Consider the following 72089-nt stretch of genomic DNA (forward strand, 5'->3'; position numbering starts at 1 on the left):
TTATTCATAAATGATCTAGAAGCTGGGGTAAGTAGTAAGATGGCCAAATTTGCAGATGACACCAAACTATTTAGGGTAGTGAGACACACTGCAAGGAGCTCCAAAAAGATCTCAGCTCCAAACTGGGGGAGTGGGCAACAAAATAGCAGATCAGGTTCAGTGTAAGCAAGTCTAAAGTTATGCATATTGGGGTAGAAAAAACCCCAACCTCATATATACACTGGTGGGGTCTCAGCTGTCAGTGACTGACCAGGAAAGAGTCCAACCCAATCTTGGGGTTGTGGTGGACAGCTCGTTGAAAGTGCCAACACAATGTGCAGCAGCCGTGAAAAAGGCCAATTCCATGCTTCGAATCATTAGGATTCGAAGCATTAGGAAGGGGATTGAAAACAAAACTGCTAATATCATAATGCCCTTATTCAAACCTATGGTGCAGCCACATTTGGAGTACTGTGTACAGTTCTGGTCACCATACCTCATAAAGTATATTATAGAACTGGAGAAGGTGCAGAAGAGGGCAACCAAGATGATCAGGTGCCTGGAGCACCTTCCTTACGAGGTAAGGCCACAAGGTAAGGCTTACTAGGTAAAGCTACACTTGAGGCTTTTTAGTTTAGAAGAAGACTGACTGAGGGGCGACATGATAGAGGACTATAAAATCATGCATGGTGTAGAGGGAATGGATAAAGAGAATTGTTTATCCCTCTCTCACAACATTAGAACCAGTGGTCATCCCATGAAACTGATTGCCAAGAAATTTAGGACTGACAAAAGGAAGTACTTTTTCACACAACACATAATTAACCTATGGAATTCTCTGCCACAAGATGTGGTGACAGCCAACAGCCTGGATGGATTTAAGAAGGGCTTATATACATTCAGAGAGGGCAAGTCTATTGATGGCTACTAGTCAGAGGGTTATAGGCACCTCCAGCCTCAGAGGCAAGATGCCTCTAAATAGCAGCTGCAGGAGAAGAACAGCAGGAGAGAGGGCATGCCTTCAGCTCTTGCCTGTGGGCTACCCAAATCCCACTGTGTGAAACAAGATACTGGACTAGATAGGCCTTGGGCCTGATCCATCAGGGCTGTTCTTAAATTTGTATGTAAATCCAGCTCTCCTCCTCTTTTATTACTATATGTGATACCAGTGATCTCATCTAGTTTGGCCCAAAGAACATCTGATGTTTTAGTGGGGATGGACATATGCTAGATTTTTGGCCATTGAAGCAAACAGGGTAACCTCTGCTCATGCTCAGATCCATATTATAGAATCACAGAATGTGAGAGCTGGGAAGGACCTTCGAGGTCTTCTCGACCAACCCCCTGCTCAGAACAGGAATCTAGTACAGCATCCTGGACAGACGCAGGGTTGCTACCTCAGCTCATGGTCCCCACCCCACCTAAATTCTCTGGGCGGTCCTGTCTAAGCTCTGCTTGACAACTTCCAGCGAAGGAGTGCCCAGCACTGCATGAGGCAGACTGTTCCACAGTTGAACTGCTCTTCCGATTAGGACATTGCTGCTAATATTTAGCCTAAGACTGCTTCCTTGCTATTTCAACCCTGCAGAGTTAGGATTGTAGCCATAATTTGAAATGAACTGATAAAAATTATGGGACTTGCCTTGTTTTTTAAATGTTTTAAACTGGATTTTGAACCTGGGGCCTTCTTCATACAAAGCATGTGGTTAACCACTGTATAAGCTAAAGACTGTTTCCTATCAAATTTTAAAGTCTGGTTTCTTTTCCACGGAAGTTCTTAGGTGGGGCAAATCAGTGCTCCATGTAGGGTGCCTGTGGGGCAAATCAGTACCCCATCCATTGTGCCTGTTTCTTGTCTAGATTAGATCAAGAAAAAAACCTTTGATGTCATCCAAGGATATCCACAGTGCATTGCACACATAGCATGGAGGCAACCCTCAGTACAGCAGTGGCAGCTCTCTTCTGACTGGCCTGTTTAGCCACAGCGCTCTATGGCAAAAATGGCCACTGGCTGCTGAGGAACAATTTTTAGCAGTGATCTCCACACATGAGTAGTGATCCAAGGTCCTCTTCTCTTTTCTACAACCTCAGTAAAGACCTGGGTAGAAAAATGAGGCTACCCAGATCTGGAGAAGCTGGGTCAGAGGCAGTCCCATGGATTCTCACACTCAGAAATAGCTGCATTTACTGCCTCTGACCTTCATTTTGCTGCTCATGTCGATGACTTCATCATGTTGTATGAGTGTACAGATGTCTGTACACTTGTGCATGCTTTGGTGTGAATGATTATACCTGCATTCATTTTAAAAGTGAACCTGGAAACAGGCCCCTCAAATTCGTGGTACATACAGGAAGTGCTGTGCTGTACCGTATTCAACATAAAGGGTGAACACTGTACATTTATTCTGTGGGTGTTGAAGATAACATGTGAATCAGGCTTGAGACTCTTACTTACTTCAGCTGTATCTTTCTGAATCTCCTTAAGTTATAGCTGGCACTCAAATCTTGCAACAAAAGGGTGTTGCAGTAACATCAATTAGCAACACAACCATTTTCTCCAACAAGCAAAGAAAGAGAAACTGAAGCCAGAGCAACAGGGCACTGAAGCAAATAAAATGTTGAATACCATTTAAAGATCTCTGATGTTTTTCGTGAAATACTTTGGTTCTCCAGATGACATTGTGATTGTTGTTTTTCTGAATATAAATATAATAGGCTAGCCAGAGAAATATTTTCTATGTTGTGGAATGTGCTAAGTGCTGAAGAAGAAGAAAAAAATACTGCAAGGGCATGAGAAGGATCCAGACTGGCACCATTCCAGCTCCCCATTTGTAACTTATTGCTGTAAAATTTCCATAGACTTCCCCCGAGTACAATGAAAAATTGTGTAAAGTGATACTTCTGGCTCTGAATGGACTGGAAACACAAGGGAATTCTTATAAGAAAATGGAAGTGTGTTGCCTTAGAAAGTTCAGCTACTTTTTTAGTTGGGGAAAAAAAGAGAGAGGCATTTATCAAATATTGGAAATGTTGCCTCCTTTTGGGGGGAAACAACATATTGAAGTGTTGCTTATTCCTGGATTCAGTTTCCCTAGAAACAGGCTTGCACCTACCACATCTATTATGGGATGGGCAACTGTCCTTTTAAATGTAGTTTGCTGAGGAGGTGCAGTAGGAGGTCTGTCACATCCTATGCCTGCAAAATCTCCCTTGGGGGAAAATCCACGTCGCAGGTAGGAGTGTGCACAAACCAAAAATCACAGTTCGGTTCAAATGCGGATTGAATTCGGAACAAACCACATGCTGCCAAACCGGTTCGGTCGAAATGACCAGCCGGTCTGGTACACTTGACCGAACCGCTTCAGCAGTACAAATGGCTAATACTTGTAAAGGGGAATCTGGTAAGGACCCCAATTTACAAGTAAAAGGGTGGGGGTGCTGGGAATGCACCCTCTAAAGGGTGGCTGGGTGGGGTGGGTGAGAGGAGTAGTAAGATTTTACCCGGCCAGCACTGCTACTGGAGCCACCCCTCACTCTCTCCTCGTGCAGCCCAAGCACACGCGACGCCTTGTTAGCAAGTCATGGTGCAGTGTGGTTCTGGCCTCTGCATTCACAGAGGCCATAACCTCACTGCTGCCATGCACATGGCTTGCTAACAAGGCATCGCATGCCTTAGGTTGCACGGGAGCAGGGAGTGGCAGTGCTCTTGCTTGCTTGCTTTCTCCTTTCCTTTCCTTTCCTTTCTTGTTACTGATCTTCACTTTTTTGGATCTTCAGCAGATTTTTTTAACATTTGGTTTGAAGCACCACTTTGCCAATATGGGAGAGGGGAACCTACTATTTTAAGGCGGGGTTCAGGAGATCGTTAGCTTCGGCCTTTCCGCATTACTGGTAATAATGTATTCTCGTTTTAATAATTCACGTCAATATTAAAGGGGCCAGAATGGTTTTTTAACGTTGCCAGTTGGAAGACATGTATTGACAACTTGCAAAATGCAGCATACATTCTCCATACAAATGTCAGTTGTGAACTCACACATTTGAAGACATGTTCGCTTTGAGTATTAATTTTCAGTTGTCACATATGATTTGAAAGGGAGCCACAAGCAAACTATTTTAAATGGTGAATGAAAAGCCTTTACCAACACACTATTTATTATAGCTTCTTTTCATAATCTCTTTTCTTTCGGTGCCTAGAAATGTTTCAGTTCTACCCACAATTCAAGATCCATGAACAATTCAAGTTAATTTCATTTTGGTGTCACATTTCTTGATATATTACTTTCAGGGTATATAATAGCAGAATGCAGTTTTTACACTTTCCCTTAACTATACAGGCACTACCATGCCTGTATCATTTTGGAAATTAACAGTGCTCAAAACAGAGCGCAAGTCATTGAGGGCTGGTGTGGCAGAGGAATTAGTGATCGTCACTATTTTGCTGTGAGCCTCACTATTTTTCAAGTGGGAAACATTTTGACAAAAAAAAGTGAGAGCCATTTTCCACTCTGCTGACCTCCACTGTGTGCTGTTTCAGTGCTGAGAGGGCCCTTTAAGAGAGACAGAGCCATCTCTGAAGAGCTCTAGGTGGAAAACACTGGAAGAGGCTACACTTTGTGCATGCCTTCCGAGATGGCGTAGGGGCTCAAGAGGGCTCTGTTTCTCTTAAAGGAACCCCCTTGGCACTGGGCAAAGTACAGTACTGCATGGTGGGATCTGTTGCCTCCACATGGTCTTGTGATAGCAAGGGTGAATTGTCCCCTTTGCTAAGCAGGGTCCACCCTGGTTGCATTTGAATGGGAGACTACATGTGTGAGTACTGTAAGAAATTCCTTTTAAGGGATGGAGTTGCTCTGGGAAGAGCATACAGAAGGTTCCAAGTTCCCTCCCTGGCATCTCCAAGATAGGGCTGAGAGAGACTCCTGACTGCAGCTCTGGAGAAGCTGCTGCCAGTCTGTGAAGAGGTATATTGTATACATCTGTGTACAGATGTAGATTGTATATACAGTATATACAGATTGTATACATCTGTATACAGAGCTAGATGGACCCATGGTCTGACTTTGTATAAGGCAGCTTCTTATCTTCCCATGTTGCCAGACTGACTGTGCAGAACATTTAGCTTTGACTGAAGTTTCATACAAGCCCAGTAAACAGTTAGTCAGAGAGTCGTGCTTATGGTTGATGGGAGCCATGACTGACTCCCAGGCCTTATTTGAAGAACCCTGGATTAGTATATCATACTAGAACTAAAGAAACTTCCATTCAAATCCTCGCTCAGCCATGAAGCTCATGAAAGTCCAGTTCAGACATTATACTGGACGAGCGTACATACGTCTGTGCACATGCACACATTTTTGTGTAAATGACTGTGCCTGTATTCATTTTAAGAGTAAACTTGGATACAGGCCCTTCAAATGCATGGCACGGATTGGAAGCGTACTTCTGTATCTGCATTCTCTGGCTGCCCGCCGCTTGAATGAATGGCACGGCACTTTTGCCCGGCCCCCGCTTTGTAAGCACAAGGCTTTCTTTCTGCCTTATTGGCTGGTGGTCCCAGCCAATGCGTCCTTCAGCCGTGCGTCCTGCTCTGGCCATGCGAGTGCTCAGTTCGCTCCGAGAAGGCACCCACCCTCCCTTCCCAAGGTACAGTCTGGGTTTCAGCTGGTCGCCTCTTGGGGCCGGGCAGGAATTTTTTGGGCATTCACCTGATTGGCCAGTGGTGCACGTCCTTTTTCGCCTGCTCCTGACTAGGGTTGTGCATTTTGTTTTGTTTCTGTTTTGTTTTTGGCCCGAATCGGAAACACCCGCATTTTGTTCTTTGCTCGAAATCAGGCAATCCGAAACACCCCAATTTTGTTCTTTGTTCGAAATTGCAAAATCCGAATCCGAAACGTTTTGGATTTTAAAAAATGGCCTCAGGGGAAAACTAGTGGGTGGGGGTGGGGGTGCCTGATGGGTGGAAACTACCACCCAAGTTTCAGAGGAATTGGGCAAAGGGCTGATTTTTGGTGAATTTTTGAAGTATAGGATTTTTCCCATAGGGAAGAATGTAGGTTTCAGCAAAAGTATAGCTTCATGCTGGTGGGAAAGGGGTGGCCCAGAGCAGAGTAGGGTGGGTGGTAGTGCCCAGTGGGGCCAAGGAAGCTACCAGAATTATTTCAAAGGAATTGGGCAGAGAGCTGATTTTTAAAGAAGTAATAGAGTTTGCATGTCTGTAAAGTTCTTCCCCATAGAGAATGATGGACCTCCATAATTCCTGCCCCATAACTGCACATGGGTGCCACCAGGGTGGCCCAGAGCGAGTGGTGACGACACATAGGGTGCCAACCACCCCCATGGGTTGCTAACCCATGGGGTACTGGGTTCTGTTGTTTCTGAGATGTTTTGAGTGTAGATTCAGATTCTCTGGTAGCATATGAGAGTGGATTCATGGTTTGTCATTGAAAATCTCATATGCTACCAGAGAATCCACACTCAGAACACTTCAGAAACAACAGAACCCAGCACCTCATGGGTTAACAACCCATGGGGGTGGTTGGCACCCTATGTGCACTACACCACTACTCACTCCTGGCCACCCCAGTGCCCCCCAGGTGGAGTTATGGGTCTGCTGAAACCTCCATTATTCCTTTGCCTTATTCCTTTGGAATCTGGGTTGTGGCAGGCACCTCTTGGGGCACTGCCACCCAACCCACTGTTTTGCCCCTCAGGTCCCCTTTCTGCCCTAAAGACATGTCAACTTCAATTCTTTAAAAATAAGCCCTTTCCCCAATTCCTTTGGAATCTGGGTGGCAGCAGGCACCCATTGGGGCACTACCACCTGAACCACTCTTCTGCCCCCAAAGCCCCCTTTCTGCCCCAAATCCACCCTAAATAACATCAACATCACACATCAACAACAGCAGAGCTTTGGAAGAAAATCAGGCAGATTTCCAAAGGTCGTGCACATCCACATCCACATCCCCCCTGCCCGAAATGCAATTGATCTACACACAATAATGTGAAACAACAACAATGAAATGCACACTGCTCCACTAGCCAATGAGGGCAAAATTTACCCTTAAATTTGCTTAAAAGGAATAAGGAGGCATGCTTTCGTTGGCCCATCTGCGGGCTGGAAGGGCTGGAAATTCAAACAGATGTCAAAACTCAAAATGGAGACTGAAGGAGAAAGACTTTCTGCGATTGCAAAATGGAGTTCCAAAACAGCCGAAACAACAAATACGTTTTGTATCCGAAACAAGGATGTTTTGTTTTGGCTACAAAATGTTCTGTTTTGAGCATTGGGTGTTTTGTTTTGGCTACAAAACAGCCGAAATGGCCTGTTTTGTACACAAAACATTTTGTATCCGAAATGAAATGCACATCCCTACTCCTGACTGTACCAACCCATAGTCAGGTAGTCAGGCATTTTCTTATTGGTCACAATATGGCAGGTACAGTGTGGTAGGGACGAACTTATCAGGCTGGTGAACACCTTCAGGTAAGCGTTTGTCTATAGGTCAGGAAGGGCAACTCCCTAGAGACTACACGACTCAGGGATATCTGCCCTTGGCTGACCTACTCTGTCAGGCTAAGCCCTACGGAATTGCTGAACTACCTGGGGGTGATGGGGGTGATGCTACCTGGGGGTGATGCTATGACAGAGGCCTGGAACTAGGCCGGCTAGGATAGGCAGCCCCGGCTTTAGAGCATTTGGGGTTGTCTGGAGCCAAGGTGTATCACCCTATGCCATAGGCTAGACATGCCCTGGTGGCGCATGCCTATAGTACCGCACTGCATGAGGAGGAGAGCCAATCCCTGCTCTTTAATTCTGTTGTTTGAAGTTTAAATAAATTGTGGCCCTAATTTATACCAATACCTTGTGTCTCGTGTCTTCTTGGGTGTCGGGCAAAGCATGTGAATGACTGTAGCTGTGTACAGATCTGTACCTGTGTACACTGTACACTTTTGTACGGGTATTGAACATAATGTGTGAATGGGCCTATAGTCTTAGTCTAATCTACCGCATGGGGTTGTTGTGAGGATAATATAGAGGAGAAAGAGAACTATCTACACCACATTGAACTCCTCGAAGGACAGTAGGATATAAAGGCAAATAAATATTTATGCAGTCATTTTGCTCTAAGATAGCCCTATAACCTCAAACCCTATAACCATGTTTTAGTAAAGCCCCTAAGTGGAACTGAGGCTAACTTTGTGTGCCTTTTCTAATGCATTGGTATCTTCCATCCCTACAGAACCATAAACTGCCTTTGAATCCTGAGGGAATTTAAAAATAGTTCAGTGGTTCAGGACAAAGAGCCCTGAAATGCTCAAGAATAGCTCCCTCATTTTACCTAAAATGGAATTCTGGGCTGCATTTGGGATCAGACCAGAGTTTTCATACATTTTAAATATAAACACTGTAAGCTACAAAATCTATGATGCAGTGCAACTATTGCTGGAGTGCTCAGGAATGAAAACATGAATAATCTCAGACATAGCAAATATGGCCATCCAAAAAAGACCATCTAGAATCTAATTCCAAATGGATTGTCTAGCAAAAGCTATTGTCCTGGACAAGGAGACGAAATTTCATAGCAGATTTCTGCATCAGGATTTCATACGTACCCATGCATGTGTGTTTGGTTCACTATTGACACACCTCAGTTCTCCATGCATATATTTGAGGAAATGCAGCTGTGCAGAGAAAAATCAGGGTTTGGACAACTTCACATTCGCTGTACCACATGCTCCAAGCTCATTTATTTTGCTCACATTTGACTATATACAAATGGACATGAGAATCAGTTGTTACTTTGAGTTTACACTGTATGCCAGAGACTTTGCTCTTTTTTGCATGAAAAGCGAGAATCAGTGTATGACCAAATAGTGAACTTCTCATAGTTCTCTTCATTAAAAAAAATTTTTTCTCAAAAAAATCAATATTGTTTTTGGCTTAACAACATTTAGGTTAGATTTCTCTCTCTCCAGAAAAATGTCTAGGTGCTATACACAGAGCCCTGAAAAATGGGGCTTCTCCATGGAAACTCTGACACAACTTTTTAATTATATTAATGAGTAATGAGGGATGTTCAAATTCAGTATTACAAGGCATCTGGTTTTTGCTTGAGTCAATTTTGGAGGACTTCGTAGACTATTACATAAAACTCCACAGTATGGAAGTCAGAAAGGTCTTTTGCCACACTGGGCTTAGAAAATTTTACAGTGTTATAATGAAAGGATAGCTGTGTAATATCTTGGAAAGCGTCCCACCTTGTTTTAAAACCATTATATTTTTTGGCACTACAGACATAGGGCCCCATAGAATCCACCTAAAGTTCTACTCATGGATCAGGACATGGACAAGTCTGTGAAAGTGTTAAAGAGTGTAATGTGATGTGATGCAGAGAGTGATAAAAACTGCATGTTGCACATTCACAGAATGGGAGAACTGAAAGGCTGGAATGCACCCAAAGGGAATCTAGACCTATCAGAAAAAAGAAGGGTTCACAGACAAAGCTTTTGCTTCGTGAAATGGGGCCATTCACACAACCTGCTGGTAGGGCAGGCAGGGGGAAGGCTGCCCAAACCTTGCCTTTCCCCCAGGTGATCCTTCATTGCTTGGTGGGAGCACAGTTGATCTTCTACAGTTGATCTTTCCTATCCCTGACACCTTCTGGCCATCTGTGAGAACCAGAACTTCGCAATCACTTCACTGGGGGTGTCACTGGCCGACATCCTGACTAACAGAATGGCTTAGGATGACTAAAGGGGCCTAGACAAACATATGGAGGACAGTTCTATCAGGCTGCTAGTCTGATGCCTATAGGCTAGCTCACGCCTCAGAGGCGAGATGCCTCTGAATACCAGTTGCAGGGGAGCAACAGCAGGAGAGAGGGTATGCTTTCACCTCTTGCCTTTGGGCTTCCCAGAAGTGTCTGGTGAGCCATTGTGGAAAACAGAATGCTGGACTAGATAGGCCTTGGCTGGGCTTGATCTAGCAGGGCTGTTCTTATGTTGTTGTGCTAGTACTAGTACACACTGAGATTATTCTCATGGGCACCCTACTCAGGCTAGGGAAGCCGAGCCTGGGTTAGGCTGCACATGAAAACTACCAGGATTGGACCCGATACCAGCGGTGCAGCATCACCTAGCCCCACTTTTAAACCTGGCTCTAAGCTGGGGTTAAGACGCTTGAGTGAATCCTTAACCTGGGCTCTGGGATTGTGTGTTTGGTGGGGCTGTGCTCAGCCCCAGCGGACACAGAGATGGGCACCTAGAGCACCTGTCTCCAGAGGGAATCCTCCAATGCATCGCACATGTTGCATGGTGCTTTGTGGGATCTCCGGAGGCTGGGATGCATTGTCCTGGTCTCTGGAGTTGCACGCTGTGGCACACAGCATGGATAATTTGGAAGCACAGTCTACGCTTCCAGAAACACACCATCACTCATCTGGGAGGGGAAAAGATGAGTTCAACCAGCCTTCACCCTCGCCCACCTGCCACCCACCCGGTCATGTGATCAACCTCACTGTGAACAACCTCGCTGACTACATGCACTAAGTTCTGGAGCTTGCATTCTAGACACTGGGGAAGGCATGCCAGTGATTGCACAACTTGTGGTATACCTTATATGTTTTAAACAGAACTTTAAGCACAATAGTGCAGTAGCACAATTTTAAAAATCACTGTGCCTTCATGTGCACAGTTGCCACTTTTGCCAATGCAGTGCTAGTCCGGATAGGTCTGAAGGCAATTGGTACATTGTCACCATTCTGCGTGTCTTAATAAGCTTGATTTCATTTTTTGTGATAGCTCAACCAGTGGTGTAGTGCTGCAGGGATGGGCAGGGACGCAGTCCTGGTACTCTTTCCCCTCCAGGGTCTGAGGAGGGATGCAAAGCCTTTGGCTTTCTACATGGAAATAATGTGCTGCTCTTGCTATTCCAACTGTTTATTACCATTCTTCCTGTCTTGGGAACTTAGGAAGCTGCCTTATACTGAGTCAGACCATTGGTTCATCGAGCTCAGTATTGTCTATACCAGGGATTCTCAAAGTTGGGTCTCCAGATGTTCTTGGACTTAAACTCCCATAATCCTCAACCAAAGGCCCTTGGGGCTGAGGATTATGGGAGTTGAAGTCCAATAACATCTGGGGACCAAACATTGAGAATCCCTGGTCTACATTGACTGGCAGCGGCTCTCTGTCATGATTTCAAGCAGGAATCTCTCCTACCTGGAGATTCTGCCCAGGACTGAATCTGGGACTGTTAGCATGCAAGTCGTAAAGTGGACTAGTGTCAAGACATTCTAAAACCAATGACAGGGAATGCCCACTGAAATGCATGGTTTCCTTCCAAATGGCCATGCAATGCACTGAATTTCTGAATGGCCAATGGCCATTTGGAAATTCCATGCATTCCTATGGCCATTTGGAAAGAACCTGTGCGTTTCAGTGGGCATTCCCTGTCATTCATTCTAGCCCATTCCCTAGATTCCACATGATCCTTGGTTTCTTGTAACAGAATCCTCTAAATTATTGCATCTATTTAAGTGAGGGATGTAGCTATTGGGATGGGTGTGGCTGTCAGGCTGGGTGTGGCTATGGGGCTGTCAGGGAAAGGGCCTGAATTTAGGACTACATCACTAGCCTCAACAAAAATCAAGCCAGCCTCTTCATGGAATATATACACCTCTGAGAGATGGCAGGCAGAAAGCAGATGTTTTCCCGAGAAACTGACTCCCATTTATTGAATGTATGAAAGAGCGATACGACTAAAGAAATTAAGTAGTTTCTTCCTAACTATAAAATGGAGCCTAGGAGCTCTTCATAAAATATGCTTTAATTAGTTTTTACTGTAATGTTTGAAAGTTGAATACTCACTGTTGTATATGGTCGACTATGATTCACTCTGATTTGAATATTTCTATGTGGTTTGTTTATGTGTTGTGTTGTCCTTATATTCCTATATTGTATTCTTGAATCTTTAATTCTTTTTAAAAAAATGATAAAAAGGAAAGACAACAAAAGAAAAGAAAACCAATCAAATCACCCTCTAATGGGTTTTTAAACTTCTTCGCAATCCTCAGGGCTTCCCAACTCCTTGCAGTCCATTTAATGGTTTTGGCAGCTCTGAACGTAATCAGTAAATAGGCAGCTCAAGAAAGTCCTCACTCCCAAACAGTCCTGAAGCCAAGCAAAATACTACAGGCTGTAAAAAGCCAAATCTAAACATAATTATATAGTTGGAGTTTGGGTTTGGAATGGAGTGCCTTGCCCAGTCCTATCAGGAGATCTCTATGGTTCCAAACCCACAGATGCCCTACCACTTACTATTTCTATTCTGTACCAGCCTACTATTTTCTGCTTGACTGCTGAAAAGAAGTTGCTATACAATTTATTTTTCAGTCTGTATTTATTGTCCTCCAATCACAGTCATTGTGCACTGGGTCCATCTGCCGTTCTACTGAATCATGCAGGCAGTGCTTGGGACCTGGTTATAGGCCCTGCCAAAGAAAGGAATACATTCTATCCATTTTGTTTATTTGGTATGACTATTTCTGTCTAGCCACCTAATGGCGCAGTGGAAAACGACTTGACTAGCAACCCAAAGGTTGCCGGTTCAAATCCCGCTGGTATGTTTCCCAGACTATGGGAAACTCCTATACTGGGCAGCAGCGATATAGGAAGGTACTGAAAGGCATCATCTCATACTGTGCAGGAGATGGCAATGGTAAACCCCTCCTGTATTCTACCAAAGACAACCACAGGGCTCTGTGGTCACCAGGAGACGAAACCGACTCCTGTGAACCAACGGCACACTTCACCTTAACCATTTCTGTCTATCTTAAGCCCCACCCTTGAACTCCCTTAGTTGTGTCTAGGCCTGTGAAAGCCACCAGGGGGGTTACAACCTTGTACCAATGCACTATGAATTTCAGAATATGTGAATGCTCTTTCAAGCAATCTTGGAAACATGGTTAGAGGGGGAAATTCCATGAATGTTCTGAAATGTTTTCCTACTAATTCAAAGTCAGTTTTGAAGGAAGTGGGGTCTTTCTTTCATTGCCAAGAGCACAGCTTTCTATGCACTGACAAGATCATATCGCGATGACTGGAGAGGCTGCAGGTATATGGAAGCAAAACTGATAGAATAGGATGGAGCCAGACAAGCAGTCAAGCCAACACCTCAGTTCATAGTGTTGAAGGTCACTGCATGGAAGGCCAAGGAACCAGGAAGTTGATATGGGAAGAAACAAGCAGGTTAAGAAAACATCCTGTAGATTTAAGAGGGAAAATCTAGGTGTGATAAATTGCTCAGATTGAATAAGTGCAGAAGACTTTAAAAACAACAACAACAGGGTATAGGCCACTCAAATTGCTCACCAGTCCAACTCTATGCAGTCAGGAATCCATGCTTACAACTCATGGTGCAGACATGCCCGTATCATGTTGAATGAGGCCAGTGGATGAAGTATCCCCCAAACTGACCCATAGATAGTGTACTAGTTTATGTGCATTAAAGATGTGTGCATACATTATAGACAGATTGTACTGTGTTTTCTTTCTTTATTTTTCTTTATTGTTAGATTTATGTACCACCTTTCATTAAAATAATCTCAAGGTGTTGAACGTAATGACCTGGTTCACACAATTGTCCAAATCTAGGTTTAATATAGGTTACTGACATTAGCATGTTTGTGTGAACCCATGCATAGGTGGTTTATGGCCTGAGATGAATCCGATATTACTGCCTTGGCATGGGTTCACACAATCACGCTAGTGTCAGTAACCCACATTAAACCTAGATTTGAATAATTGTATGAACCAAGTCAATGGACCGGGTCTCACAATTAGTGAGACCCGGTTTTTCTGAATGTGCGGGGAGAGCGGGCTAAGCTCGCTTTCCCCACACACAAGTGGGGAGGGAGCCCTGGGTGGCCAGATTGGCCGCCCACACAATTGCCATCTCCGTGACGGAGCCAGCGGGGACTGGCAAGCTCGGGGGCCACGTGGCCCCCGGAAGCTCCAATATGCCCTGTGCAAGCTTTTTGCCTCCCCTCCGGGGGTCTATTCACGAGTAGCCACGCCACGGAGCCGCATCGCGGCTACTCACGATCAGATAGCCTGGGTTTTCAGAGTGCTCGCTCCACAAACCCGGGCTAAGGGGAGGGGTACTTGCTTTGGTTACCCGCTCTAGAACTACCGGGCTTGCAGCCGATCCGGCGGTTCTCACGATCAGCAAAAATCGGGCTAGTAGAGACTAGCCCGATTTTTGCTGACCATGAGAATAGCCCCAATGTGTGATTAGAACTATAGTCTATTTATATTTTTAGAGTTAGAGGATTAGGGCCTGTTTATTTTCTATCTGGGCTGCAGTCCCAGTTCAAGTATCCTCATGACACTTAAATCATTTGAGCACTAGTTTAGCATTATTGTTGCCATGTTGACCAAAAAGAACCTCAAAGAAGAGGTACTTCCTGGTGGGTGGGTTTAGAGCAGGGCCAGAGGCCATTGTGGCTGGGAATGATGGGAGTTGTAGTACAACAACATATGGGGATCCAATATTCAGAACCCCTAGTTTAGAGCCCCAGAAGCAAGCATGACAGTAGCTGTGTTGAAGCAGGAAGCACAAGGAAGGCTTCAGAAAAGACTATGTCATATTGTAGTCTTTTGGAAGTACTATCTGACTTTGGGAGCAACTGTAGTTGTTCTGCCTGCTGATTATGCTAGAGACACAGCAGTTGAAATGGAGATTGGCACTCTGGATATATGAATTGTGGAGGAGCAATGACTTGAATTCAAAGGACCAATCACCCATACAAATAGTGTAGGGGGAATCATCCTCCACCATCTCAAATCTCCATTTTCTGGATTCTGCATGTGGGTGAAACTATTAGTATTTACAAATACAGTATTTATAAATAAAGTATTTATAACCAGACTGAAGGGGGCTGAATTTAAGGAGGGGACGCTGCTTTAAGAGCAAATTTATTGCCTGAAGCTTGTGGATTGCAAATGCAATTTTTTTCCTCAGCTACATCTACCGGGACCTGGATGACCTTATTACAGATTGTCATTCTGGTGATACAAGTTTGGCAGCTGGAGTTTCTCACTCAAATAAAAAGAAGTTGTTCAGGCGCAAACAGAGGCTTCCAGTTTGCACCCTGCCAAATTCCTCATCTCAGTGACAAGGAGTCACATCAGTTTGGGAAAAATGAGTCAGAGTCCATGAGACAAATTGCAAAAGGAAAAGAGTTGGTGAGCTAACAGCACTGCATGGATATTCTTCTACCGAATGAAGTTCTAGCTGGGGAAAGAACAGGACAACCATTTTAAAACTTACTTGTCTGGCCTGGCCTTCCAAGGTTTTTAAATTGTTTCAAAGTATTTTAATTGGTTTTTAAATGGTTTTGAATTGTTTTAAAATTGGTTTTATATTGTTTTCAGCCGTGTGTTTTAAATGGTGTTTGTTTTTATGTCTTTTTAAGCTTGTTGTGCACTGCCCAGAGCCTTTGGATGGGGCAGTCTATAAATGCAATCAATAAAATAAAATAAAATAAAATAAATTTAGCTCACTATTTTTCAAGTAGGGGTCCCTTGGGCAACAGACCTTCTGTACAAATGCCATTTCCCACTGTGCTGACCTCTGCACCGTACTGTGCTTTTCTCAATGCTGGGGAGGCCCTTTAAGAGAGAGACACAGCCCTCTCTTAGGAGCTGTATGGAGAAAGGTCTGGGAAGGGCTACACTTTCCAGCACTTTGTGTACACTTTCCAAGATACTGTAGGTGCTCAAGAGGTCTCTGTTTCCCTTAAAGCAGCTGCCCCCAGCGCTGAGCAGAGCACAGCACTGCATGGTGGGAATTGTCATCATGGTTTCACAGGCAGGGCCACCATTAGGCACATACTTGAGGTCCAAGGTCTGTGTGCCCACTCTCCTAGAGGGCCCATTGATTTTCTCCAAGGGAAAAGAGGGTCCCCTTATATTTCCAGAATGGATTGTCTTAGGGTCCTGAAATATGGCACTGATGTGGTGGGATCTGCCCACTGTCTTCATAAAAAAGGGCAAACATCACCCCTGTTTTCACCCCTTTAATATTTCTAGAATGGCTGGGCTTAGAGTTCTGAAATTGGGCTCAGATATAGGACAGGTTATCAGGACTCTGTATATTGATTTTGGTGGATTGCCCAATCTGATGATTTTAAATGATTTTTAGAATTTTTTTTTAAAAAAACTTTTAAAAAGTCAAAAGTCCTATAAGTGGGTTGTTGCATTGCAGAAAATTACAAATACTTCTGGAACTGAAGCCCACCCCCAGCTTGGACCATAATTCCATCCCCATGTAAAGGAATATGTCCTTTGCCTTCATAAAAAAAGTGCAACATGCTTCCCCACCTTTTGTCCAACCCTTTACATTTCCAGAATGTCTGGGCTCAGAGTTCTGAAACTGGGCACACATGTAGTCCAAGATGGCAGGACTCTGTATTTTTTTTTTATTTCAAGGAAATTGCTCAATCCTGTGATCTCTAATGAATTTTTTTCTATACTGAAGCTGCCAGAAAGAGTTATCTCTATCCATAGAGTACTTCACATCTAGTGAAAGTGGAACTGTTGCATCTGAACAAACAATTTTTTTGTGTTGACAAATGCACTATGCTCAAGTTCGTTTGTGATCTAAAGGGCCTGCATGAGAACTGTGAAGCAAGGGACATGTCTTGTGGTTTTAATCCCCCCCCCACTTATAAATGCACTATATAGGGGCATAGCTATAATTCAGCAGATGGGTTCATAGAACCCGGGCCTCAGCTCTACCCCTCCCTATTTTCTTCATTATCTCCCTCACTCTTAGGGGCCGCTGGAGAGAGGGGTGAATATGGGCCCCTTCTCCCCTAGCTATGCCCCTGGCACTATATGTCCAAGTTGGTTTTGTGTTGGAACTGTGGTGCAATGGACATGTGTTGTATCCCAGTTAGTTTGTGAATGGTCAAGAAGCTATGTGAATCCATTGGGGCTTGCCTCCCCACTTCCTCTTCTTTTTTTTGGCAAATGCACTCTGGCCCAGACCTGTGGGTTTGTGGTGTAATATGTATATTTGAGAGAAGATGTGTATATTCCAGTTGTGGGTGGGTGGGGAGAGATGCATATTTTGCAATGGGGGGCATAAGCTCATTAGGTCCAGAGAGTCCAAAATTACCTAGCTGCACTTCTGGCTATGGGGACTATGCAGAGTATTCAGATGAAGCTGAAGCTGAAGCTTCACATTGGCCCAATAAAAAATTAGTCAATTAGTTAGGTAATGGTGGGCCTTACAATGAAGAATATTGACTTCAACAATCAGTTAGATCAAGTATTATGCTACAGAAGCTAGAGAGAACAGCAGCCATTTTGGGACCTCCGATATGACCACATGATCCTTGGATATCTTAAATGAGGACACTCCAGTTTTGAATTTTCAAATTATGGAGGTGAAATTCTGTCTTAGCTGAGCCTCCCAAAAAGAGACAAATGCAGATATACAGGCAAAGAGGACAAGTGATAGGCCTTCTGCTCTTTAAAAGGCCTTTACTTCAGAATTTCTTAATGTATGTAGAGAGTTTTGCATTTGCCTTAAATATAATGAATAGCAACAGAGCCTTACTTTCTCCCTTGTATTTACTCGCTGCCCCCATTCCCGATCATCATGTGCAGTCTGATGTACATAAGAAGCCTCTAGCACAAAACGACTCTCTGTATTGTCTACAGGCCCTTTAAAATAAGGAGTTCTCAGCACATTCAAAGTGCTATTAGAATGCAGTAATCCAAAAACCTTTGGTTTAAGATGAGAGTTAAGATGCTTCATGTTTTCACACATATCCTAAAAAGAATGGGTATTGCAAGTTAAGGTGCTAATCTTCTGTGTCATATAAGCTATAAAGACTTTGTAAAGGTAGTTATGCTGCTGAGTCAGTGTCGACTCCTGTTGACTGTGGTTGTCTTTGGTAGAATACAGGAGGGGTTTACCATTGCCTCCTCCCACGCACTGTGAGATGATGCTTTTCAGCATCTTTCAATATCGCTCCAATAAAGGTATTTTCCATAGTCTGGGAAACATATCAGAAGGGATTCGAACTAGCAACCTCTTGCCCCCTAGAGAAGTTACTTCCCCGCTGCAGCCTTAGATGGCTTAAAGACTTTGTACAATCTAGAGAGGAGAGCTGGTCTTGTGGTAGCAAGCATGACTTGTCCCCATAGCTAAGCAGGGTCTGCCCTGGTTGCATATGAATGGGAGACTTGATGTGTGAGCACTGTAAGATATTACCCTCAGGGGATGAAGCCGCTCTGGGAAGAGCAGAAGGTTTCAAGTTCCCTCCCTGGCTTCTCCAAGATAGGGCTGAGAGAGATTCCTGCCTGCAAGCTAGGAGAAGCCGCTGCCAGTCTGCGAAGACAATACTGAGCTAGACAGACCAATGGTCTGACTCAGTATATGGCAGTTTCCTATGTTCCTATGTTGGTATATGATGATGGCTTTAGAAATGAGGCTCTGTGCACCCACACTTGCCTTTGTCTTTCAGTTGGACATTGGGCTGGGGAGGAATGTATCCAGGCAGACATTTAACAGGTGCAGTTCCCCTAATTAGTTCCTAGAGATGACCCTGATGAATTTCTGCCTGATGCATCTCTGATCAAGGCAAAGTATGGGTGCATGGAGCCTCATTTCTATCATCAAATAGCACTCTGTACAAAGTCTTCACAGCTTATATGGTGAGGAAGGTAAGATGGGCACCTTAACCTGCAATTTCCATTCTTTTTAGAGCATGAGTAAAAATGTTAGGGGAGTGGGGAATGTTCCGAGCTCAGAATGGAATGACACGGAAGGCAGAACTTCCCAACCCATTCTGAGTGCCAAAATGGCATTCACACAGGCACAGAGGCCCATTCGGAGCGCCATTTCAGAATCCAAAATGGCGCTCCTCCGGGCTCTGTGCATACATGGCAGCCATTAACATGGCCTGCACCACCATGCAGTGTCCGCCGTGCATGGGCAGAGGCCAGAAAAGCACCATTTTGGATTACAAAATGGCTCTTGGAACAGTTTGGGATGGTTGTGACGAAACAGAGTTGTTCTATTGGAATAACCAGCTCCCCCTTGCAAAAAAGCACCCCCATTCCTGAAACCCCAATTCTTTTAAGGGATGGAAACCTATAGGAGCAGCAGCTCTTCCCTCACCATTCCAGGACCTGTTCTCTGGCTACAGTAGAGCTCCAGGGAGCTGACAGGAGCTCTTCTAGCCTTGGCTCTTTTTCCTCTTTTATTTATTATTATTATTATTATTATTATTATTAATTTACATTTATATCCCGCTCTTCCTCCAAGGAGCCCAGAGTGGTGTACTAAGTTTCTCCTCACAATAACCCTGTGAAGTAGGTTAGGCTGAGACAGAAGTGACTGGCCCAGAGTCACCTAGCAGGTTTATTTTCTTTATTTACATTTATATCCCGCTCTTCCTCCAAGGAGCCCAGAGCGGTGTATTACATACTTAAGTTTCTCCTCACAACAACCCTGTGAAGTAGGTTAGGCTGAGACAGAAGTGACTGGCCCAGAGTCACCTAGCAGGTATCATGGCTGAATGGGGATTTGAACTCGGGTTTCCCCGGTCCTAGGCCAGCACCGTAACCACTACACCATGCTGACTTTGTTGTGAAAGTAGGATATTTAAAAAGCTGTACACAAGTGGTGTAGCCTCCGAGCACAGACAGAGTCGAGTTCTTCTCTTTAAGCCTCAGGTCTCAACTTAATGGTTAATGGCTGATGGGATAATGGCTTACTCAAAGTCATCCTGCATCCCAGCCATTGGGCAACAGAATTGCATCAAATTTGGAGAAGTGGTGTTTCTCTTCCCCTAATTGCTGTCTGCTCAGTTTCATGGGGGTTGGATGGATTCATTTGATTTTATAAGCAAAAGAATGGTCAGGGCTTATGATGGCAGAATGTTGAAAACCCACCTTAATTATACTGGCACGACTGTGCCACTATAATCACAGAGCTGGAAGGGTCCTTGGAGGTCTTCCACTCTAGCCCCCTATTTGGACAAGGAAATGTCTACAGCATTTCTGACAGATGGCCACTCAACCTCTGTCTGGAAACCTCTAATTAAGAAAGGCCTACCACTGTGCAAAGCAGACTATTCCATTAGGAAACAGATCTGTTCGTGATACAGCGAGGAAGCTGACTTCTGCTGATCCTTGGCCCATCTAACTTGGCTTTGTCAATACTGAATTTCGGCAGCTTTCCAGGGTTTCAGACCAGGATCTTTCTATTTGGGGATGCCAGAAACTGAAACTAGGACATTCTGAATGCAAAGCAGATGTTCTTCCACTGACCTACAGCCCCATCCCCTCAATGATGGTGGTGACTGTATCACTTCAGACTACAAGTAGGGAGCTGTGTGATAGAATCCTTGACTGGGGTTTTGGGAATCATCCATTAGGTGATCTAGAGTTTTAGAATTTTATGGAGATGGACAAACTCTCTTTTTCTTTTCACATCATTCATAATTTTGCAAACTTTATCATTTCCCCCTTTAGTCCACTGTTTTCTAAATGAAAACTCCGCAAATCTTTGGTCTTCCCTGGCACAGTAAAGGCATTCTGCTGACCTCTTGATCTGGATGGCACACTGGACAGGACGAGCACAGGGAAATGAATGATCTCTGCCAAAGCTGAAAATTAGAATCCATTTTGTAGAAAAAGAGTCTGACGCAATCTTCAGTGGAGAATACAGAGTTTTCACAGATCACAAATGAACAAATGTTATGTTACCATGTACCTGACCTCAGCCAAACAATTTGCATTGTGTGAGAACAATGAATGATTTGAAATGGTTCTCGTGAGATATTATAGTTCCATAACTGCATGCGGTGTATTTTGGAAAGAAAAGAACACATTACAATATTTAGGAATTTTTTATTTAAGTGGCCTCAATAATAATAATGATAATAAATCTCCTTTGAGAGTGATTTCCTGTATACGGCCCACTTCCATATCTACTAAAACATTTATGCTTGTCATCACCAACATCAACAATTGTGAAGTATAAAGCATCCACAACTCTATCCATATTATGTGTTGCACTTAAGGATGCTTGTTGAGGTAAGAACATAAGAACAGCCCTGCTGGATCGGGCCCAAGGCCTAGCTAGTCCAGCATCCTGTTTCACACAGTGGCCCACCAAGGGCAAAGCTGTTGCCATCTGACCCTGGGTGGCCCAGAGCTCAATGTGTCTTTATGTGCAGAAGATTCCCAACGATCCTGCCCATATGTACAGGTTACATAGGAAGCTGCTTTATCCTGAGTCAGACCAGTGGTCCATCTAACTCAGTTTTTGCTCTAATGACTGGGATTGGTTCTCCAGGGCAGGGGGCGGAGGGAGGCCAGCGGCGGCCCAGGTTCAGCCCACTGCCATGGCCCTAGGCCCGCCCCCTGCACCAGACATGTCTGATGTCAGATGCAGGGTGCAGGGAGAGCTGCTCCCGGCCACACTGTGAACATGGCACTGGCCAGATTTTGCTCGTAAACGGGGCCGTGCAGTCCTGTTTGCAAGCGAAATAATCCCCCTGCGTCTGATGTCAGATGCAGGGGTGTGGCTGGTCCGCGATGCGCGGCCCCTGAGGGGTGGCAGCCTGGGTTCTTTGAACCTGTTTGTACAGAGGTGGCTCCGCCCCTGCTTCAGGGTTTCAGACAGATATTTCCCAGCCCTACCTAGAGATGCCAGGGACTGAATGTGAGACCTTCTGTGTGCAAAACCACCACTGAGCTACAGCCCTTCCCCCAGTCCACCATTGTGGTTCATAACAATGGACATTTTTGTAGTTTAGAAAAACAGGTTCCTGACCCACTGAATGCTGAAGACTGGAGGCAGCACTGGCCTCAGTTCTAATAGAATGCATGCTTCTGACAATCGCTTCCACTCCTTGCCCATTTCCAACTACATTGAGTTCCCCAACTAGATTTGAGCCAGAAAAGAATTTGTTGGGGCTGAGCCATCTAAACACACCCACACACACCATATACATCTTTAACTTGAAATGGAAAATGGAAAAGGAAGGGAAACTGAGATTGGAAGTAATATTATTGAAAAGCACAGAGTATCTGCTGAAAACGGAAGCCTCATGCTGAATCCCCACCTCCCTCTCCATAATGTCTAATGTAACCTCACGTCCAGATGCCATTGCATTGTGTATTCCTCCACCAGCAGCAATCAGTAATATGGGCTGGGGAAATATAGAGCATGATGAATGACATCAAGACATGCTGTGCTAGATATTATGCAATGGGGAAAGGGAGCTGAACACGAGGCTACAGTTTTCAGCAGAAATCCTGTGCTCCTTGTAATGTTTTTTCTTTTCTTGTTTTGGCCCTTAGTTTCTCCTTAGGCAGGTGGGAGCTGCCTCTATAAGTTTTGCTTCACCCTAGACCAGGCCTGCTCAACTTATGCCCCCCCCAGCTGGTTTTGGACTACAACTCCCATAATCCCCAGCCACAGTGCCTAATAGCCAGGGATTATGGGAGTTGTAGGCCAACATCTGCAAGAGGGCCAAAGTTGAGCAGCCCTGCCCTAGACTGTGCAATAGGTTGAGCCTTTGAAAGCAACCAGAGAACAGAGATCTTTTGTGTGCTGTTTAAAGGCAAGGAGAGAGGCACAAAACTGAAGTATTAGATCAAGAATTCCACACAAAAGGGTTTTCCACAATAATTGCCATTAGTATTATTTAGGGTCTTAAATGCCACCACTGGTAACTAGTATTCTCTGTAACAGGGATTCCCAGATGCTGTTGACTACAGCTCCCATAATCCCCAAAGACCATTGCAGCTGGGGATGCTGGGAGTTGTAGTCAACAACAATTGGGAATCCCTGTTACAGGAACACTGCTCATAACTCAAGTTCAATTTTTGGCTCTATAATAAGCTATTGAGGAATGTGCATATTGAGATGCCAAGCTTCACACAGCATAAAACCTCTGAGACACTCCTGTGATTAACCAGGAGCAATTGAATACTTTACGCCAGGTGAACCCCTGCCTTACACAAATTCTCTGACGAATGCAGGGCAACTGTCAATCAACACATTGATTGACACATTGATTGACATTCAATCAACACACGTTCGAACTTTGTCCTCGATCTTACATCAGAGTCCTTCGTGTCCCTGAGAGGATGAAGTGCAATAACTCCCAGCTTATCTTCTAACCCAAATCAAGACAGACAGAATGAGAACTATGAACAGCTGTTTCACAAAACAGAACATCATGGCAAGAGGCGGCCCTTATGTCATAGGCAGGTCTATGCGGGGGAAATGTTTAGGCTTTGGGCATCCAACACACTTAAATGAAAATAAATCCCACTGGCAGGACTGACATCTAAAATGAAAAAGATCAGCGTGGACTGGTTCAGAGGATACATCTCCGCTGGTCTACCTACTGCACAATTAGGGATGTGCATAAGTTTGTCCTGAACCTGTTTCCCCTCCTAGTATGCACTCTAATGTAGTATGCACACTTCTTCTAATCATGTTTTGTTGGGGGAGTGGGGGAGTCATCCAAACTGCCTTCTCATGCATGAGCTAAATACTACATTAATGTAGTACAGGGGCAGCTCGATGACCCCACCATGGAGTTAAGAGAAGCGGGGAAATGCACTGGAAGGAAGAATGGGAAATACTAGTCTGTACCAGCCCAGTGCCAATGAATGAATCCATGGGAACATGGAAGCATAGAACAGTCTCTTGACCAGCTCATGAGTGAGTTATGGTCCCTTGAGCTACTTTACACTGAACTGGTTCCCCTTGGGCCCTCCAGATGTTGTTGGTCTACAACTCCCAGTATCCCCCACCACAGTGGCTGAAGGAGATTATGGAAGTTGTAGTCGTAGATGGGAGTTCAATCAGTCCATCTTCATTACAGTCACAGTCCAGCAGAAAGGACACTTTAATACCTAAGCAGCAGTAGGATTTTAAATTCTACTGTCATAAGATGTTTTAAAACATAGATAGGAGTTGATGATGGTGGTGGGATTGTAGTCCAACAGCCCGTTTCAGGGTACAATTCAAGGTGCTAGTTATTTCCTTTAAAGCCCCCAAATGCTTGAGCCTTGGGTACCTTAGGAACTGCCTGCCCCAAGCTGAATCTACCCACCTGTCTAGTTCGGCTGGGTGGGCTCTGCACCGCATGCCGACACCTGCAGTTGGAGTCCCGTTTGTCGAGAACATGGGAGAGGCAACCACGCGATCTCCTTTGAGACCTAAATGGCTCCCTCTCTCCCAGCTTTAGTAGGAAAGTGAAGACTGCCCTTTTTATCCAGACTTTTGGCCAAAGAGCTGTCCTTTGTTCTTTTAAAGCTTTCAGCTATGTTTTTATTGAATTGTTTTTATCTTGTTGTTAACCTCCCTGGGGTCTTAGGATGAAGGGCAGTATATAAATATTAAAAAATAAATAAATCTGGGGACCCAAGGCTGGAAACTCTTGATTTAGCACAACAGCCACCCTGACTATTAGCAACTTTTCAGGGTCTCATTAAGACCGGCCCTAAAAGTCTTTTCAACTGCAGAGACGGAATCTGAGATTATCATCATACTAGCCATGTGAACTTGGTTGCCGCTTCCCCCTACATTGAGACAATGACTAGTTATCTTCCTTTCTCTGTAAACACACCACCATTACTGAAAGCTTTTTGGACTCCTTCCACGTCTGCTGTACAATGAGGATTGTCCTTGGCTAGCAAAATGCCACTGGGTTGCTGCATCAGCTATTCATAAGGTAGCCTTATCTACTGAGCATACATCTTCTAAAAAAAATGCTTGCAATTTTTACCCTGCAGCAACACTTTCTTGGAAAAAGTTTTTAAGTTAAAAGAAGTTAAAACAAATGAGTGAATGAATAAATCGTTAAATAAAATGCAGGCATTGTTCTTTCCCCTATACATTGCCTTGAGCTGTAGGATTTGGGGCTAGAAAAATACACAATAAATAATTAAAATAGAAAGATATCTAGTTCTCAGATTTTCCACCTGTGTGCAATATGGTGACCTGGAATAACATTGAGCAAAAATCTATAGTTTTCTCCTCCTTCTTCCTCCCCTTCCTCTGTTATTTCCCATGTGTCAAGTTTTAGATTGTAAGCTGCTCAGGGCAAGGACTGATAGTTTTGGACATAGCATGCAGATGGATGATGTATATATCATAGACGTCAAAAGACATAGACAAGGTATTTATGGCAGAATATAATTCTATTTATATGTAGGGTTACTGTTTGGTGTTGACTTAAAAAACAACAACAACACACTCTCTTGGGAATAGGCCATAAAAAGCAAATTGATCCTGAAAATTAAAAACAAAAACCCAGCCAGGCCAGTCAACCACCAGCCAGGTGGCAATTTTACTCACAGCAATGAAGAAAAATGGTCCTATGGTGTCTTAATGGACTGTCTCAAAGTATTTACAGCAAAACATTTTCTGAACTGGCTGCTTTTGATTTTCACCAATGCTCTTCACATTGGGGAACGTTCAAAAAAATCTTTCCCCCTTCTTCTCGTCTGTTTCCAGACCTCACACAGAGTGATTACATGAACGAGACATATGCATCAATCGTCTTTACCACAGCCATCCAAGTGGAAGGGGTATGCTTCTCCACTCCCAGAAGCGCAGGCTCCAGCACACAGCCCTACACATTAAAAAAAAGAAAAGAAAAGAAAAAAACCCTCCTAATTTATTGTTATTGATGGCTCTGGACGCTGTTGAGCTGCTGCCGAAAAGTTGAGCACAGATTTTTCAATTTTCAGGACACAGCTGGTGGGCTGTTATTTTTGGTTTGGAGTGTAACTCCAGATTGGTTTGTCTATGGTTGAGGCCTCACAGCTTTTGCAAGGAAATGCATGACGCAGCTGAAGGGATACAAATATTTGCAGGCAAGTTTATATAATTAGCTGTGAAGAATAGGGAGAGCCGCAGGCTTGCCTTTAATCTATAGATTAATCAGCTATAGCTTTAGTTGATTAATCAGTGCCTCCTTGGTTAGTTCTCAAGCTGTTTTCATTCTGGCTTGTTTCTCTGAAAGACAACAAATAGGAAAATCATAAAAGGTGGCCTGTTCTTCTAACAGTGAATGGTAGCTTTGGTTTGATAAATTGTACCTTATCTCAAAGGTACAACACCAACTCAACTTTCGTTCAATACAGGTAGTTCAAAAAAGGCACACATAGCCATGCGGCTTGGCAATATGCATTTTTTTAAAGTTAATCAATTAGTTGATTAATTGGTTTAATCACTATTTAAAACACTGGTAACCAGATATGCTTGTGCAAGTTGTGGGAGCAAAGAAGCACAACATAACTGAGAGATGTGAGTATTTAGGAAGGAAATAGGATTTCTGTTTTGATACTTTCAAGTCAAACTAGGCTTTACATTAAGTCTATAATTAGCATGGATGGGCTTACATTTTCTTATTAAAATAGCAATTGGATAAGGCCTCCTGTGGATCAGGAGCTGGATATGTGTGCCATGGTTCCAATCCGGATTGGATCTTCCACTAATTGACTCCAATGGGAGCCTTTTCACTTTTCAAATGGCAAGCACTAGTGGGGAGACACAACATCCAAACTGGGACTATGGTGGAGGTTAAGGCTGCTTATCTTGCACTGTGGTCCCAATCAGTGCCTCCCTCACCAATCTGGCTGCCATTTTAAAAGGAGAAGTTGAGCACGTCAGCACCAGTGATGGGCTTAATGTAACTGTCAAGTAGCTGAGCCATGAGCAGCATTCGCCAGGGGGTGCAAGTCCGATCCTGGGATGGGTAGAGCCAGGAACACACCAGCAGTCACACCAGGTAGACGTCGGAGTGCGGGCTGGTGGTGTGGGGCAGTGCAGTGACCACACCATCCGGGACAGACGAAAGAGGATTTGAGGGCCCCCAGGGGGTGTGGAGACCCTGGACTTCGGCCCGGAAGTCCAGGGGTAAGAGCACTTCTGCTCACAGGGTGGGGCCAGCATCATGGCTGGAACACAAAAGCTGCTTCAGTGCAGCAATTCATCACAAGGGGAGTGGTGAGCCTTAGGGAACTGTGATAGTAATATGTAGCTTGGCCCTGTACTCATTTGCCATTAAACCAGAGCCCGACATGTCACTTTCCATCCTTGGCTCCACCCCCAACTCTTCTGAGGGAGACCAATCTGTTTTGATTTAAAACTTGGCAACCTGCTTACCTACTCTATGGCCAAACCATGGTATACATTGGCTCAAAGTATGCTCCATTAACTAGGAAGAGAGAGAGCTATGTTCGGTTAGGTTTGACTCCAGACAGAGAGTCATTTACACATATTCACTGATTTCTCACAGACATTGTGAAAGACTATGAATGAAGTCTACTTCTCAGTAGGGCTCGATATTGCTTAAGCTGTTTATGATAATGCAGACTTGCAGATAACGTCTAATACCAGCTCAGCTCACCTTTCCCCTTGGCCAATTCTTCCCACTCTTCTTCTTCCTTCTTCTTTTTATAGGTGTTATAGGTTATCTATAAATCCCTAGCTCTATAAATTATGGAACAAAAGTATGTGAGTTGACTAGAGGTTTGAAGCACAAGCTGAAAAAAAGTGCAAGAAATATTGTGCAGTGTATTTTCAGTGTCCCTAGTTCCCACAGGAATCTTGGCAAAACCCTTTTCAGGTAATATATTTATAAGTAATCAGTATCATCTTATGAACAAATGTAAAAGGCAGGAGTTACAGGTGCTTTGCCAATGATAATGAGGTATTTGGACACATATCTGAGCGTATATTGATCCTCGTGGTTACCTGATAGGCTGGGAAAGACCTCATAGGAAGCTGCCTTATACCAAGTCAGACCATTGTCTACACAGTATTGTAGCTCAGTATTGTCTTCACAGACTGGCAGTGGCTTCTCCAAGGTTGCAGGCAGGAGTCTTTCTCAGCCCTATCATGGAGATGCCAGGGAGGGAACTTGGGAGCTTCTGCATGTAGATGATCTTCCCAGAGCAGCTACATCCCCTGAGGGGAATATCTTACAGTGCTCACACATGTAGTCTCCCATTCAAATGCAACCAGGCTGGACCCTGCTTAGCAAAGGGAACAATTCATGCTTGCTACAAGACCAGCTCTGTCCAGTTCTCCCAGCAGTTCACTAAGGGCAAGTCCATTTCCCTTTAAACTACATTCAGAATATCCTCACTTAGCTATTATCCTCCAAACATGTGGAGGAAGAAGGGAGGCCACGCCCAATAGCCACACACCTGACATCCATGTGGTCCTCTGACCCCACCCCCAACAACATGTTTGGCAGAAACAATGCACAGGGGTACCTACATATTTGGAGGCTAATGAATGAGCAGAAGTACAGAGACTAGAGCCTGGGTAGGCTTAGGTGAGGGGTAGGCAACCTTTGACCCTCCAGCCATTGTTGAATTACAACTCCCACCACCCCTAACTAAAATTTATTGTGGCTGGGGATCATGGGAGTTGTTGTTGTTATTGCTGGTGTAATTCAACAACAGTTGGAGTGCCAAAGTTTGCCTATCCTTGGCCTAGGCCAAGGTTGTGAGCAGCTGTAGAATGCAAACTTAGATCTGGAGGGTGTTTGTTCAAGTATTGTGGAGAAGCCATCTAAGAAAATTCTCCAAAATTTCACCTTACAATAAATCCTGAAATAGTCTTCGAATTCCAGTTTCACCCTGAGAGGAGCCCTGAGATATTCTGAGATGTTCTTCCACTTCCTTCAAATTTTGAATTTGCTACCCAGCTTAGGGTTTCTGAGGTCCAGGACTGGCAACTGAAGCAATATCTTGAACTGGAGACGCTGGAAGAAAGAAGAAAGTCCTGCTTCATTGAACCCACAAAGGAAAAAGGTTAGGCTGCCATTATTTATATGTAGCTGGACCAGTCAAGGTGGCCTGCCATTGTACAATGGCATGTGCAATGAGGAGCTTCATTAGAGCTTCATGTGCCTAAGGAGGGTGCTGAGCAATGTTCTCTGTAACAGGGATTCCCAGATGTTGCTGACTACAACTCCCATCACCCCCAGCTGCAATGGCCTTTATCTGGGGATGGTGAGAATTGTAATCAAAAACATCTGGGAATCCCTCTTATAGGGAACATTGGTGCTGAGGCCTGAGCACACGAGTCCACCATACATCCCAATAACCTGTGTTAATCAGGGACAGTATTTATTCTCTGGCACCGGTCCCTAGTAGTAAATCATAATTCTTATTTTTGCTTTGGTGGGGGTGGGGGAATGCCTGCTTCAGTTTTTATTAGTGTGAGTTGCAAGCATTATCATTTTTCAGAGTTTGGATCCATCTGTGGGGAGTTCAATGGGTGAGCAAGTGCATCTTGTCCCAAGTGCATAGGTAGATAATGCACACGCATTAACATTAAGGCACTATTCCATGTGGGGTGTCTGTCAATTCATTCACTGCAGTTGCTGAGCTGTATTCTGAACTGTTGATAACATAGAGGACCAATATGTTGTTCTAGCATGTCTGTAAGAACAAACACTTCTTTGGCTTTGCATCAGTGCAGTGTGCAGCCAAGGCAGTGAAGGTGATGAAGAGACTTCCGCCAGGGCCAGCCTTAGGGATGGTTGAGCCAGGTGGTTGCCCAGGTCATTTACCTGAAAGGGGCACCAGCACAAGGCATACAATATGGCAGCACTGATAAAGGTGTGCGGGTGCTGAAGGCACTCTTCACCAGTGGTGCTATTTATTAGGACTGTACACAATTGTAAATTTTGGATCAAATCCAGTCAGGAACCACATATATTGGACCCTTTGGACCCTTCAGAAGTCCAGTCTTGGATTCAGAATCTGATTTTTAATCCGTGAAAATCCCCATAAAAGTCTATGGAGAAAGTTAAAAAAAATCACCCCCCTCCCCACAAAAAAACAAATACTAGAAAGACAGCTCTGAAAGTTGGCACACAAGTAGGTAAGGATGGCCGGACTCTGTGTATTCAATTTCAAGTGAATCTGACCATTCTTTGTTTTTTTAACTTTTTTTTAAAGTAACCTGGAAATTGTACTTACAGAGAATCACAGAAGAAAAGTCATGTAACATCCAAGAATCTCAGGGGAAGCGATATAACACCTGAGAATCACAAGGAAAGTGATGGAACATCTGAGAATCTACCTTTTTATTAAAATTATAAGTAAAATAACAGGCTAAAAATGTAAACAAACAAACAAACAAATAAATGGGCAGGCAGATAGATGGCAGAAGATGGCTTTTCTCCCCACCTCCCGCCACCCCACTGAAATCAGGGAGAAAAATCCAAACTCCCAGAATGCTCCAGAATTCCCCGGACGGTATCAGATAATTCCAGGCTGATTCTCCTTTTGGACCTGGATTCTCTCAGATTCTCTACAGAATGTTCCGTATCGGGCCATTTCTGGAATTCCAGATCCAGTAACCCTACTACGTATCCTTGGGATGTGACAGCTCTGCCTTCAACCATGTGTAAGAGTAGAACCTTCACCCATATTGAAGCACTCCAGGTCCTGCTGGTATGCAGCTAAGAGACACAATGCAGAAAATGAATGAGACAGCCAACTGTGTGGTATGGCAGGGGGTGAAGTTTACTTTACAAAACTCTGTAGCAAATATAGTTGTCCTCCAACCACTTGGGTCATATTCCCCATCATTTCTGCACAATCCCTCACCCTTAAAATGGCCTCATGTAAGGCAATCTGGGAGTAATCTTGGATCTCTGAAAATCCATTTTGTGTTGTGCAAAACTGACCTTGCTCTTCTCCTGGAAGCCCTCCTTTCTGGCTTCATGCTGTTTTCTCGTTCTTTCACAAAGGCAGAGGCACTGAAATTTGCAAGACGTTCCAATTAAATCTGGTATGCAGCCGTGTGTCAGGCAGCCTAACAAGGCTTATATGGCTTTACTGACTATTTCAGCTCAGCTCGAGCTTGGCTATGATGGATAGCATCTTTTCAAAACAATATTTCTGTTGCTTGCCTGACCATCTTCTCCCTCTAAAAAAGGCTGCTAGCACTCCACAATAAAAAAGACAAGAAATGTTCTTATGTGGTCAAACTTTCTGTCTCTTATAGGAATGTCTTGAATTTAATAAGCTTGGTTTGAGAGATCTGTTTTTGTCCACTATAACGGATTGGCTACTGTAACCATGTCCATCATAAGTGCCATGTACAACATGTAATTTAACAGCCGTGGTTAGTGAGTAGAAGCCAAGCCCTTGAGGCTGGGTGGGTAACATGATCTATTTTGTTAACCAAATAGCTCTTAAAATACTTTTAATTTTTGGAGAAACTATCAATCTCGACATTCCAGGCGATGTGCAGTTGCAATGTTAAAATGGCCTATTTGTCGCTAAATGATCACTTCTAAGAGGATTTCATTTGCTTCAGTTGTAGACTCTCTCTACCAGGGAGAGTCCCTATTTTCTGGTATCTGTCCCTGGTAAACCACTGCCCCTTTTTGGTCCCCTCTGATTTCACCTTTTGGGGAATGTTTCAGAGCTTAAACAGGAAAGCAGAAAGAAGGCAGAAGATACTGTTCTGGCCACACAAGAGCCAAGCTCCCAGTATTTATATTAGGCCTGGCCAATCAGAAGTTTTTGGGCTGCCTGTCACACGGCCCCAACCTTCATGTGCCTGAAGAATAACAGTAATGTCTGTGGCAGCCTGCAGCTAGATTTTTTGGCAGTTTCTGCTGCTGCCGCCATTGTGTCACCGGGTGGTGAAATCATTTGCTTGTCCACTGGCAATTTGTTGCTGGTGATGAGGGCAGAGGGAGGGAGCAAAGCAAACATGTGGTTGCAGAGGCAGGTGGAATGCGGGTCACCTGACCCTGGTCCCACTGGGCAGCCCGTGTTCGCTGCACACGGTCGCCCAATGGTAGCACCACCCCTGGCCTGAAGAGGGCACTGCGGGCTGAGCACATACAATCCACCACACGCTTCAACTGTACTTGTTTACTTGGGACAGTTCTTATTTCCTAGCACCTGTCACTAGTAACTCACTGCCCCTAATTTGTCTCCATTTTTGTCTTTTGGGAATGCTTTGTTAAAATATTGTTCATATAAATTGCTAGAGGGGTCATTCCTCAGGGTGGAATTGTTGTTCAGCCCTCTTCCCCCGCTCCCCCAAGATTTTATTCCTAGAGATGCTCAGGAGAGAGTTGGGTAGATGCATTTTATCTCTAATACACATCCCTATAAACTCAAGTCCAAAGCCTTTTATTAACGGCAGTTTTATTGTATTTATTTTTACATTTATATTCCACTCTTACTCCAATGAGCCTAGAGCATTGTACATAGCTATTTTTATCCCCACAATAACCCTGTGGGATAAGTTAGGCTGAGGAATAAATGACTGACTGGCCCAGAATCACCCAGTGAGTTACATGGCTGAATGGGGATTTGAACTTGGGTCTCCCTGGTCCTACTCCAACACTACACTATAGTGCTATAGTGGTTAGAATGTTGGACTAGAACTTCCAACAAAAGAAGAATTCTCTGGCAGAAGAGTATCCTCTAATGGAAGGGAGACTTATTCCTTTGGAAGAAGAGAGCTATAGATCCAATCCACCTTTTTGCTCACTATAGTTTGATAAATTGGGAATTATCAAGGGCTATAAATAAGACAACTAGTTTATCTCTCATCTTCACTTTCATCTTCTATGAAGCAGCTAAATATGGAAGAGAGACGATAATTAATAGGATGATATATTTTGTCCTGTAGAAAGATAGTATTTTGTCCCGGTTCAAAGGCTATGCTTGTAAAGGGGAATCTGGTGAGGATTCCCCTTTACAAGCAAAGGGGTGAGGGAATCCTTTTTAAATGTTAAAATGTTCTAAGTGTAGCTGAGGGAGTAGCAAGAGCGCAACTGACTGACTTGTGCAGCGCCAGCTCCTCGAAGCCCCTCCAGTGCTCCCCCTTGGAATTGGGCCACGGCCAGCCCACACTGCTGCGGGGGCACACCGGCGAGTCTTAAGGAGCTGCTGCCGCACAAGCCAGTAAAGTAGCCTCTCAGCATCCCCATCCCAGCCGCACCTAGAACATTTTTAAAAGATTCCCTCACCCCTTTGCTTGTAAAGGGGAATTCTCATTGGATTCCCCTTTACAAGCATAGCCCTCAAACTGGGTCAGATGGGTCCATGTTGGACTGGGCCCAGTCGAGTTCGAATTTGGACCAGTTGCCTTTTTGGGGAGGCCGGGCAAATTCGAGTTCGAATTGGTCGAACCGGACCAGTTCAAATGGAACCTGGTTCGATTTGAACAGGTTCTGCACACATACATTGATCATACACCTGGCAGTGAAGAAAATGGGGAGGGCAGAGCTCTCCATGCTCACCTGAGCAAGCGACCTGTGATTCTTTTTTTCATGGAAGAGGAACTGCCATCCAGCCTCCCCTACTATTTTTTTTTTTTAAAGCTAAACAACGTTCTGAATCTTTATAATGGGGTAGATAGCCACCTCCGGTCTGGGCTTTTAAAAGCAGAAGGAAAGTCTCTCCTTTGTCTGGTGATTAATGTTGAGATACTTCCAAAGCCTTGGCCCTGCCAATGAATTAAGCTTGGAGAGAGAAATGATAGCTAGAAAATCATTATGTGAGGGTGACATGATGTTTGTGTGTGTGTCTGTATGTTCTGTATGATGTGCAGAGAGATTTTTTTAAAAGGCTGTGTAAGTAGTGTCAAATCAAGCCTATTAATTCCCCCCACTCCTTCTTGGAGAGCACAGTGACCACAGCGCCAGAGCCAGCTCCTGTATTAACCAGAGAGTTTGATGAATCATGTAATTTGCTTTGCCATTAGCAAGCAATTTAACTACATTGCTTATAATACATGTGCCAAAGATGCTTTCCTTCTCCATTAAAAAAAAAAAATGCTGTCTGTAATTTCTTAATAGGCTTTTGAGTAGATTCTCAAGCTTTTTGAAAAGTAAAACCTTCCATACAAATATGTTTCTAATGCTTTTTGCATGTATTTATTGCATTTACTATAAATCTCTGGGTCACATTTGTCCTACAGAAACAGAACACAACAAAAAGGGTTGTGAAAAGCCACCCACACATATTAAGGTTCACAAGGCTTAATATGATCCATAGAGCAACTCCCTGGCGTCTTAGCCACTTGCTCCACCCTGTAGTTTTCTATGAGTGTGGAGACTGATTTGTTAGTAACAGCCAGTTCGTTTGTTGAACTACAGTTTCCAGAATTCTATGCTTCCTATGCCTCATTCACTGACTGTGGTGAAAACACTGTTAAGATATTTTTACAACAGGTGGGAAATTGATATATAGGTCTTCACAACTGGATTACTAGTAAAGTCCAACAGCTGGCAATTTGCCCCAACAAGAAAGCCATGAGGCAATAATAATCTAGAGACATTGTAGATGAAATGGTTACAGCTTTGGCTGGGTTCACACAATCACCAGAATTGTGTTTAAAAAGTTAATCAGGATTAGTGAGCCCAGCAGAGCTGAACCCAAAATTTCAGGGCAATCCTAGTCTGGTTAACCATCAGGGTTATCTATCCTGGCTAAATGCTGGTTAATCAGAGCAGTTTGGCCAAGGTTGGGGGAAAGGGGATTTGCAATGACCACCAATGTAACTATGCTTATTTAATTTAATTTAATTTAATTTAATTTAATTATTTGTTTAATTGTTTGATTTATATACCATTTTTCATTAAAATAATCTCAAAGCAGTTTACAACATAGTTAAAACAATACGCAATTAAAATACAGAAAATACAGCTATTAATATAAATATAAAAATAATCTCTATTTAAAAATTTCAAAACCTATATAAAGCAACACTTTATTGATTGATTGATTGATTTGATTTATTTGATTTGTATACCGCCCTTCCAAAAAAGGCTTAGGGTGGTTTTCATCAAAATAAAAACAATTAAAATCAATTAACCATTAAAATCAAAACTATAAAAACAACATAAAACTAATTAACAGTTACAACATTTAAATAGTTAAAAAAACTGGAGAACCAGGCCGAATATTTACAACAATTAAAACAAATGGCAACAATTTAAAAACCCTGGAAGGCCAGGTCACACAGATAGGTTTTAAGGGCTCTCCGGAAGGCCAGTAATGAACTCAGATTATGGATTTCTGTCAGGAACGCATTCCACAGGCCCAGAGCAGGTACAGAGAAGGCCCGCCTCTGAGTCGCCACCAGATGAACCGGTGGTAACTAGAAGTGGACCTCCTCAGATGACTTTAATGTGTGGTGGGGATCATGCAGAAGAAGACACTCTCTAAGATAACTCGGACCTAAACTGTACAGGGCTTTAAATGTAATAACCAGCACTTTGTATTTTGCCCAGAAACATATCAGCAGCCAGTGCAAATGTTTCAGAACAGGCATAATATGGTCTCTCTGGGTTGCCCTAGAGACCAGTCTGGCTGCCCCATTTTGAACTGACCAAAGTTACTGAACTACGTACAAAGGCAGCCCCACGTAGAGTGCATTTCAATAGTCCAGCCTGGAGGTTACCAGCTGATGCACCACTGTTTTGAGGTCATCCTCTTCAAGGAATGGACACAGCTGTCGAATCAGCCAAAGCTGATAGAAAGTACTCCTGGCCAAGGCCTCCAAGATACAAGGGTGAGGCCTGCAGTCCAGGAGTACTCCCAAGCTGTGCACCTGCTCCTTCCAGGGGAGTGTAACCCCATTCAGCACAGGAAGTGCTAACTCATCCCTAAGATTCTGAGCTCCTACTATGAGCACCTCCGTCTTGTTTGGATTCAGCTTCAATTTGTTATCCTTCATCCAGACCATTACTGCCTGTAGGAAGGCATTTAGAGAATGAGTGGCATTACTTGATAATGAAGACAACAAGGACAAATAGACTTGGGTGTAATCAGCATACTGATAACACCCAGCACCAAACCTCCTGATGACCTCACCCAGCAATTTCATGTAGATATTAAAAAACATTCATGACAAAATGGAGCCCTGATGGACTCCATATAACAGCTTCTGTTTTGAGGAGCAGCAGAACCACTGCAAAGCCATGCCCTTGTATCTCCAACTCCCCCAGCCAATCTAGAAGGATACCATGGTTGATGGTATCGAACACTGCTGAGAGATCTAAAAGAACCAGCAGAGTCATACTCTCTCTGTCAATTCCTCCCTAAAGGCCATCCATCAGGCCGACCAAGGCTGTCTCAACCCCATAGCCAGTTCTAAAGCCAGTTTGAAATGGGTCTAGATAATCAGTTTCCTCCAAAACTGCCTGGAGCTGGTCCACCACCCTCTCAATCACCTTGCCCAACCAAGGGAGATGGGAGATTGGCCTGTAACTATCCATCACTAAAGGGGCCAGGGAAGGCTTCTTGAGAATTGGTCTAACCATTGCTTCCTTCAGACAAGGAGTCACCCTACCCTCCCTCAGCAATGCATTTATGATATTAACTAGTCCACCTCTAACAATCTCCCTGCTAGACAGAAGCAGCCAAATTGGGCAAGGATCCAGAGAACAAGTGGTAGGCTTCCCTGCCCCAATACACAAAACAGAAGTGAAAAAATCATCTCATTTAAATGCCTAGGTGAAGAGCCACAACTTTATTTGTTTTCTAAAAACTGTGGTAGAAGTTCTCAGGAGCAGAAGCCAGCCAAGAGAGCATCCCAAAGTCTTGGGGCAATGACTGAGAAGTCCCTGTCCCACAAACCAACAACTGAGCCTCTTGTAGAATCCTATAACTGTAGAGTAGGAAGGTGCTGTTAACTCCAGCCTTCATTACTGATCTGGTGATTGCAAAATACCCCAAGAAAAGAACCCATATGGTATTTCAAATAATATGAATTTATCTGAACCTATGATGCTGCTTCAAGTACTGCAGTCCAAAAGAGACTTCGGCTGCAGCATCTACACTGGTACCCTATGTTAAATAGCTAGGATGGATAGGGGAAACTCTAGAATAACTAGTGTGGGGGAGCAATGGGGTGACAAAGTGTTGGAGTTCCATTACATAGACCCTTTGCACCAACTATCCTAATGACCACTAGGGGCACTGGGAGTAGAGATAGTGAGTAAGGGTCTCCCTAGCTGTTCTACCTCTGTCTACTTTATATGACTCTTCAGGTATTTCCTGTTGAGAGTCAGAATCCCTTCCTTTCCTCTTAGAGAGCAGATGGAAACATCTCTCTCTCTCCCCACCTATTCATTATGTAGTTCTTTAGATTAAGGATTAGGTCTTTCCTATCCAAAGGTGTACTTCACCAATAAATACTTAGTATTTAGTTCTACAAGAATCTCCATGTGTTTTCTCTAAATAGCTGCAACAACTAAACCATCCTCTGTATTCTACTCTGTAAGTGGAGTGGGTAGCTTCTTTAGTGCTCTGCTAATTAATCTGGGGGTAAAAATTACAACCCCCAACACAAAGAACATTATTAGATGAGCAAGGATTTTGCTATGAATTGAGCCCTTTCACACAATCATATGGGTGAGGGTTTGGGTTTTGTTTTGTTTTGTTGTGGGGGGAGGGCTCCTATGCTGCCCCCTCTGTCAAGCAGAGGTTCCATTTGGTTCTGCAAACCCAGCACCCAGACGGGCATGGCAGTGGTGAGCTTGAAACATAGAAGGTCCTCCCAGGATTGGGAGAACCTTCCCAGTATGCATTGTGCTGCCAGGAGGAGGGAAACCCTAATATGTCAGCAGCCATGCTCTGATTGGCAACAAGAGGTCAGGAGGCGGGCCCAGCCCTATTTAAGCCATTGTGAGAAACAAGGCATAGAGAGGGCTGTGCAGAGTGGCACATTCACAGATAGTCGCTCCTGTAGCTGCAGCCACAAACATGGCAGCCAACTGCCAGGAACTGCTGCAAAAGGGAAATGCCAACACATGACCAAACTGTGAGGTAGGACTGTCCCTCTTTTCATCCTACTTTGGTTATAAAAAAAACAACTAGGTACAAAACTTGGGTTACCCACATTTGAGCAAGCTAGGTTGGAGGGTTTCTCGTGGGTTTTCTTGAGCAGTAAGAACTGGGTTTGCTGCCTCCTACCTTCATTTTACTGATTGCATGAATTAAATAATTTAATTAAATACATTCAATACTTTCAATAATTTTGAGGAGCTTGCATGGAATGAGAGAGAGCATAATTGGGTGAGAAAGTGGAAGTGGTCTGCAAAACCTCCTCCACCTAATGCTTGAGTTATGGGGGTCAATTTAGGGGTGGCATTTTATGTCGGAAGAGTTCTGTAGGTCAGATGTGTATAGGATTTCTCTTATGGTCATGCCAGGATGTTTCGGATCCAATCCATCTGCTGCTGTACAGTGGAAATGTAGTAGGCTCGTTCACACAATCATCAAAATCAGAGTAGGAGGCATTTTGCTCTGGTTTGCATGATTGTGTGAAATCACAAAAATCCCCCCAGCCCAGGTGACTCAAAGCAGAGTAGCCTAGCTTTTGTACCCTGCTCTTAAACAAGGTAGGAGGAAAGGAGAGCTCCCCTACCTTAGTTTCCTGGTCATTTGGATCCACCCACTTTTTCTATCAGCAGCAGGGCTGGAAACAAGAGAGAGCTGTGGCTATAGGAGTTGCCATCCATGAATGTGCCACTCTGCAAAGCACACTCTATGATCCTATAGTTGCAGCCGCTTCAACAGGTTGGGCCTGTCTCCTGCTCCTTCGTGGCCAATCAGAGGGCAGCTGCTGAGTGTAATGAGGCTTTTCAGTCTGCTTGCAGTGCAAAGCATGCTGGGAAGGACTTTCTGTGCTGGCGGCTCCCAATTTCAGCAATGGATGCCTCGTCTGGCTTAATCTTGTGTTTCCTGAGTTTGCTGGCCCAAACAGAGATTCTGATTGTCTGCTGCTATTGCGGTAGGAATTATCTAATCCTCCAACACACCCCAAAATGGTTGTGTGAACAGGCCTAATACCAGGCAATGTGTCTGCTGCTAATAGTTCATGTTTGCCTGTACTTCCTGTGGAAGCAAGTGAACTGTCCCACAAAATGAATTTAGCTATACAATTCCTCTTGTGATCTTGACAGTCTGTGCTGGGAAATGGCAGATTGACGATCTTCATGCTGCAGAGCTAAGGAATGGCTAAATCATGATGAGCCCAGCTGAAGAAAAATATTGATTTCTTAATAATTGGGAAGTATTTCAATTATACATTTTTTAAAATGATCTTTCACTTCAGGAGGCATTCAGAACCAGAATAAATTGGGGTTGCTTTTCTGCATGGAGGTAAATCGCCAAAGTCCTATCAATTACAGACCCATCAGGATGTTGTCTGCTTCCTAAATTATCCCCCCCCCTTTTATTTTTGGTGAGGAGGCAATTTGTGTGTTCCTGGAAGAGTCAGATTTCTGGTCAGGTCTGGCTCAGCGCACAGCAGCTGATGGAAGGCAAGCAACACCCAGAAAGAACCGAATTCCAGCAATCAATGCTAAATAATAAAAAATTAAAAGAGAGAAGCATTCTGTCAATAGCACCTCCTGTGACAAAGGGAATGCTCGTTTTATATTGATTAGCTCCTGTTAAATAATGTATTCCTTCTTCATCACCGTGCGGACTCTGGCATGGTTGTTTATTGCAAGCCAGGCTGGCCCAGAACTACTCTAAGTGAGCGGAGAAATCGATACTGTATCTGTAAACAGGCTTGCAAATGCAGTCCCTTTGCTCACTGTCAAATCAGCCAATGCCCCATTAAGCCAGAGGAGTGTGAAAGACGGTTGCTTGCTACATTCCTTCAGCACCCTTCCAGACAACAAAAGGATGCCTGAGCTCTTAAATTGCATCCCATTTAAGACATCCCTTTTCTACTGAGTTTTCTTACCTTTTGCCGTACGTGTATGAAATGTGGAGAATGCCGACGTTCCCACACAGATCGGGTGAATGTCAAAAAATAAATAAATAAATTATAATGGAGTTAGCCCAGTGAATATTTATAATGAGCTTCAGGTATTATTTTGTGTCCACATTCACCAGTCTGCCATTCCGTATTTCAGGACATTCACCAGATGTGTGTGGGGAGGGCTTGCTAATGTTATTTATTTATTCATTTATTTATATGTGGCAACAAGCAATCTAAATTTAGGTGGGTGAAGATGGGAGGGAGGGATAGGGAAGCAGAAGAAGGCATGAACAAGAGCAAAGAGATTTGGATGAACTTCAGTTCATTCAGTTCATTTCAGTTGGGGATGAAGCCTTGGAGGTTTAAACCAAAGCTCTCATGTAAAGATAGGTTTTGAGCTAGAGAGCTGGTTCAGACATAACGGGAGACTAGAGATCCCTTTGCCTCCTGTTCCCAAACCTGAATGTTTGAACTGGGAATTGGAGTTCCAAAAACAAAAATGGACTCACGGTTTCCTTCCCCTAACTGCAATTCAGTTTATATTGAGTAATGCCGCTGATAACTCCCTCACACTATTGGCTGTGCAGGCTGTCCTTCAGGACATAAGGAAGCCCACACAGCCAGCTCTCCTGCCTCTCTGCAGTCTCGCTAACTGCAGTAGGTCTGAATGCAGACCAGCGAGTGGAGTGTGTGTGTGTGTTTGTGTGTGTGCAGAACTGCAGTTCCACTGGACCCACGGTTCTATATGTCATCTGAAGCGGCTCAGAGTCTGTAGGAAGACATAAGCCCTATTCACAAGTTATGTTCAATACTCTTACAACAAATGTGTATTGTACATTGTACAGGTACAGTTATTCACATGTTATGTTGATATCTGCACACACATACCACATAATGTCTGAACAGGGCTACTGAGCTGGCCATGGAGGGAGGGAGCTCCAAGCAGGAAGACACACCGTCTTTGGATCCCCTGCTAATATTGACAATTCCCATATGGCTGAGTGGAATGTTTTCAGGGGAGAACCTTGGGTTCAAATTTTGGGGGAGATGTTTAGGGGCAAAAGAGAATTGAAACTGGTTACCTTTTGCAACAGCTTTTTCACAATCACAGGTTATTGCATATTCCATCCAAATGTCTGATTTTAACTGGGTTCTAGTGAATAAACTGAGTTTAAATAGTTCAGAGTATAATGACAGCCACCAGCCGGTGAATACCAGAGAGCTTCCTCAACTGCCAGGATACAGGTGAAATTTGACTATTTTGTGGTGGTGGTGGTGGTGGTGGTGGTGGGATCTGTTTTTGAATCATATCATCCCATGAAGATCTGCCGGTCACATCTCCCACCTTGCCAACTGGCCTAAGCCACCCTGAAGGGAAGGGAAGGTTTGAAGCTGCAAAAAGCTATAGTCAAAGAAACATGGTAGTCTGTCTCCTGCTGAACTTGTTCATCTAACCCTGCTCACATAAAGTCTTCTTCCCTTATGAGGCTTGTCTGTATCAGTGGTTTTCAGCTTCATTCACTTTCAGCATTCAAGGAAAGTTTCCCACATTTTTGTGAACTGCCAGAAAGTTTCTGTCAAGGTGCACATCTACCACTGAACCGCCACATCTTGAGAGGATCTTGGGATACACGCCGGGGCACATCCTCACTCTAACACTCTCCTGTCGTTGTGTTTTGTGAGCTGCACATTAGTAGTGGCAAGTAAGCTGTCTTTCTGGGAAAGCTTGCCTTCATTTATGAATTACAAATATTTGTATCCTGCCTTTCTGGTTTTCATAAAAATGTCAAAGTGGCCAAGGGCAAGACTCTAGAATCCCTGCTAACTGGGCAAAGAGGCACCTTTAACCGTGGTGATTCTCTTTATTTAGCAGGGGGAGAGTAACTGGCCCTATCCACCCCCAGCACAGTACCCCTCCAATGACTGTTGCTGGTGTCTATCTTATGTTTCTTTTTAGATTGTGAGCCCTTTGGGGACAGGGAGCCATCTTATTTGTTTATTTCTCTGTGTAAACCGCCCTGAGCCATTTTTGGAAGGGCGGTATAGAAATTGAATTAATAATAATAATAATAATAATAATAATTAATAATAATAGAACAACTAGTTTTTGGGAACAAAGGTGGCACAGAACATTATTAGGGGAGTAAGGATTTTACTATACATTGAGGCTGTTCTCACAAGCAGCCAAGACCGAGCTAAGGCAGTGAAAACAGGGCTTGGCCACCAGTAAGAACCGCCAAGATCCAGGTGAATCCCAGCGGCTCCATGGCAGCAAACCTGCCTACAGAACTGGTTAGCTGAGGCTAAGGGAGGAGAGCTGGTCTTGTGGTAGCAAGCATGACTTGTCCCCTTAGCTAAGCAAGGTTCACCCTGGTTGCATTTGAATGGGAGACTAGAAATGTGAGCACTGTAAGATATTCCCCTCAGGGAATGGAGCCAATCTGGGACGAGTAGAAGGTTCCAAGTTTCCTCCTTGGCATCTCCAAGATAGGGCTGAGATTCTTGCCTGCAACCTTGGAGAAGCCTCTGCCAGTCTGTGAAGACAATGCTGAGCTAGATAGACCAATGGTTTGATTCCGTATATGGCAGCCTCCTATGTTCCTATGCTCCTAAGGGCGCAAGTACATCCCTTAATTCAGGCTAACTGCTCTTGTGCAAGTGCTAGCTGCTCCCAGCTGGTGGCGGCACAGCAGCAGGCTCCTGGCTGTTGCTGGGAGGATCCCCACCATGCACTGAGCAATTACGCGGGGCATTGTGGGATCTCCGGGGACTGGGATGCATCATCCCGGCCTCCGGAGCTCAGCACTGCAGGCATGCAGCAATGCTCATCTGGGAGCACAGTTTGTGCTCCCAACTGAAGAACTCGGTCATCTGGGGGGAAGGGGAGTTAAAGAAGTCTCCACCCCACACCCTCCCCGTCCATTCTTGGTGATCATGAGAACCGCCCCATTAAATACTTTTAGAGCTACAGTAATTAATGCAATTGAGGTATTTAATGAGCCTCCTATTTACAGAAGCCCTGGCTTCTGCTGCTTGGAACAAGTGAATGAGGCTTCTTTTAACAACCGAGGCCTTTAAAAATACTCGATTCAAACTATAGGATCATCATATACTGTGGCTATATTGTCTGGGTGGATGGGGGAGTGAAAGGGGCAGCAGGAAATATTTTTAGGGAGCACCTACTTCCCCTTGCTACCCCTTCGAATCATCCCTGAAGGTGACTAAGAACATATAAAAATAAAAATGCAATTTTCTTCATATTGCTGGAGCCTGGCATGCCTCCAAGGAGCTTATAGAGTCCCTGAAGCACAGTCTGCAAACCACGGAGGTAGATTAAATGCAGCCAAACTTCTGTGGTTTGGCTCTGTGAAATATTTGGCTGCTCTTGCCTTCTCTACCATTGAGCCCCATCTCCCCGCATGCATCTATCTATCTATCTATCTATCTATCTATCTATCTATCTATCTATCTATCTATCTATCTATCACATTTATATACTGCCCCATACCAAAAAAAGGTCCCTGGGCAGTTCACAATATAAAACCAATTAAAACATGAACATGATCAAAACAAATGTGTGGTTGCCACCAGCATCCCAAAGAGCCAAAGAGAGAAATGAAACAAACCCTAGTGTCTTTGGCCATTGTGGCTGGGCATGCTGGGAGTTGTAGTCCAACAGCCTCCTGGGGACCCAATGGTTGGGAATCTCTGCCCTAGTGCATGTCTGGTGCAACAACTGATTGCCTACAGGAGGGACCACAGCTCAGAGGAAGAGCACATGCTTTGAAGACAGAAGGTCCCATGTTCAGCCTTTGGCATCTGCTGTAGCATCTCGGGCCCCAGAGACCTGTAAGCAGCCAATACTAGGCTTCTGTGGGGTTTAACTCCATCTAAGCCAGCTTGATATATTCATATATGTTCCTTAACTGGTCTATAAGCCACACTCTATTAGGGTAGATTCCAGGACAAGCATTAAAGCAAGAGTGTCAACCTGAAGCCCTCCAACTGTTGCCGACCTACAATTCCCATCATCCCCAGTCACAGTGGCCAATAGCCAGGAATGATGGGAGTTGTAGGCCAACAACAGCTGGAGGACTGCAGTTTTCTACCTCTGACTAAGAAATGCCAATGGTCCACACTCTCAGAAGGGCTCACTGCTGGCTCCTGAGACCATACTGGTGCCCATAGCCTTAATATGGCGGCAGCAGATTGACTCCATTGGGGCCCGCTCAGGTATGAGGAGGGGCTCCATGAAGGGGAGTTTGCTAAGGGATCTCTAACATCTGGAGCTTGTTCTTGCTGTTGCTGCCCACCCCCTTCCTGCTCTAGATATGTTTCAGGAAAAAAGCATCAGCTCTGCCATATTGGTACCAAAGCAAGCACATAACTCCAAACTGTTGGGGCCCTTAGACTAGTACTGGGCCCACAGCACTTGATCCTGCAAGCTGCTGATTCAGAGAATATGCTCAAACCACTGAACTGTAAAACTCTTTAGTTAACATCATCATCAACAACAACTTTATTTCTTGGCTGCCCCATAGCAATTGTTCTCTGGTGGCTCACACTCACATGGGTGGTTATGCATTGGACTGAGAAACTCATCTTGAAGCCAAAGCCTCACTGCCAGTGACATGACAGATTATTTCTTAGCAACTTCCACCTAAGAAAAACACAGCCTAAGCAGTGGAGAGGCATACACTTAATTTGGCCTCTGCAGCAATTTCTAGTGAATAAACAAGGCACAAAGTTCAAGTACTGACTTCAGCAACAAACAGGATGTACACATATGGAGCTTATGCACAAGAATCATGATAATGTATTTCGGACACAATACATAAGTTCCTTTACAAAAATGCAGAATCATTTCATACACTCAATGGGAGGAGAGCTAGTCTTATGGTAGTGAGCATGACTTGTCCCCTTAGCTAAGCAGGGTCTGCCCTGGTTGCATTTGAATGGGAGACCACATGTGAGCACTGTAAGTTATTTCCCTCAGGGGATGGAGTCGCTTTGGGAAGAGCAAAAGGTTCCAAGTTCCCTCCCTGTCTTCTCCAAGATAGGGCTGAGAGAGATTCCTGCCTGCAACCTTGGAGAAGCCACTGCCAGTTTGTGAAGACAATACTGAGCTAGATAGACCAATGGTCTGACTCAGTATATAGCACCTTCCTATGTCCTTGGTCATCTACACAATCAAAAACTGTGTTTTACCCAGGTTTGGGAGCTGTGTGTGCTCCTAATTTTTGGTTGTGTGGAAGCAAGGTAGGAGGAAAAGCTACTCAGGTTTTCTTCATGGCAAAACTACTTGAATGTAATCATGTCTAGCATTCATACAGTGCTTTGAAGTATCTCAGATCTTTTTTGGACTTGAGAGTCCCTTTGGGACTGAATGGTGGGGAATACATATTAGTTTACTGAATCAATAAGTTAAAAATCATATGCATTATTATTATTAAAATTTATATACCACAGTTCAAAATAATTCTAAAATAGCAGTTTACATAGCAAAAGGTAAGAGAAATTTGTCCCTCTGTCTGTATATATCTGTAAATTATTTCCCCTGTAATGTGGAATGCAGGAGGAGGTCAGAGAGAGAGAGAGAGAGAGAGAGAGAGAGAGAGAGAGAGAGAGACTGCTACACTCAGGGGCTTCATGAGAGGGTGAGATGACCCTTGAACTAGGAACTCCCTTGCTTGCTAATATTCATATATTTCTATATTTTCAACAAAATGTTCACAAAGCAGTTTACATGGGGAAAGCAATGAAATACATTAATTAATTAAATAAACATGTTCCTTCCTTATCCCTGTTGCTGATTTCTCCTCGTGAGTCTGCTACACCAGTTCCGAGTAATGTTACTGTGTGTATTTGTAGTAGCTTTGGTAGTGGAGGTCAGCTAATTTCAGTAGAAAACAGGAAGGGGACAGGCTTAATCCCCCTACCTGCCCAACAGACACATGCTGTGTTCCAGTCTGGGACACAGACAACTCTGCATGGCGGCTAGTTGCAAAAACATTGGCTGACATGATGCGTGATGAAGTTGGCCAGACTACATGTAACAGTGGAAATGTGTGAATGTATCTCCATTTCTTTAGTGGCCGACATGATGTGCAGCCTCCCGTCAATGCTAAGGGCTTCCTGGGGCTGCTGCACAAGGCAGCCCTGACAGTATAGAGATGGGGCTGCTATGGAATGCCCTTAAATTGCTTCTGGGCTTCTGTCCATTGGAAACAAATGGGTTAAAGTTGTTCTACAGCAGCCCCATTGCTACACCATCAGGGCTGGCTTTGAAGATGCACAGCAGCCCTGGCAGATTCTTAGCATTGACGGGAGATTGTGTATCACGTTGGCCACTAAAGAAATGGAGATACCCTCATGCATTTCCACTCTGACATGTACTTTGGACAACATCACGTACTTCTGTACATCCCATTGGAATCTCCAAAATTAGCAGTGGTCAAACTCCTTGCTCATAGACACTCGGTGAGAGCATGGGGAGAGGGGGTTTCTTTTCAGTAGCTGTTCCAAAAACACAGAATGCCTTTCCATCTGAGGTTGACCAAAGTTTCTGGAAGGGATACAAGATACTGTTGTTTCCGTATGTATTGAGTAATCTCGTATTGCTAAAGACTTGGGCCACAAGTTTCAGTCAATAAAATAAATATCACACACACACACACACACACACACACACACACACACACACACAATATTACAATGAATATATATCCTGTTCATATTAACAGGTGCGGAGCCTGGCCACCGGTAGCCCATGTGTGGCCGTGGTGGTGGATCCGCTGACCCAGCCCCCGGGTTTGACGACAGATGGGTGGGGTGGGGTCTGGCTCCCAAATTGAGCCTTAAGGCTCTTCCCTGCCTTAGCAGGGAAGAGCTGCTCCTGGCTGCGCTGCAAATGCAGCACCAGCCTTAGTTTAGCTCCTGAAGGGGCTGCACAGCCCCTGCTCGGGAGCTAAATGAGAACCGCCCCCTGCGTCCGATGTCAGACACTGGTTTCCATGAATGACAGCTGGGTAGGAAGAGGGTCCAGCCAGGCTCCAAACCCCATGCATGCTCCCAATAAATGGCCACGTGTCGGCAAAAACCGAGGTAGAAGGAGAAGGAAGTGATTGTGTGCTAGCTGCGGTTTGGATAGGACGGCGGAGGGCATGCTTTTCCTCCACCCTTAATACAGTGCTTACAATGATGTGGGTTGGCCACCATTGCCCTTCCCTAATTGTGGCTAGCACCCAATCACTCCCTCCTCCTCCTACCTCTATTTTTGCCAACACATGACCATTTTTTGGGAGCACACACAAGGCTTGGAAGCCTGGCGGGATGCTACTCCAGGCCTACCCTGATTTTGGTAATGAGAACCAGCGCCCTAACTATTTATATTAAATATATATAACATTTTAAACACTGTATGGTGTGGTATATAAATGTACCAAATAAATGAATATTAGTAACTTACTGGTCTTAAATGTTCCTCACTCTGAGCCTCTGGAGGTAACAAATCAAAATCAATAGATAAATGCCAAAGCATTGTCCAGTTCGTGAGCATTTAATTCAGATAGAAGTATTCATTCCCATAAAAGTATCCCATGTTTGGCCCTCCTACTGACACCATTAAATTGCCTGATTCTTGATAGGACAACCCCATGGGTTTGAGGTGAAGAGGGCTCCTAATTTATCAGCTATTCACTTTTACCCTCAAAACTCCCATCTACCCTTTACCAGTCTAATTGCACTTGCCAGGAATGACCTCAGCTTGAAATTATTTGTTGCACTTTGACAACGGACAAAACGAGTTTGTCAAGAAAGCGAGGGAGCAATGTCATTAGCAAAGCACAGAACAGGATCTCAGTGAAATCAGCCTTGAATCCTTGTATTTTTGCCATTTTTGGAAATATGTCCAGCCTGCAAAATATGTATGGATTGTCAATAATGTGCTGGACTTTTCGCCACATACACAGAAAGAGGCCTGTTTGAGAAGCACCAGTTGAACAAAGCTGATATGACACAAGCCATTATACAGAGGTCTATTTTGTTTTGCATATTGGTCTAAAAGGGGGAGGAAGGGGTTAATGCAACTTGCTTTCAGAACTCCTAAACATCATATCCACACACACCCCATTTATATAGTTGTATAGTCATCAGGGGCAGCTCTTCCATGAGAGGGTTACCTCAGGCAGCAGCAGGGCTATAGCAAGACAGACGTAGGCCATGGGACAAGGTGGGCCCTTGAGCCTCCTGCCTTCTTCTTCTTGTGCCCACCATGTCTTTGCTCCAGAAGAACTATATGGACAGGGTGAAAAAAACTTCTTGGTATGTCCTTTCTCTTGCTCTTATACAAATAATATCACACACTCTCCACACTCTGATTAGGAGCCAGGAGCTTGCCACTGAGTCACGGAGGTGGGAAGGGAGAATGAATAGCAGGCTGTTTCCCAGCCAGTAGGCCTCATCCCTTGTGGGCCCAGGTACATTTGCCTCCCATTGTTCAATTATACCTATGCCCCTGGGCAGTTCTATGATAGATACACAGCTTGGAGCACCAGCGAGGCAACAAGATGGCCCCCTGTCCCTCACTTTAAAAAACAAGAAGTTCTGGTAAGAAATGATCTGTCTACTTTCCTTTCACTATAATCTTAATTGATAATTACTATCTTAACAAGTTAGCCGACTTCTGCCTCAAACATTCATCCATCCGCCATCTTGAATTGGGGTGAATGGCATCATCACAAACTACACCTTTGAGATGTCCCTATATGTCCCTACAGCTGTAGTAAATTGGGCTAAAAATCGGCTAGATGGTCCGCAAGTTAGCCCACGTGCACCCCAAATGTTCATGCGTCCACCATCTTGAATCTGGGTGGGTGACATCATTACAAACTTGTGAACCGCCTAACCAATCTGAACCAAATTTGAAACAACTGCAGGGACACATAGGCAGTTCACAAGTTAGCCCACATGAGCCTCACACATGTACACATCTACCATCTTGAACTGGGGTGGATGAGATCATCACAAACTACACAGTTGAGTTGTCCCTATGTGTCCCTACAACAGTATCTGATTTGGTTCAAATAGGTCCAGACATTGCAAAGTTGATAGGGACACACACACACCTGGGTGATTTCATCCAAAATAGAGAAAGAGGAGAAGGAGGGTGTGCGCATGGGAGCAGCATTTTGCACCCTGCCTCGGGCACAAACATAAGTCTTGAGCTACTCCTGATAGTCATTCAGCATTGCAATAGCCTTGTGTTGAAGAGGGCCAAGTGATGGAGAGATGATGGCTGGCTTAGTGAGACTAGATGAGGCAAGATTTAAAGCAGAGGCCTTCTGGTTCGCAGTTGGCTTGGTATAACAACCATGTACAAAAATGATCATAAAGCACTCCCACATTTCCTTAGTGGAAGGACAAATTGGGGAAATAGATTGCAGTGGTGATCACATGTTCTTCCACCAAGTTACTAGGGATTCGGCAGGTATAGTTATCCGTGGAATACACATACAGAAAGCAAGCAAGAGAACTTGGTTGGGGCAATGGAGGTCTGAAGGTTAACTTAAGCTAGACATCCTTGGGGAAATTATTCTTAATGAAAACTGACATATACGTGGCCTTGACAGCTAGAGAAACAAATGTGTGTGTGTGTGCGCGCACACACACACACACACACCCAGCTTGAAGGAGCTCCAGTACTGAAGATGTGCACCAGACTGAACAATGTTTTGTTCTGAATTATATTATCTAGCTAAGAAAATTAATTCACACAGGTTTTGTTCCTGCTGCTGCTTTGCCCAGTGGAACTGTTTTACATTTTTCTGACCTCTGCATCACCTTTCTTTCTTTCTTTCTTTTTTTAAAAAAGCACATTATATTTTACAAGTTTTCCCCCACATGGAACACTGCGGCATGTTGCCGAGTCACTCTCTGCAATAAGGCTAAGACTCCAATTGAATAGAATATGAATATCTGTACCTTCTCCACACACAGGCTGAACATTAGTGCAGTCTTCTCCAGACAACCATAGCTGGGTTGCTTCTATTAGAAGCTGAAGCTTTACCACAGGACTGAGCGGGGTGAAATACTGCGAGTTACGGGGCATATCAGATATTTTGAATTTGCCCAAAACCCTGATGCAAAAAGTGGAAAATGATCATCTGTGGGTAGAGAAGTGTGAGGAGTGCTTAGCTATTGGCCACCTCCAGGCTCAGAGGCAAGATGCCTCTACATACCAGCTACAGGGGAGCAAGGGCAGGAGAGAGGGTATGCCCTCACCTCTTGCCTGTGGACTTCTCAGAGGCCTTGGGTGGGCCACTGTGGGAAACAGGATGCTGGACTACATTGGCCTTGGGCCTAAACTAGCAGGACTGTTCTTATTTTAATTAATTAATTAATTAATTAATTAATTAATTAATTAACTGCCCCATCCAGAGGCTCTGGGCAGTGTACAACAACTTTTTAAAAAGACATAAAACCCACAATTCAAACACAATGCTAAAAACAATATAAAAACAATTCAAAAATGAGTAAAACCATTTAAAACCAATTAAAATACTTTTAAAAAACAACAACACTTTACAAGCCTTGGAATGTTCCAAGGTCTTTTGTTCTATCTATCTATCTATCTATCTATCTATCTATCTATCTATCTATCTATCAGATTTGTATGCCACCCCCAACTTCTGTCTCTGGGTGGCTTGCAACAACGTAAAACAAGTTAAAACACAAAAGTAAAAACCTTAAAACAATTTAAAACCACAATTAGATTTAAAGGCTTGGACGAAAAGGTCTCTTCAAGGACTTTTAAACATCGTCAGAGTTGGGGAGGCTCTCATCTCGGCAGGGAGCACATTCTAGAGTCTCAGGGCAGAAACAGAGAAGGCCCGTCCCTGCGTAGCCACCAGACGGACTGGTGGCAGTTGCAGATGGACCTCTCCGGATGATCTCAATGGGTAGTGAGACTCATAGTGAAAAAGACAAATACCCAGGGCCTAAGCTATTTAGGGCTTTGTAGATTATAACCAGCACCTTGTATTTTCCCCAGAAACTTATCGGTAGCCAGTGTAGCTCTTTTAATATAGGAATTATTCGAGATGACTCGGAGACCAACCTGGCTGCCACATTCTGTACCAATTGCAGTTTCCAGACTACATACAAAGGCAGCCCCACATAGAATGCATTGCAGTAGTCAGGTCTGGAGTTTGCCAGCTTATGTACCACCATTCAGAGATGATATTATATCCCTTCACCTTCACTCTAGGTACAAGTTCTGGGCTCACCACTTCTGCCTGCCTCCACACCCAGCTCGCAGATAATAATTTCCCTCTCCTACCTTGATTGTAGAATTCTCAGGATGGCCAATGAGGAATGCACATAGCTCCTTAATTAGAGTCACAGACTTCTCCTACCCTAATAATGATCACGAGAACAGCCCTGCTATGCTGTACCTGTATTAAGACGTCACTTGCACATGTTTTTGTGTGGATGATTGTACCTGTATTCAATTTAAAAGTGAACCTGGGTACAGATCTTTCAAATACATGGTACACATAGGGGCTGACATACGACACAGTCTACCGTGGTTCTGCTCAAACGTATGCTGCCACTGCTTGCAAGCTCACTAAGTCTCCATGGCTCTTAAGCACAGCATCATCATCTGTGTGGACTTCTACCATTTAGGGAAGCTGAACAATATTGGTTGGCTTCAGCAAGTTGGCGTAGTGGTCCAAATACGTTCTGAGTGTGGTATGGCAGAAGTGTTTATGACTGCATTATCAGTTGTTTGATATCTCTGGCCAGCAAGCCAATGCAAAGCTAAGCTTCAGGGCTCCAAGCTCCAGAGTTGATAAATGACTTTGCTATTTCATTCCTAAACACAGTGCTATGGCACCAGAGGAATTTCTCCTCCCAAAGGTTGATACTAGCAGTGGTAGTTTGATCTTGTCTAAACAAGATTGTGGCTTGGAGTACTTCATCCTTTGACACCAAGGGGCATTTTTCCTCCTATCATTGTCATGATCAATGTTGCAACAAGGGAGGCAAGAAAGAAGCAGAATTGCATTTTTCAAATGCAAACATAAAGCATGTGTTCCTTTTTAAAATGTGGCATTGACAGATATCGGTCTCTTCTGCAGATATGAAATGCTGCCCCTAGGAGCAAGGATACCGCTTGGAAGAAAACCTGCCGAAGTCTACACAGGCCAGCTTCACACATACAGCGGCACCTGAAGTTGGGGCAAACCAACGGTTCCCCATGAGTGTATACTCCTGGCATGAGCTGTTATTTCCACTCGTCCAATATGCTGAGATTGCAGGGGTGTGCATGGAACTAATTACAGTGGATCGGTTCAAACTCAAACTGGATTGCAAGCCGGTTTGAATCTAACCAGCCCCCAGTTCCGTCCAAGTGTCGAACCATGCTGAACAGGTTCAGAACTGGTTCAGAACAGGTTTGATGGCTTGAGGGGGCATGCTTGTAAAGAGGAATCTGGTGAGGATCCCACTTTACAAGCAAAGGCGGGGAGCCCTTCCTACCTTAATAAAATAAACCCAATGGGGCAGCAAGAGGGCACCTGTACTCAGAGCTGGCAGTGTGGTGGTGGTAATGCAGCTCCTCCAAATTCTCTGGAGAGCTAGGCCTAGTCCAGAGAATTCAGAGGAACCGTGCTGCTGCTACCGCACCACCAGCGTATAGGTGCCCTTTTGCTGCCCCATTTGGGTTTTTCAAAAGGGATCAGAGTTCTCCCCTTCACTTGTAAAGGGCAATCCTCATTGGTTCGTTCGAATTAGGGCAGTTCAGCTTGAACTCGGACCGACACCCCTTTTGTAGGGTCTGGTGCAATTCGAGTCCGAACTGGTCAAACCAGGCAGGTTCTATCTGAACCCGCTTCAAATAGAACTGGTTCTGCACAGCCCTGTGAGATTGATCATGTCATGTGGACCCACCAATCTCGGCCAATATTGCCTTACTTCCAGCAGGAAATCTGACCTGTCCCTCACTTCAAATCTAGGTTACAGATGCGGGGTTCCCTGATGGAAGTGGGGCAGGATTTGCTGCAATTGGTGAGTTTGAATGAAACATCCAATCTCAGGATATTGGAAACTGGAGTGGAAGTGAACTCATGCTATTTGCTCACTCATGCTGACTCATGACAGCAGCAGGGAATCGGCAGCTCGCCCCCACTTCAGGTGCCACCGTACATGCAAACCCAGCCACAGATCTGCTTTGAACCTAGGAACTATGCACCTGAGCTTGCCCTTTAAATAGTAGGCATCTTCTCACAACCAAAAGTTGGGTAGGAAGATCCCAGCCCCCCATGTGCTCCTGAAAACCAGTTATGTGTTAGCTAGGTAGGAGGAGGAGAAAATTATCATGTTCTAGCTGCAATCTGGGTAGGATGGTGTGTGGCATGCCTTCCCTCTACCTTCAGTACAATGCTGTGTAAATGATGTTGTTTGGTTGCACTGTCCTTATCCAGGTCGCAGTGAGCACACAATCATTTCCCCCTCCTCCTACCTCCATTTCTGCGACACAAAATCAGTTCTTGGGAGTGTGCACGGGGCTGAGATCCTGGCTGGTTGCTTCCCCTTCCCATCTCTTGGTTATGAGAACAGGCCCAGTTCTTTGTAGGCCTGCTCCCTCAATGCCCCTGGGGGTGTCTCTGGGAACCATTTTTGCAGCTACTGCTGCCACCTTGAATTGCTACGTGTGAAATACACATTTCTTGAAATGGAATTGACTGCTTTAATCAGTTAATTATTTAAAAGCCAAATGACTAATCAACTACAGTTTTTTGGATCCTGAATTGAACTAGTTATTAGGATCTTTTCCAATCCTATGTAAATTTGGAAAGGGAGCTGGGCTTCAGCATCATGTTTGCTGAAGGCAAATGCTCCATCTCTCCCCCCCCACTCCCCCCCCCTCTTTTTGCCAGCTCTCAAATTAAGATTTGCTAGGAGTTGATGCCTTTACCTCCCTGCTACTTGTCTGCCTGCCATGGGCAGCTCATTCCTCCCGGGAAATGAAGCAGATCGTCAGTTTATTTACTGGACGAGACGGATGCCTGACAGTTTCCCAGCAGAAATGAATTGCTCTCTTGTCAGGGAGGCATTTGATTCCCTCATAGGCTCTGCTGTCTGCCAAATAAATATAGACATGCGAAAGCTGAAAGTATTTTGCATGTAAATAATAACAGGCAAGCGCTACATTGCGTGCCCGGGCTGTTAAAGTAAACGCAACCATTCTTTCTTATTAGGCTGTTTGAGCATTGTAAGATTAAGCAGAAAACATGTCTTTTGGAAAGTGAGCTGTTCACACCAACCCAATTCCAGCATTTTGACCAGAATGCTAGAATGGTCTCATAAGTGGTCTAATAATGAGATTATTATGCTGGAATGGTGAAGTGGTCTAATAATGAGATTATTATATAGCTTGTGGATGGGGCCATAGTTTAGTGGAAGAGCATCTGCTTTGCATGCAGAAAGTCCTAGATTCAATCCCTGACATCTCCAGGGAGTTATTTGCACATGGTTTCATGCTTCGGAGTAAATGTTGAGCAAAGCCACTTTGAACTACACTCGCGGCATTGAGGGATAGATAGATAGATAAGCTGTATTACGATCGTAGATCAGACTGGCATTGAGGGAAGCAGCCCCTCCCCTCTGCTCCTGGATTTTGTTTTGAAACAGGTTCACATGGCATGCTCCGTGTTTTCCTTCTAGCCAATGGGGGGGGGGAGTGAAAGCTTCTTTAAGAGCGATATCTGCATTTCTAAAGAGAACATCCCTCTTATCATGCTAATGATTCTACATCAGCACCTCTCCCTATTTGTTCCGGTGTTTTCAGAAAATGTAGCTTAAAACCAGCATTTTAAAAATCTGGAAGTATGTCAAGATAAGCTAGAATTCGCATCACAAAGTCCGATTTGTGTGTGGAGTGGGCCCAAGGATCTCGAAGGGATTTCGGGGTAGGTTTGGCTGATGTGTGAATGCACACACTTTCTTCTGAAGGAGATTCGGGGTAGAAGCCCTGTGTGTAAAGCCTCCAGGGAGGGCTAGGAGAGACTCCGGCCTGAAACCTTGCAGAGCCATTGCCAGTCAGTGAACCAATGTCTGACTTTGTATAAGGTGTTAGAGACACAGCTCCAGTTGCATTGTCAGTTTGCACCTCCTATCCTAGTGACCATTGGGGCATTATTTTATTTTATTTTATTTTATTTTATTTTATTTTATTTTATTTTATTTATTTACATTTATATCCCGCTCTTCCTCCAAGGAGCCCAGAGCAGTGTACTACATAATTAAGTTTCTCCTCACAACAACCCTGTGAAGTAGGTTAGGCTGAGAGATACGTGACTGGCCCAGAGTCACCCAGCAAGTCTCATGGCTGAATGGGGATTTGAACTCGGGTCTCCCCGGTCCTAGTCCAGCACTCTAACCACTACACCACAGATAGTGAGGTAGGGTATTCCTCTTTATTCCCCCACCTGTTGTCTCTTCCTTTGCTCTGGCTTTCTCTGATTGGTAGACTGATATTCTCGGGGGTATGTGTGTGTGTGTCTCATTTTCTCCTTCTTGCTCCCTGCTCCTCTGAATTCCCCATTAGCCATGAAGCTTTTTTCTTCCCCTCTCTATTCTGCACTATGAAGACAGAAAGCACAGGGACACAGGCTTTTCTATCCAAGTATGTGACTTCCCCAATAAACCTTACTTGTTTTTGAACTTTAAACGTCTGTCTCAAGATACTCTCTAATGGGCTTGCTCTTCTCACATACTCCTGCTCTGCTATAACTGGGGTGAACTAAACTTCTCCCTTCCGACAGGGTTATGGGCCCAGAGATTGAGAGAACAACCTGCATAATTTAAAGAGTTGAAAGCGGTGGGGTGGAGGGAGAGAGAGAGAGTGGGAGAGCTTTCAGTAAGGAGACAGGACAAAGATCCCAAGCAATTGAGAAGCTGGAAGGTCCTGAGTTTGAGCTTTAAAATGGAAATCCTCCTGAGAAGCCACAGACTTAGCAGCGTCTTGCAGACCAAGCATCCCATGCACCTAGTATTGGAGAACGTTTTCTTTGCAGATTTTCCCAGGATCTAGTAAACAGTGGCCAACATCCACTAATGGTACACTTGCGCAAGGCTACTGTGTTAGCTAGTTGTGCTAAGTCTGGAGCTTGCCCTCCAGATTATTGTTGTGCTAACACAACACTAATTTGTTTTGTGCTAATACAAACATGTTTGTGCACACAAACATATTTCGCTCCCCCCATCCCCTGTGCATTCAGCCCTTTACTTGTAAAGGGGAATCCTTGCCAGACTCCCCTTTACAAGTATACCTGTTGAGCTTCTCAAACCGGTTTGACTGCTGGATCAGACCAGGCCTGGATTTGATCGAGCCTGAGCCCCAAGTCGCCCAGGGTTCAGATTCGAGCCGAACTGGGCAATCTGGTTCCATGCACATCTCTAGCACCCTTGCCCTATTGGTTATAGGTTGCCTTGAGTTACTCATTGTGGGGTGCTCCAGGCCCATTGCTGCACTTGGACCTTTCGGTCTGGAGACACTGTTTGTTAGAAATACAACACTGAATCCTATGAAGGGAGAAAAATGCCTTATTTTGTAGTTTCCCATCATTATTTCTTTTTAAAAGAATCCCTTGTTTAACCTTCCTGTGGTATGTATATGTAAGTGAATGTAAATTAATCAAATGAGGTATATTTGATCACTTCTGACTTTGTTGTGCAGAGCAAGGTTCAAACTTGTCTGTCTTCGGACCCTTCTTTTCCACCACGGAATATGAAAACAGGCAACACTGGCCCGTAAAATATTGCTAATTATTTTAATGCTGAAAGCCAAAAATGTCCCTGGTTTGTTCATTAAAGCGTTTTCACCTCCACCCTGTTCCAACACAGTCAGTATTCCTGTCAGAAGTATACAGTAAACAGCAATGCGTCTGCTGTGAGTAGTCCTTAAAGTTGCATGCTACAGCCCCTTGCTGTGACATTAAAAATACCCTTTAAAATTTGTAGTGAGACATTATTTAAATGTCAGTAATAGTTTCGATAGTGACTCTTAATTTCATCTTGGTAAACAACTGGAATGTGAACATTGCCCCAATGTAGACATTTATAATAGAAATCGGATTCAGTCCTGGTAGCTCAGGTTTTGAGATAAAAGAGCTTCTCAACGCAGATGCTTTAACCAAACAGACGTATTGATCGTTCATTATCTGAAACTAATGAAGCCCCTTGTGGAATAGGACAGGACTCAAATGCATTTCCAAATCTGCTCTAACATCTTTTACTTTGGAGTCCAGGGATGGATACTTATCAAATATGCACAATTTGTTAAGCAGTATTTGGTATTTGACATCCAGTGTTAGATTTAAAGCATTTTACAATTCATATGGCATTTGATTCAATATTAATCAGTACTGGGTTTCAAAATTCAGTGTTCAGTTCTAATAGAGTGAACAGAGTGGACATGGGAAACATGTCCCCTGCTGACTTAGCAAGGGGGCACTTTTTTAAAATGGTGATTGTCATATTTAGCAAGGGGGAGAGCAACTGTCCATATCCAACCCCAACACATCATCCCTCCAGTGGCTCTTCCTGCTTTCTACTTTGTGCTTCTTTTTAGATTGAGAGCCCTTTGGGGATGGGGAATTACCGTGCTTATTTGCTTTTGCTTTTTAAATGTTAAACTACTTTGAGAACTTTTGCTGAGCACATTCACAGTAGTAGTAGCACTGTTGTGTTAGTAGGGAGACGGATACAAACTCAGCCAAGAGGCTCAGGAGCAAACAAGGTGTTAGGATGGTATGTCATGTGTTGGAACTGGCTTGTACCAATCATGTATTTATTTATTTTAAGTATTTATAAATCACTTTTCCAAGGTTTAAAGCTGCCAAATTTCCATAAAGCAGAGGGGTGTGTGTGTGTGTGCGAGAGAGAGAGAGAGAGAGAGAGAGAGAGAGCGGTGTTGCAATATACAACAGCCGCAGCCTAGATTGCTGTATAGTTTGCATGTAATCTACTATGAAGCCAGAGGGGACACTATAGTTTCCTCTATAATGGTTGGGCTGGCTAGGAGTTTCTCTTCTCCTTCCTGTTCTTGTACCTTTGTGTATGAGTCAGCAAGTTCAGTACTAAGCTCTGAGTGCCTTCGTCTCCCAAGTAAAGTTATCTTAAGAAAACTTTCACATGTGTTTGCTCTGTAATCCCAGCAGACAGAACACACTCTGTAACAAAATGGACTAAGGAGACATGGAACTAAGTAGGAGATAGGGATGTGCATGGACCAGTTCGGAGGCCATTCTACTGGCCTTCAAACCGGTCCGGACATGGGCGGTTCGGGGTTTGGAAGGGTAGGGTGGGGGGTTCCATTAAGGGTGGGGGGGCTTTACTTACCCCTCCCGCGTTTTCCTCACTCTGGCGCCGCGCACGCAAAAGACTTCTTAAATACTTTTGCAGCCTGCTGGCAGGGAAGGGGGTGGGAGGGAGGGGGTGGAAGGGGGGTGGGATTGAAGGGGGCTTCAAGGGGGTGGCAGGGAGGTATCCTGCCGCCCGATTGTTTACCAGAGGAGGAGCCATCGTCGATTGAAGCGGGCGGCAAGGAGAGATCCTGCCGCCCGATTTTTACAATAACTACGGTGCCAAAGGTGGAAAGCGCGGGAGGGGTAAGTAAAGCCCCCCCGCCCTTAATGGAACCCCCCACCCCAGTGCCAGACCGCTGCTCTGCGGTTCCGTGCACACCCCTAGTAGGAGAGTTAGGAGAGCAGATCGGAAGAATCACTCAGTTATGCAGAGGGGAGACACAGATTCAAGGAGCAGCAACCAGAAAGTGATTCAACACAACTGCAAAGAGAGCAGGAGGGGCACAGAATCGGGAAGGATCAATGAGTTTGTATAATGGAAGACTTTGTTCTAGACAATTCCTGGTTGACCCTTTATTGGTGTCAAACATCTTGAGGCTCCCCACACGAGCAGTGTGGTGAGCCTGCAAGGCTTCTGCGGGGAGATCTGGCCTGACCCGCTCTCCCCGCAGACAAGCATGGATTGGCCGCCCACATGATTACTGGCTCCATCATGGAGCCAGTAGGGGCGGCAAGGATCAGCGCCCATCCAGCCCCTGGAAACCCCAGGATGCCCCGCACAAGTGCACGGGGCATTCTGGGGGGACCCCGAAGTAAGGAGGCTTGCTGCAGCTACCCAGTCGGGGGTCTATTCATGAATCACTGCTGAGCCACGGCATCTCACAATCTTAAAGTTGGGGTAAGTGGAGCGCTATGTTCCTATGTCCAACCCGTTTCCTGTCTTCTTGCACTGTGTTTTAAATACATCACCCCAACATTTGCTTTACAGGAATTTGGCATGACCTGCATTCTAATGCACAGGGCATTCTGCTATAATGACTAGTTTGCCCAATCCTGTGCAAGTAAATTTCTGATAAGAACACAAGAAAAGCCCTGCTGTTATCAGGCCAAAGGCCCATCCAGTTTAGCATCCTGTTTCTCGTAATGACCAATCAGGTGCATCTGGGAAGTCTGCAAGAGGGGAAAAGAGCACCCTCTCCCACGAGTATTCCCTAGCACCTGGTGTCCAGGAGCATCCCCCCACCCCGATACAATGGCTAGTAGCAAATGATTAGCCGATCCTCCATGAATTGGTCTAACCCTCTCAATTTATTTTGGTTGTCCATGATCAGTAGTGGATGTACTTTGGCCAGCTGAAATGGGGATTTGACTTTCAAGACTCCAAGAGCCAATTTAACACTACCATAGACTTTAACACATAGAGCAATACCCTCCAGTATTGTTTTTAGGGCACTGGCATATTAGAAGATAGGAGGCAGAATGTGACAGTAAGTCTTGCTTTTCCTTCTCTGTCCTTTGGCTCACTAAAATAAGATTGCATTACTACATTGTTCACGTTCAATTTCCTTTTGGATGTCCTGGAAGTCTCCCACTAAAAAATGTGCACAATTGATGGAAGTCAGGAGAACAAGCAACTTGATCTTGTTTTGTTTAGAACAGAAAATCAGAAATGGTTTTTAAAAATATTATTCATTTAGCTTCCTTTTGCCAGCCTCAGGTCATGTCCTGCATACAATTACCTCCTTGAAGCAGAATACTGAAGCACTCTTGGTATTCTTTTTTAAAATTATTGATTGAATGCATTAAAAATATAAAAGCACCAAAGGTGTATGTAGAGCTCGTGATACATTTGGCATTCATGTCAGACAGATACTGTATTTCACTTTGGACCCTCCCGAGGAGGAAAATTATCTCGCTGTGCGGTTGCAACAAATGCATAAAAGGAAACCCTGAATTCTCAGGCCCATTCATTCCAATGACAGAGGAAGGGGTTTGTCTGTGACTTATTTTGCAATCGGCTCCATGGCCCTTTAAGGGGAAGCTCAGATCTAGGCTGCTTTCACAAGAGACACTAGTTCACATGGGCTCCATCAAAAAGGCTCCACATGGGGTTGATTTTAACACGCAGAAGCGAGAAACATTTTGTGCAGTCCAATACAAAACTGTACAGTGGGAATGAATTCTTTGTGCAGTTGGGCCTATGCATTTAATACAAAGATAGGTTGCTCTTTTAAAAAAATAGACGAGAAAAAGAAAAAGAAAATGGATGAATACTGTTTCCTATCAATCATCATAACTTTATACTAAACGTCTATTAGAGCAGGACTTCTCAAACTTGGGTCCCCAGATGCTGTTGGACTTCAATTCGCATAATCCCAGACTGCAATGGCCATTATGGTTGGGGATTATGGAAAATGAAGTCCGACAACATCTGGGGACCCAAGCTTGAAAATATCTGTATTACAGCATTCTCTTACAGTCCTATGCTCTGCAAAGCACTTCCAGTCCTTCCTTCCTTCCTTCCTTCCTTCTTTCATTCTTTCCTATCTGTCTCTTTTTCATTCTTATTTTCCCTTCTGTTTTTCTGTTAGAAAAACTCAGCAATGAGATGATGTGGGGAGGGCTGTGAGGGTTACTTGTGGAACAGGAAAAATCCTTGGAATAACCTCTAGTGAGACATCAGCAGGAGCTTTTCCAGACAGCTGGCTTTACCACGGGATGAAGAAGGGTGAAGTACTGCGAGTTGTGGATATTTTGAATTTGTCTAAAAAAACTGACGCAAAAAGTGGATTTTTTTTTTTACCCTGGGCATAAATGGGACTAAGCTCCAGTGAGCAATGAAAAACTCAAATTGTGTATGGAGTGCTCCCCAATAGTTTGCAGGGACTTCGACATAAATCTAGATAATATGTGAATGCACACTTGCCCTTCCATGGTTAATCAAAGTAAAATCACCATCTGGGAACTCTAAAGCTGAATGTGGCAGCAAGCAGTTCTCATAGCTGTTGCAATCACCTAGAGATTTCCCACCACATGGAGTTTCATTAGTTGCCAGCCGGGATTTACAGTCCAGTCCTACGCATGTTACAGAATTGGTGTAAGTACAATTGATTTCAGTTCGGCATTCTCTGTGTCTGCACAATGTTGCATCAACTGGCATTATGAATACCCAGATAGGTTTTGTGCCTTGTTTATATGATTGTTTAAATCAAGTTTTAATGTGGTTTACTGACAGTGTGAATGTGTGAACCCACGCCAAGATGGTTTATGGCCCAAGATGAATCTGAGATTCTCACCTTGGCATGGGTTCACAAGATCACGCTAATGTCAGTAATTGACATTAAACCTAGATTTGAAGAATTAGATGAACTAGACCACTGTCAACAACAAAAATGTATAGAGAAAGCAAGGAACTTGATGAGGAATATTCCCCTCTATCTTATCTCAGTGACACAGCAGTCACTTTCCCATGACTTTCAAACACAATAGTAAGGTCGTTCATACGACCGCTGTTGGTGCGGCTGGGGTGGGTGGGTGAGGCAGGATTGGTCCTATGTTCCTCACACATGAACACAATCTCCCTTCAGCTATGCCGCATGCATGCCCATAGAATCTACCTTGCAGCAAGTGGCACAGCCATCTGGAGGCCAGGGGAATGGAGCCTGGCTTTCAGAAATCCCACAATGCATTGCATGAGAAGCACAGTGCATTGGGGGATTTCCCCACTGCTGGGAGCTCCAGCCGCAGGCAGCCCAAGCATTCATCCAACCAGAGAGTGGGGTAGAAGGGTGGACTCACACCCTTATACCTCAGTATAGGCCTGGGTAAAATAACCTGGGCTACCCTGGTGAAGAGCGCCAGGATTGAGACTGATCCCAGTGCTCCACATGGGCAGCCCTATCCGGATAGGGTTATGCAAGCCCGGGTAGGACTTGTCATGCCAATGACCTTTCTTTTACAAGGAAGAGAGCTGGTCTTGTGGTAGCAAGCATGACTTGTCCCCTTAGCTAAGCAGGCTCTGCCCTGGTTGCATATGAATGGGAGACGTGTGTGAGCACTGTAAGATATTCCTCTCAGGGGATGGAGCTGCTCTGGGAAGAGTAGAAGGTTCCAAGTTCCCACCCTGGCATCTCCAAGATAGGGCAGAGAGAGATTCCTGCCGGCAACCTTGGAGAAGCCGCTGCCAGTCTGTGTAGATAATACGGAATGAGATGGACCAATGGTCTGCCTCAGTATATGGCAGCTTCCTATGTTCCTATGACCTCAGTGTTTGGAAGTGATGTTGGCTGGACTGATCATGTGGGTTCTCCCTCCACCCCCCACCAATCATAACCCAGCCAGCTAGGAAGGACCCTCACAAATGGGCCTGCCCATTGGGTTCTGTACTTCCTCACATTGTGATGTTCTTTTAGGAAGGATGGAGCCTTCTAAGTTTAAACAAACACAATTCTTTTATTGAAGATCTCTTGTAGTAGGGAGCTCTGCCTGGTTGCATCTAGTGCACACTTCCACATGGTTCTGCTTGGCCAGACTCAGAGCAGCAGACTCAGTCATTGGCTATATAGCCACTGTCCTTCTGTGCTCCATCTATTCAAGTGGAAAGAGGGTATCCTACCTCAAGAAGGTTTTGTGGTAGTGAAAGAGAAAGGATTATAAAGGGTGCAGAGCATCTGCACCTCTAGTTCTCCCCCCATTGCTGCTATTTTCTCCCTGTCCACCTGCTGCTGCCGTTTTCTCCTTCGCCTGCCGGCCACTGTTTCCCCCACCCCCACCCCCTTCTTCCCCCCACCCGCTGCCATTTTCTTCCCTCCCACCCACCACCATCACTTTCTCCCCCCGTTACTGCTGTGCAGCTGGCCCGATCCAACCCCATCACAGCATCCGTCCAGTGGCTGTTATTTCTTTTTAAGCAGTGTTTCTTTTTATACAGTGAGCCTTTGGGGGACAGCGAACTGTCTTATTTATTTAATATGCATTTTTCTATGTAAACTGTTTTGAGAACTTCTGTGGTAAAAGAATAAATGTTCGTAGCTGTAGTAGTGCTAATGTTGATGGGCTGTTAATATTTTAAGAGCTCCATCCATAATCAGTAGAAGATGTATTATGGTTGGCATTTCTATTGTCTGTTGTGAAGGCCCTGTAGTGTTGCTGAGCAAACCTGAAACAATGCTGTCTTCGGTTTCAGAAACATTTGTTTGAAAAACGAAGCTGCTGAGAACAGCAAGTATGTGTTGAAACAGGGGACGGCCACCTGGTTGCCTGAGGGCTAGATTCAGCACTCTGAATTTAAGATGACCCCACAATTTCGAGCATCAAAGAACTTGGAAAAAACCTAGTCTTGGATTCAGGTAAATAAAGCAATCCCTTTTTAAAGCTGTCTAGATTGGTGGCCATCACCACATCTAGGGGTAGCAAATTCCATAGCTTAACTACACATTAAAGGTAGCTCAGTGTTTTGTCCACTGAACTGATGAACAGCTAGATTTGGCTACCTGTCTGACAGGTAGACAAAGCCATTATAAAGAGAGACTGGCTTTGTCTGTCTGCATTACCTTCAGCTGTTCTGACTGCCTGCCTTGCTTGTCGTCAACAGGCCATCCATCTTAACCACAAGTGCCCTGTGGGTAACTGCCTACAGGAGCCTTTCTTGAAGATCCACAAAGAGCAGCATATGAACTAGGCAGCAGAATCCCTGGGTGAAACACACCAAGAGGAGAAAGAAAGATATATTGCTGATCAGCAGAAGAGTATAGAGAGTATCTGATATCACAAACCATTGTAGTAAAGGTTATCCTTCTGTTCAGCCATGTTTGGGCTGAAGATTTGGAATAATGCTTTTTAAAAAATGCACCCTTGCTGAATGGGCAAAGAGGCACCCTTGAAAGTAGCTCCTCTCTTCTGTTTAGCAGAGGAAGAGCATGTGTCTTTGTTCAACCCCGCATAGCTTCTCTTCTAGTGGCTATTGCGGATGCATCCCTTGTGTTTCTCTCACAGGGCTGCTCAACTTTGGCCCTCCTGCAGATGTTGGCCTACAACTCCCATGATTTTTTATTTTATTTTATTTATTAACATATTTTCATACCGCCCAAAACTTACGTCTCTGGGTGGTTTACAACAAAACAAAAACAAAAACATTAGTTAAAAGAAAAATCAAAAGTTTCAAACATTACAACAATTTAAAAAATTTTAAAGAATATTTTAAAACAGCATTAAAACCATTAAAACAATATTAATTAAAAGTCTGGGTGAACAGCTCTTATTTCACTAGAGAGCGCATTCCAAAGCCTCGGGGCAGCAGCGGAGAAGGCCCGTCCCTTCCCACTCATCTCAATGGGCGGTGGGGTTCAATCCCTGGGCACTGGACATTGTGGCTGGGGATTATGGGAGTTGTAGTCCAAAAACAGCTGGGGGGCCAGTGTTGAGCAGGCCTGCAAGAGTGTGAGCCTATTTGAGACAGGGAACCAACTTCTCATTCCTTTTGCTGTGTAAAGTGCTCTAAGAACCCTTTCTTGTTTGTGATGATGATGATAGACGAGTCGACAGAAAACAATTGGAGAAAATAACGAAATACAAGGACCTTCAGATTGAAATTGAGCGGCTCTGGAAAAAGAAAACAATAGTGGTGCCAATAATTGTTGGTGCCCTTGGTGCAGTACCAAAAGAACTTGAACACCATCTTGACACCTTGGGCATCGATAAAATTACAACACATCAGCTACCGAAGGCCACATTACTTGGGACAGCATGAATACTATGACACTATCTTTAATTCTTCTTTAGTTATACTAGACCCTTGGAAAGACCAAATCCAGTCAAAAACATCTGGTAGATTGAGTGTAATAATAATAATAATAATAATAATGATGATGATGATGATGATGATGCCTGACTGAAGCAGTTGCTCAGGCGCAGGTGGAGGAGGTGTTGTAAATAGAGGATGCCATTGTTGCTGAACTGTTTCAAAATCAAAACCAGGCAAACTCCCCTTTGCCTTCACCTCAAAAACCCAAATGCCGTTTAACAGAAAAGCAACAAGAACTAAAGCAAAAAATAACTGAGCACATGAACCAAACAACCACCAGGGTTCGACTTCCAGCTCTAAAAAACAGTTGCCAAAAAACAACTTGCTCAGGTATTAAAAGATGTCAATGCTGCACTTGCAGAAATAACAACCAATAATTTGCAAGAAACAAACCAACTAATGTACAGTGCAGCAACAATAACAACACAAGAGCTCGGATATAAGATCAACGGACCTATAAAAAAAGAAAGTAGTACATCACCTAAATGGAAGATTAGATTAGAAAATAAAATCTCCAGGCTTAGATCAGATGCTAGTAAATTGAAAGATATGAAAGACAAGAAGCTGAAGAATGAAAACACCAAACAGTATCTGAGCCAAAAAATACCACCTAGATTCAAGGAAAATTAGAGAAGTCCTGGAAATAATAAAGCAGCAAATAACAGTAGTGTCAAAGAAGATTAGCAGATATGAAGCCAGAACTACACAACACAGGCAGAATCTCCAATTCCAGTCAAATCAGAGACGTTTCTACCAAAGCATAGAAGGAGAAACTGCAAGAAACCTAGAAACACCAAATAAAGAAGAAACAGTGCAATTCTGGGGGAAATTATGGGACAATCCAATAGATTATAATAAAAAAGCAGGCTGGATGAAAGAGGTCAAAAAATGTAACCAACAAATGCAAGATCTAATAATAACACCAGAATTAATAAGTGAAAGAGCAAAGAAAATTAAAAATTGGACTGCTCCAGGCGACGATGAACTGCATGGCTTTTGGCTTAAACACATAACAAGCCTTCATAAACAACTATCAAAACAGCTCAATCACATTTTGCAAGGAGGTGATATTGAACAATGGCTAACAACTGGGAAAACTCATCTCATTATGAAAGACCCAGCAAAAGGTGCAGTTCCAAGTAATTATAGATCGATAACCTGCCTGCCAACCATATTGAAATTATTAACTGGAATAATAGCAGATGAAGTGATGCAAAACTTATTAACTAACAAACTGCTTCCAGTTGAACAGAAAGGAAATTGCCCGAACACCAGAGGCACAAAAGACCAGCTGCTGATTGACAAAATGATTTTAGAAAACTGCAAGAGAAGAAAAACCAATCTAAGTGTTGCATGGATTGACTACAAGAAAGCCTTCGATTCATTGCCTCACACATGGATACTAAAATGTTTAGAAACAACTGGTGTCAGCAAAAACATTCAGATATTTATTAAAAAAGCAATGAGCATATGGAGTACACAGTTAACAATCAATGGCGAGACACTTGGACAGGTTAGCATTAGAAGAGGCATTTTCCAAGGGGACTCACTATCCCCTCTGTTGTTTGTAATCGCCATGACCCCGCTTTCACAAATACTAATCAAAACAGGCCTCGGATACCAAACATCTAAAATATCCAGTAAAATCAGCCATCTGCTGTACATGGATGATCTGAAGTTGTATGGAAAGTCCCAGTCAGAAATCGAATCACTGCTAAACACTGTCCGTATATTCAGTAGCGATATAGCAATGGAGTTTGGACTAGACAAGTGTGCTGCATTAATAATGAACAGAGGGGAAAAAACAAAAACAGAAGGAATAGAACTGCCCAATGGAAGCCAGATCAAGAACCTGGAAGAGAAAGAACCTTACAAATACTTGGGCATTCTCCAGGCTGATAACATCGCACACACTGAAGTTAAAAGAAAAATAGGAAGTGAATACATCAGGAGAGTTAGAAAAATCCTCAAGTCCAAACTCAATGGCGGGAACACCATACAAGCCATAAACACCTGGGCTATACCTGTTATCAGATACAGTGCAGGAATAATAGACTGGACCCAGGCAGAGCTAGAGACGCTAGATCGTAAGACCAGGAAAATCATGACCATCAATCATGCTCTGCACCCTCGCAGTGATGTCGATAGGCTATACCTCCCTCGCAGCTCAGGTGGAAGAGGAATGCTGCAAGTCCATCAAACAGTAGAGGAGGAGAAAAGAGGCCTTGAAGAATATATCAAGGACAGTGAAGAAGATGCACTTCAAATGGTCAATAATGCGAAACAATTCAACACCAATGAAACAAAACAGGCCTATAAGAAAGAACAAGTCAAGAACCGAGCAGAAAAATGGAAAAATAAACCACTGCATGGTCAATATTTGCACAATATAAGTGGAAAATCAGACATCACCAAGACCTGGCAATGGCTTAAGAATGGTTACTTGAAGCAAGAAACAGAGGGTTTAAAACTGGCTGCGCAAGAACAGGCACTAAGAATAAATGCAATAAGAGCAAAAGTCGAAAAATCCACCACAAACAGCAAGTGCCGCCTTTGTAAAGAAGCAGATGAAACAGTGGGCCACCTAATCAGCTGTTTTAAAAAGATCGCCAGACTGACTACAAACAAAGGCATGACAAGGTAGCAGGGATGATACACTGGAACATCTGCAAAAAGTACAAGCTACCTGTAGCCAAAAATTGGTGGGACCATAAAATTGAAAAAGTTGAAGAAAATGAAGATGTAAAAATATTATGGGAAATAGAAAAAAACACCATATACAAAGATCTACAAATTGAAATTGAAAGGCTGTGGCAGAAAAAGACCAAAATAATCCCAGTGGTAATTGGCGCCCTGGGTGCAGTTCCAAAAGACCTTGAAGAGCACCTCAACACCATAGGGGCCACAGAAATCACCACCAGCCAATTACAAAAAGCAGCTTTACTGGGAACAGCCTATATTCTGCGACGATATCTGTAACAATTGACAATAAAATTCTGGCATCCCAGGTCCTTGGGAAGGACTCGATGTCTGGATAAAACAAACCAGTCAATAACACCTGTCTGACTGTGTAAACAAGAAATAATAATAATAATAATAATAATAATAATAATAATAATAATAATAATAATAATAATAAATATTTTATCCTAATGTATGTGGGGGTATTATTTTGATTGTGGTTTAGTAAGGTCGTTCACACAACCCTGTAACTGGGCAGGGAGAGTTGGGGAGGGGGAAGGCAGGATTGCAGCTATCTTCGCTCCCCCCAGACTATCCTTTTAGTTCCTGTGGTCACATGAGCAGCCATCTGGAGGCCATGGAAATGAAGCCCAGCCTCCACAAATCCTTCCTTGCATGGTGCATTGGGGGAATCCCCCTCTACCAGGCACTCTAGGTGCCTGGCTCTATGGCTGTTTGGGCTGCAGGCAGCCCAAGCAGACACATGATCGGATCTGATGTAGAATAGCGCACTCGTGCTCTTCTTTCAGTAATAGCCTAGTGGAAATATTCGGGTTATCCAGCAGGGCAGCACCAGGATCAGGCCCGATCCTGGTGCTCCACATAAGCAGCCCTACCTGGGTAGGGCTGTGCAAGCCTGGGTAGGGCTGCTTGTGTGAACAGCCTCTGTTTGTGTGTTCATACATGACTCCTATTGCTTACTTTTCTGAAGCCATGGCTCATGGCTAGTGCCTTCAAGAAAAATGTGGCTATTAAAATTATGCTGTTTAAATTAAAAAGCACACCACCGCATGTTGTCACAAAGCAGAGCGAAAATAGTTAAATGTAGGGGTGTGCACGGAACCTCCAACTGTGGTCTCTGTGACGTGTGCGCGCGCAAAGGGCTCCTGGGAGGTTTTTTAAGCAACGTCGGGGAAGAGACGGCAGGGAGGTGTTCTGCCGCCCCAATTACTGTGAACATTACGGCGCCAAGCGGGAAAGCGGCGGGAGGGGTAAGTAAACCCTCCCGCCACTCTTAAGGGTACCCCCCACCCCCGAACCGGACCTCCCAGGTCCAGACTGGTCCGGACGCTTTTTGAATGGCCTCCGGACCAGTCCGGGCCCATCCCTAGTTAAATGAAGCTGCTAAATTGCCATGTGGGTAATCTCTGGACCTAACTTTTAGCATGTGAGAAGAAAATTAAACCTTGAGATTAATTAACTGCCACTACTTTCAGGCAATACAGTTTTTGCCTCTGAGAATATGCTGATTGCAGGGAAAGGTATTCCCTTCATTGTGTTCTATAATATCCCGTGGAATGTTTGCATTGTTTCTCTTCTGACACAGATTATTGTCTGAACTAATCATGCTTCTATTTGCCCAACAGTGAATGGAATGCCATGCGCTCCAAGAAGAGCTCACTGGGACTGTTTGTTTCTAACTAATGCACCAGAGAGATAAGGGGAGCTAACTTAAATATTTACTTCAGCCATTTCCAATCACCAGCACCAAGTGTCAAAGTTTCACAAGGCTAAAACTGCCGCTAGCTTGTGTATTCATACCACATTTTCTAGGATGGAAATGGCCCATGATTATGGTCATTTTTGGAGGAGGCTGAAGACGTTCCTGATCTGAATTCTCCCTTCAGCAGTGCTTGAAGGTTGTAGAAGGATTCCGTTTGCAGAGCGACTATGCCCCTGTGGCTTAGGGCAGATCGAAACTACCGAGCATGTCCTCCTCCACAGTTTGCTCTATAGAGACATTCATGCCTCCCTCATCCTTCCTATGCTATGCAAGTGTCTGGGATGTTCAAGCCAATTCTACAGCTCCTTCCTGCTTTATTTATTTATTTATTTCTCACATTTATATACCGCCCAAACTTTCGTCTCTGGGCAGTTAACATAAAACAATTAAAACACATATAAAAAATCCAAACAATTCAACAATTTAAACTCAATCACAAAATTAAAACCAACCAATTTTAAAAAGCTGAGAAAGCTTGGTTGAAAAGATGGGTTTTCAGACGTTTTAAAAAAATTCCCAGAGATGGGGTGGATCGTATCTCAGCAGGGAGCGCATTCCACAATCTCGAGGCAGCGACCGAGAAGGCCCGTCCTTGTGTAGCCACCAGATGAGTTGGCGGTAACTGGAGACGGACCTCCTCAAATGACCTCAATGGGCGGTGGCGCTCATAGTTAAGAAGACACTCTGTTTCTGACTTTAAGCCTGCCATCACATTATAGCGTTGCCAGGTTTTGAAATTAATTCGGGTACAAAATGATTTGTACTCGAATCTGGCTGATTTGGGTGATTTGTAGACAACACAAATCACCCCTGTGCTCAATTGCCCAGATTCGGGTACAAAACATTTGGAGATTTGGACCTCCATTTTGTGGCCAAAGTGGGTTGGGTGGTAGTGCCCAATGGGTGGAAGCTATCACCCAGATTTCAAATAAATTGGGCAAAGGGGTGATTTTAAAAAATTCTTTAAGCTTTTTCCCATACGGAATAATGGGGATTTCAGCAGCCTTATAGCTCCACGTGGGGGGCACAAGGGGGTAGCCCAGATTGGGTTGTGGTGGGTAGTAGTGCCCAATGGGTGCAAGGAAGTTACTGCCCATATTTCAGAGAAATTTGGCAAAGAGGTGTTTTGTTTTGTTTTTTGAAGTTGTCATATCTTTGTGGCAGAAAAGGGGAAGAAAAGGGGTTTCGGGGGAAGAAGAGTGGGTCATGTGGTAGTGTCCCAATGGCTGCCTGCTACCACCCAGATTTCAAATAAATTGGTGAAAGGGGTGATTTTTAATTTCTCTCTCTCTGAAGTGTTTGCATCATTAAGCTTTTCCCCATAGGGAATAATGGGGAATTTCAGCAGCTCCAAAATTCCACTTGGGGGGCACCAGGGTGGCTCAGAGCGGGTTGTGGTGTGGTGCACATAGGGTGCCAAACACTCCCAGAACAACAAGACCATGGGGCACTGGGTTTTGTTGTTTTCAGTGTCTGAGGTGTTCTGAGAGTGGATTCTCTGGTAGGAATGCTCATTTCCTTTTCTGCCCTGAAACCCCTTTTCTGCCCCCAATCTACCAGAAAGACATGCCAACTTCATTAAAAAACAAAAAAACCCACATCCCTTTGCCCAATATCTTTGAAATATGGGTGGTAGCTTCCTTGCACCCATTGGGCACTGCCATCCACCACAACCCGCTCTGGGTCACCCTGGTGCCCCCCCCATGGAGTTATAACTAAGGCTGCTGAAATCCCTATGGGAAAAAGCTTAAAGATGCGTGAACTTCAAAAATCTTTTAAAAAATCACCTCTCTGCCCAATTTCTTTGAAATGTGAGTGGTAGCTTTCTTACACCCATTGGGCACTACCACCCACCACAACCCACTTTGAGACACCATGATGCCCCCCACATGGAGCTATAAGGCTGCTGAAATCCCCATTATTCCCTATGGGGAAAAGCTTAAAGACTCCAAAAATTCTTTAAAAACCACCCCTTTGCCCAATTTCTTTGAAATCTGGGTGGTAGCTTCCACCCATTGGGCACTACTACCCACCCCACTCTTTTGCCCCCAAGATCCCCTTTTTACCCTGAATCAATTTGGATTTGGATTTGGAAAATTCAGGTACAAATTGAATCTGGGGTGATTCCGGGGGGTGGGGGCAGATCTGAACCCAAAACAAATATGGGGTGATTGAATTCGGGTACAAATTGAATCTGGGGTGATTCCGGGGGGTGGGGGCAGATCTGAACCCAAAACAAATATGGGGTGATTGAATTTGGGTACAAATTGAATTTTTAAAAAAATTATTCATGCACATCCCTAATAAGAACATAAGAACAGCCCTGCCGGATCCGGCCCAAGGCGTATCTAGTCCAACATCCGGTTTCACACAGTGGCCCAACAGATGCCTCTGGGAAGTTCTGTCCATAAGTCAGTGATCTTCACTCATTTTCAAGCGAGAGCCACTCTGACAAAACACCTTCAATGTGAGTACCACTCCTCACTGTGCAGACCTCCACACAGTACTGCACTTTTCTCAGAGCTGGGAAGGCCTTTAACAGAGACGGAGCCCTCTCTTAAGAGCTCTAGGATGAAAGCCCTGGGAAGGGCTACACTTCCCAGCACTCTGTGCACACCTTCCAAAATGGTGCAGGGG

The 72089-nt window shown here is 44.2% G+C and overlaps 1 long non-coding RNA gene across 1 annotated transcript; it reads right to left on the reverse strand.

Moving 5' to 3' along the window:
* Window positions 1-25217: 25217 nt before the first annotated feature.
* Window positions 25218-38565, reverse strand: LOC128331461 (uncharacterized). Its single transcript, XR_008310308.1, has 6 exons — window positions 38468-38565; window positions 30750-30821; window positions 30037-30097; window positions 28644-28811; window positions 27447-27529; window positions 25218-26050 (listed from the first exon to the last, which is right to left on the reverse strand). It is a non-coding gene; the product is annotated as an uncharacterized LOC128331461 (long non-coding RNA).
* Between the last annotated feature and the right edge of the window lie 33524 nt (window positions 38566-72089).

This window comes from Hemicordylus capensis, chromosome 6 (assembly GCF_027244095.1).
Source record: "Hemicordylus capensis ecotype Gifberg chromosome 6, rHemCap1.1.pri, whole genome shotgun sequence".
Classification (NCBI taxonomy): Eukaryota; Metazoa; Chordata; class Lepidosauria; order Squamata; family Cordylidae; genus Hemicordylus; species Hemicordylus capensis.